Source organism: Schistocerca americana, chromosome 6 (genome assembly GCF_021461395.2).
Source record: "Schistocerca americana isolate TAMUIC-IGC-003095 chromosome 6, iqSchAmer2.1, whole genome shotgun sequence".
NCBI classification, from domain to species: Eukaryota; Metazoa; Arthropoda; class Insecta; order Orthoptera; family Acrididae; genus Schistocerca; species Schistocerca americana.
Genome location: NC_060124.1, coordinates 364,840,526 through 364,912,614, shown reverse-complemented (window position 1 = coordinate 364,912,614; position 72,089 = coordinate 364,840,526). Strand labels below are relative to the sequence as shown.

At 43.3% G+C, this 72,089-nt stretch overlaps 1 protein-coding gene across 1 annotated transcript; it reads left to right on the top strand.

The window, feature by feature from the left end:
* Positions 1–64,917: 64,917 nt before the first annotated feature.
* Positions 64,918–65,382, top strand: LOC124620149. The gene has a single exon (XM_047146819.1). The coding sequence runs from the start codon at positions 64,918–64,920 to the stop codon at positions 65,380–65,382; it is 465 nt and encodes a 154-aa protein (XP_047002775.1).
* The last annotated feature ends 6,707 nt before the right edge of the window (positions 65,383–72,089 follow it).

The following is a 72,089-nucleotide window of genomic DNA, read 5'->3' as shown; positions in this document are numbered from 1 at the left end:
ACTGTGTGAGTTTCCATTACCGTTCCCATTTTGGTACCATTAATTCTGGTTATCGTTTTTATGCCAATTGTCTCCATTGTGCCACTGTCCTTGTCTGTTAAATTGGCTGAAATTATTGGTGTTAGGATTACGATTATTATTATTGGAATACTCGTTCCTAGTACTCTCCTTTTGCTGTTCTCTTTCCTTTCTTTTTCTTTCACCTCGTCTTCTTTAAACATAAATTCAAGTTCCCTTAAAACCTCTTTGAATTCTTCGGTATTTTCATTTTTTCCTACTGTCGCCTGTTGATACTTTACCGGTAATTTCATTCTACACAGACGTATCAGCTCTCCGTTACTGTATGGTTTGTCTAGGCATTGACTATTTTTGTCCATGGTATCAAAGAATTTTACCACGCTTTTCTCTTCTGGGTTTTCATGTGGTGTCATCTGAAGTAACTCGTATTTAATTTTGTTTTGCGCCTCCTTGGACCAATATCTTTGGAGAAATGCTGTTCTGAACTGTAGGTAAGACGTACAGGTAGCCGCAATCTTTTGCATCACCTGTGCTACTGCCCCTGACGTGTGCACAAATGAAGTCAAGTTTGTGAGCTACGCTCCAGTGGTTTGGTAAGCCTACTTGAAACTGATCGTTGAATGTGCGTGCATGCAAGCTACCGCTTTCTTCCGTGAAATGTTGAAATTTTCTAACTGTAAGGAAGTGGTCTGTCTCATATCTACTCCGGTTTGTGGCTGATTCATGGACTCAAATAATCTGCCACTGCTTGTGTCGTCGTGTTTATTCTCTGGTAATCTACTGCCTGTCTGCCTATTCTCAATTTCCTGACTCATATCCGCGTCATATCGTATCATTGGTAAACAAAAGTGTTGTTCGTGTGTTTCTACTCACGTCGTTCATGGTGTAGTACCTGTGCTGCTATTATGTTGTGTCATTGGATTTATTGGTTCAGTTGCCCGTCTTTCGATTGGTATCTGCTGAATGTATGTGTTACGTTTTTCTAGGTACTGTGCCTGGTCCTATGGCATGTCATGTATTACTTTAATCAGGGTTTTCTGTTTCGATTTCTGCGCGAGTGTTACGTCTAGCCTTGGTTCTACTTGAACTTTCTTAGACGGCGCGTGTTCGTGTACTGAATTAATGCTTGACGCGTCAGTTGTTTCACTACGGGTGTAATCAGTCTCGATCTTTTCTTCGGTAGTTTGTATCAACTCTGTTCGAAGCTTTTCAAACTGATCTTTGTTTTTAAGTTCTATTTTATTGATCCGCTGATCACATTTTTTCAGTGCAACCTTTGCGACCTTGCTTGTTCTTCCAAAATTTGTATTGCTGTTCGAGTGGCTTTTTTCGTAAAACGTTCCACCTTTTTGTCAACGTTTACGATGTCCAATTGGACCTTGTCCACGTCAATGGGTAATTGCTGCTGACCTTGTGTTAGTACCTGAATTCTTTCTCTAGATTCTTTCGCGTCTTTGTTTATCTGAGTGATCTGACTATCAATTCCAGCGATCCATTTGGATTTTAACCTGTTGGATCTGTGTCTTAATCTCTTGTCTCAAGTTCTGATTATCCTGTTCGATCTGTGTCTTAACAGCCTGATTATCCTTTTTCAATTCCTGATTATCCTGTTTCAATTCCTGATTATCCTGTTTCAATTCTTGATACTGTTTTGTCATCTGTGTATTAATATTATTAATATCCTGATTCTGTTTCGTCATACTGGCATTCATTTTTTGTAACATCTCCATGATCGCGTCCTGTCTTGTAACACTAGCTTCTGCTGAACTATGTATTCTCGATCTATTGTTATCCATTCGGTCAGTTACGTCGTTTACTGGGCTATGCTGTGGCGTTTCTAAGTTTGATAACTGCAATAACCCGTGCTGTCTGTGTTGAGGACTAGTTGCGTTTGTCATTGAACCATTACGTGGCGCAAACAACTCCGCATTCTGCCCTCTCTGATGTTTATGTCTTGTGTTTGCAGGTACAGTTGTGTCTGTTACGGAACCTTTTCGTGGCGCTCGTAACTCCGCAAAATTATGTGTCTGCTGTTGGGGCATATTTAGAATGTGTACGATAGGTTCGACGTATTCTAAATGTTCCCCCTCTTCCTTACTGTCTACTCCTCTTTGAACGTTAGCTAACTGCCGGATTCATTGACTGTATTGACGCGTATTCTGTCCCTGAATATGCGGCAAGCAAACGCGTTTCCTGTGCTCGTTTCGCTTCTAATAATTGCCATTTCCTACGTCGGCTGTCTATTTGTGGCTCAGAATGTGCCCTACCTGGAATTTCGTGTTCTGGAAATTCGATGTTCTCACCCCTTCGATTCCCACCTGTCTGATCTGTCTCAATTTCATCCCAGTCTAACTGGGCCTGCTGATTCTGCAGCTCCCCGACTGTCCTATTCTCTGATTCACCGTCTGTCCTATTTTCAGGTTCACCTTCTGTGCTATTCTCAATAAGCTCGTTTACTTGCTGTCTATCTGGTTGATTTTCCCCCATCTTGTCTACTTGCTGTCTCTCACGTAACCTTTTGGCTTGTGCTCTCGTTAACATGGAAATTCTTTCAACACACCACAACCCTATCTATAAAACTGTACGACCACTTACCAGTTGGTTGAACCAACAACAACAACAGCGTCGTGACTTCTCAGCTAATGCTCTGTCTGCTCTGCTACAGTCTCCAATCTCTACCTGTGCGCTTGCAATGGGAGGAAAATGTTATTTCTTAATTCTAATTTATATGATGCTGCGTCACATTGCGTCTCTGCCTCACTCTGCGTCTGTGCCTATCACCTGAAAATTCTATGTCCTAACTGCTACACAAAAATAGTCAAAAAATGCAAAATTTTCCAACACAATAACACACGCCCTTTTCCTTACAATTCTGTTTTCTTCACTACCTGTATCTATTCTGATCCCAATCTTTGCAAATAGCTATTTAATACATGAAAGAAAGTTCTTCAAAGTGCTTCTCCTGCGACCTGCCATACCTAACTATCCTGACACTTTCCTATCCTGGTAGCTTACCTATTTTACCTATCCTGGCAGGGTCGCCATTTTCTGTGAGCGTGTGGGTGCTATTCTGTCATTCTGAGCAATGGATTAATCTGAGATGTACCCTTTACCCTGTGGCTCCTGCAAGATGCAATTTCCACCCCCACACTACTACAGAAGTCAGACAGACGCTCCTAAAGTTCTAAAGAGAAATGCCTGAAAAACCTTCAGCAATAAATACCTTCTGGAGTCGTCCGCTGTAAGGAAATGACACAAAAGTTCACAAAATTTCTTACGTATGTAGTGGGATACTTGGGTACTGGAGTAGTGCTAGTTAGTGTAAGAAAAACTTGAAACTAACGAAAGTTATTATTTATTTTGCACAAATTCTGAGAAATCACAATAGCACATTTAGTTATGAATTGAACAAGTTATATCCTGGTTCGTTTCGAAATGTGAAATTACCTCTCAAGGATAGGATTCGCTAATGAAATTTCTATACAAAGTTTAAGATTGTTGTTGACTTGGCAGAATGGCTGAGAGGCGCGCCTACTCAACTTGAATAATTATCCTTTAGAATGTTGCTAGGTACAGTCGAGGCTGTCGTGTGTGAAATGCAGTGAAGTGTACTATGAAAGGGTCCTGTAGCCACCTTTCATTAGTCCGGTAGACCATTTTCACTAGCATTTCTCTTTCTTTTCCTTGTTTATCTTTTCTCATAACTCATACTGGTGTGATTGAACTAATGTGGTTGTGTGTCACGCTGCTAGACGGGGGCGTAGTCTGCTGCAGAAAGTCTGCGATAGTGATACAGATTCAGCAGCAATTGTACAGAATAGCCAACTCTCGTAGTGGTCAAGTAGGCAAAGAGGTTTGCGGTACTGGTGAGAAATCCACCTGCGTTAGGCTGGTGGCGGAAATGGCATCCTTGGGTTTTCCGGGCCACGCGGAGCGTGGAGGAGGCTGGAGATGTAAAAGGGAGCAGCCTGCCACCGGTACGGGAAGCGTCCACAGTTGTGCTCCAGTCGAAGAAGGGTGAGTTAGACTGACCGCGTGGCGCGTTGTTACTTGGCGACGGAAGAGCTGTTAGCTTTTGGTCTCGCTTTTCAGCTCTGAAAGATTGGTTTGCCTTGTCGCAGCAAGGAATGCAAAAACTTTGACAGATTTTTCTATTAGTAAATTTCTATAGCAGACTTGGATCCACCGTAAGAGCGCCACACAAAGGTATCGATAAGAAGTGAGCACTCGCTTCTATATGAATGTCTGTTTGCCTTCAGCTGTGCCTGTATAAGCTTTCATTTTTCTAAATATTTATAGTTTTGCCTTCTCATAAATTTTCCTTGCTTTATGTATCTTTCGTCCGTGGGGAGCCGACCACGTGGTTGAACATTAGAGTTTGTTGGGCTACCGTCATCACTAACTGTCCGGTCTCATGTTTGTTTTAAAGAATTTTAACTGTACATGATTGTGTTATGCAATATTGTTGCAACTTGGCCACGATACCTAGAAATTGCGTCTCCACAAACCATTTGTTCACGCGGGTGTACTGCGAAACGTGTACCGTTTCACGAGTTATTGTGATCAGTTATCAGGCATCAGCAGTTGTTTTAATGATTCACACCAATTAGTTTAGGTGTAGATTATAATGGTGAATGTATCGATGCTTTTCTTTAATGTTTTAGGAATTAATGTTATCAGGAATTGTGTACATGCCTCCTTTTTCATGTCTTAGGAATAAATGTTTTTATTTACAATTTTCTCTTGTGTTCCAAGGTTACGTTTTTGCACCTAAGCCACTCACCTCGTAGCTTTCCTGTTAGCACATCCAACGTGTTTCCTTACGTACAGGCCCAGTGATTAGTTTCCCCTTTTATTTTAAAACAAATACTTTAGATTAAGTCTTATTTTCAGGTGTGTTGCTGGGAGCTCATCTTCTGCACAGTGTTCATGCATGTACTATTTTATTTCAAATCGTTGATTCTCGTGGACAGTGCATGGGAAATACTATTAATTACATCGCATCCCCTATGAGCGATATCACGACGTACGTATTTTTATGAGTTTTTGGTCTGTGATCAAATTAATTTATTTTCCGACTCGGCCAAACGTTTGATTAGTTGTATGGTTAGAGTCGGTGGCGACCCTAATCTTCTCACGTTAATTTCACAATTAATAAGCATTTCCATTCCCAATAATAAAGTAATAACCCACAGATGCAGATTAGTTACAACTGTTGTGGAGGAAATATGGGGCTCGCAATAGTTGTAGCACACAATACTGTAAGCTGTGATGACTGCTGTCTGCACTGCTCGCTGCTGACAAATAAGATAACTCTCGTTCTATCTGGATTGACCTTCACCAATCAAACTCTCCCTATGCCTTGATGAAGTCAAGGATTCCTATTCGCCCCTAGTCTAACTATTGGCGTGGTACACCAGTCAGATAACAAGGCCACTGCGATACCACTCAAAAATTCGCTTGCAGGCGTTTAACTATAATTCTGTCCGTTCACACCACACAATAAGTATGTCAGCCAACAGAGTGAACAACACTTAATCGCAAGGACTCAATATAGAGAGTCGCCCTTCAATTTGCTCTCGACAGAGGTGCTCTCCCAGTGAAGTACTGAGGAGAGACTTGTTCCTCACTCCAAGAGCGACAACGGCACGGCGCGTCTCCATGCCAGTCGTGAAGGGGTATATCTTTTGGTCTCTTCCATTACTCCTTCAGCTCAAGGTGTCAGAAATATCGTCTGCCAATCGGCATTGCTCTTCTAAAACGGTAGAATGACGTTTCATTTAAGGCGACCAATCCGGAAACCTGTAGCATTGGCATTTGGCGTTTGCTGTCTCCCTGTGAAAGTCTCTGAACCTGCGTGCTATGTGTAAAGAATGCATAGGCTGGCCGTTTGCACACAGTGTAGTGGAATTTTCTTTTAATCCAAACATGGGGTCGTTCCCCCTTTTCACTAGGGCCCATGCTGTCCGCTCCATGGGCGGTCACCAGCCGACAAATGCTGGGTCGTCCTCTGAAGGGACCGGCCTTCCGGTGTGTGGTCTACCTCTCTTGAACTAAAAGCTCCTGTGACCGTCGTGTCTGGAATGTATGTGTGTACGCCAGCCTCAAGTATTTCAACCACGGTGCGCTTACTTGTTATTTGCATATCGTTTACATGAATTCATACAACATTGAATTTATCTTATCGAGTTTCTGTTCGAATGAAGCGTCTTGATGCGCGGAATATGATTGTGATGGCGGAATATGTAAGCAATGAACGTCAGGAGACCATGATGTCTTACAACTGTTGTGACCGGCAGGAATGCAGATCGCAGATCAGAAGTCCCCTCCGCTGCCGGACAGCTGTGGGTTTGTAGCAGTGGACTACAAGTTGGCGGAAGCTTGTATACGACTGTTGAGTTCCCCACAGCGTTCTGTAAATTAATAAAAACGGTCTTCCATCGGTATCCCTAATGCAGATTGAATGGCCTAACTGTGAGAATGAGCTTCAGCGGGTGGGGGGGGGGGGGGCGGAGGTTTCGTAGTAGGCGATGAAGTAGCACTATCCCTCCCCTCCCCCCACCCCCCACCCGCCCCTTCCACCTAGGGTGACCTACTCTCCCGTATTTCACGGGATCTCCCGTATTCAGAGACATTTTTTCATATCTCCCGACTCCCGTATTTTCAGGTTCAGCGGCCGTTTATCTCCCGTTTTTAACTTTATTTTTCTTATCACGCACCGGTATGTAAAATATTTTTCAATCATTTAAATTTTGCACGCACTGTCTGGACTCGTACGTGGACAGCAGAGACAACTGATTCTATATCGACATTCGACCATAGATGTCGACATTATATCTATCGAATATCTTTGGAATGATCGACCGACGCCTTGCGGTTAGATATGACTTTGTTTCCGTGCCAGTGCTTACTGTGAATCGTCGTTAACTTGTTCAAGATTTTGTGATGGGCAGGGAAGACGAAGCTAAAACGCCATCAAAAAAGAAAACAAAGTATATGTGTACATATCTTACGAAATGGGAAGCTTTATATTCCTGGATTGGACCAGCACGGTCAAATGCTTATAAAGCAAACTGCTCAAATTGCAAACGGGAGTTTAGCATCGCGCATGGCGGCAAGAACTATTGTTTACAGCACATGAATACTTCAGGTACGGTAATAAATTATTAACAAACTTTACAGAAGCTCTCCTGCGAACCTTGCAGCACTACCACTCCTGAAAGAAAGGATACTGTGGAGACATGGCTTAGCCACAGCCTGGGGGATGTTTCCAGAATGAGATTTTCACTCTGCAGCGGAGTGTGCGCTGATATGAAACTTCCTGGTAGATTAAAACTGTGTGCCCGACCGACACTCGAACTCGGGACCTTTGCCTTTCGCGGGCAAGTGGTCTACCATCTGAGCTACCGAAGCACGACTCACGCCCGCTCCTCACAGCTTTACTAGTGCCAGTATCTCGTCTCCTACCTTCCAAACTTTACAGAAGCTCTCCTGCGAACCTTGCAGAACTAGCACTCCTGAAAGAAAGGATACTGTGGAGTTTGGGTGGTAGGAGACGAGATACTGGCAGAAGTAAAGCTGTGAGGACCGGGCGTGAGTCGTGCTTCGGTATCTCAGATGGTAGAGCACTTGCCCGCGAAAGGCAAAGGTCCCGAGTCCGAGTCTCGGTCGGGCACACAGTTTTAATCTGCCAGGAAGTTTCATATCAGCGCACACTCCGCTGCAGAGTGAAAACTCATTCTGGCATATGAACCATTTTTGTGTGTAAAATGCCTCCAACAGGATTAAATTATACTTAAAACCCCCTAAAACGGGTTAAACAGGACTTACGCAGAAAAAGTAGTGGCTAAATAAGACTCTTTGGTACAAAAGAGGACTTTATATAGAATGTCTGATTTAAAAGTAATGAAAAAATTTGGGATTTTTCACATTTTAAGAAAAGACATTATTAATAGCTTATACTTTATCCGGAAATCCAGCAATTGTGTGGCACAATTTCGCTTGTCCTTATAACTCGATAACGTGTCAGACCGCTATTGCCTCGTTGATACTTGAGTCTACTTATTTTTGTAAATCGGAAGGTATGAGAAATAAGGCCCGCACTGAGATCGACATTGTGTATGACGCATTGTCGCCGCGTGAATACGTCCACCCCTCCCTTCCTTGGGACAGACCCACCCAGCCTTAACTTAAATGCCATCCGACAATAGAGAGGCTTTTGTAAGAAACTAATCTGTAACACATGGGTCTGTTTATTTTCGTATGTACGAAGTAAAGTCGCTTTATATGTTGACTCTCATTGAGTAGATCGCGTCAAGAATAAGTTTATCATCATCATAAATTAGTCTTTTCCAGCTTTGTATTGGGGAAGTCTCAGATTTAATAACTGATGTCCGATTAATTTTTTCCAGTCCTGCCAAAAATAAATAACTATACCTTTTTATCATTCATTTTATCTTAGTCTTAATGCTACTCTTCTCCCCTCAGTTTTTCAAATCGAAATTTATAAGAGGCGACCGGAAAGTTTCCGTTTGAGAGCGTTGCTGCAGTGTATACGCAACGTGCCGCGACTCCGATGCAGGTATACAGGGTGGTCCAATGATAGTGACCGGGCCAAATATCTCGCGAAATAAGCATCAAACAAAAAAACTACAAAGAACGAAACTCGTCTAGCTTGAAGGGGGAAACAAGATCGCGCTGTGGATGGCCCGCTGCCATAGGTCAAACGGATATCAAAAGCGTCTTTTTAAAATAGGAACACCCATTTTTTTTACATATTCTTGTAGCACGTAAAAAAATATGAATGTTTTAGTTGGACCACTTTTTTCGCTTTGTGATAGATGGCGTCGTAATAGTCATAAACGTATAAGTACGTGGTATCACGTAACATTCCGCCAGTGCGGACGGTATTTGTTTCGTGATACATTACCCGTGTTAAAATGGACCGTTTACCAATTGCGGAAAAGGTCGATATCGTGTTGATGTATGGCTATTGTGATCAATATGCCCAACGGGCGTGTGCTATGTATGCTGCTCGGTATCCTGGACGACATCATGCAAGTGTCCGGACCGTTCGCCGGATAGTTACGTTATTTAAGGAAACAGGAAGTGTTCAGCCACATGTGAAACGTCAACCACGACCGGCAACAAATGATGATGCCCAAGTAGGCGTTTTAGCTGCTGTCGCGGCTAATCCGCACATCAGTAGCAGACAAATTGCGCGAGAATCGGGAATCTCAAAAACGTCGTTGTCGAGAAAGCTACATCAATATCGATTGCACCCGTACCATATTTCTATGCACCAGGAATTGCATGGCGACGACTTTGAACGTAGAGTACAGTTCTGCCACTGGGCACAAGGGAAATTACGGGGCGATGACAGATTTTTTGCACGCGTTCTATTTAGCGACGACAGCTGTAACGTAAACCGGCATAATATGCACTATTGGGCAACGGAAAATCGACGATGGCTGCGACAAGTGGAACATAAGCGACCCTGACGGGTTAATGTACGGTGCGGCAGTATGGGAGGCCCCTATTTTATCGATGGCAATCTAAATGGTGCAATGTATGCTGATTTCCTATGTAATGTTCTACCGATGTTACTACAAGATGTTTCGCTGCATGACGGAATGGCGATGTACTTCCAACATGATGGATGTCCGGCACATAGCTCGCGTGCGGTTGAAGCGGTATTGAATAGCATATTTCATGACAGGTGGATTGGTCGTCGAAGCACCATACCATGGCCCGCACGTTCACCGGATCCGACGTCCCCGGATTTCTTTCTGTGGGGAAAGTTGAAGGATATTTGCTATCGTGATCCTCCGTCAACGCCTGACAACATGCGTCAGCGCATTGGAAATGCAGGTGCGAACATTACGGAAGGCGAACTACTCGCTGTTGAGATGAATGTTGTTACACGTATTGCCAAATGCATTGAGGTTGACGGACATAATTTTGAGCATTTATTGCATTAATGTGGTATTTACAGGTAATCGCGCTGTAGCAGTATGCGTTCTCAGAAATGATAAGTTCACAAAGGTACATGTATCACATTGGAACAACCGAAATAAAACGTTCAAACGTATCTACGTTCTGTATTTTAATTTAGAAAACCTACCTGTTACCAACTGTTCGTCTAAAATTGTGATCCATATGTTTGTGACTATTACAGCGCCATCTACCACAAAGCGAAAAAAGTGGTCCAACTAAAACATTCATATTTCTTTACGTACAACACGAATATGTAATAAAAATGGGGGTTCCTATTTAAAAAAAGCGCAGTTGATATCCGTTTGACCTATGGCAGCGCCATCTAGCGGGCCAACCATAGCGCCATCTGGTTTCCCCCTTCAAGCTAGAAAGTTTCGTTCTTTGTAGTTTTTTCGTTTGACGCTTATTTCGTGAGACATTTGGCCCGATCACGATCAATGGACCACCCTGTATAAGCACCATCTCCTACGTATGCTGTTAGTGTGGCATTCGTACATGTACTATGTGCGTGCGGTAAATGTGGAAACGTGAAGAATGGCGATATTATTACTAGATTCCTCCAAACAGGATCAACGTGCTGTTACTATTTTCTTGATTGTCGATAGCCGAACACCAGTAGACATCCATCGGAGTTAAAATGTTGTGTGGGCTGCTTATCAGTCTGAAACCATCGTAGTGGAATGCTGTGCCACGTATCGTGGTGTTTACGATTCGACACAAAGTGCCGGTCGGTCTAGGATGCTGCCCGCATACGTTACGGAAAACCACAAGCGGGCGGTTGATGATGCGATTGGGACGGACGGGCGCATGATAAGTCGTGCGCTAGCAAAGGATGTCGACATCAGCTTCGGTGGCGTGCAACACATCATTCGGCAGCAGTTAAGGCTACCATAAGGTCTGCAGCCTATTCATATCAAGGGTAGAATCCCGAACAAAAAGCAAACCAGGTGGCTGTTGGCCTGAAGCACCCGATGCGACCGAATGTTGAAGGCAACACATTCTCTGAGCCCATTGCGTCAGGCGATGAAAGCTGATGCCACCACTAACAATCAGGCTCGAAAGCGTTGAAGATACGTTGTTGTCATCCAACGTCCCTTCATCCTAAGGAGTTCAAGAGTCAGCCATCTGTTCAACCCGCTCTTTAATTACCATAGAGCATTGATTATTGATTTTAAGGAACGTGGTGTCTCACTGGGTAACGGTACTGCGCAATGCTGGAGAAGTTTCGCCGTATAAGTAAGGCGAAACACTCGGGAAAACTGCTGCAAGGGGTGCTGCTGCTTCGTGGTAACGCACGTCCCACATCGAAAAATGTCGTAACGTAGAAGTTACGCCAACTCAAGTGGAAGACACTCGAGTACCTGACCTGTAGAGCTGATCTCATCCCATTGGATTACCACGCCATCGCTCTCTTAAAATAAGACCTCGAGAAGTCAACGATTCCTGTCGGACGAGGATGTATAGCAGGTAATTATGGACTTCAAGCGGCAGAACACGTTGTTTTACCTAACTACGGGGGTCACTCCAAAAGAAATGAACATTTTTTTTTAAATACATCTTTTATTCTACATGTCTGAAAGTTTTACAGTGTGTAGATACATCCTTTAGGAATAATATTTTCATTTCTCCACATAATTTCCATCCCTCTCAACTGCCTTACGCCATCTTGGAACCAGCGCCTGTATATACGTACGGTAAAATTCTGGATCAACCTGTTGAAGCCAGTTTGGCAGCGTGTACAAGGGAGTCATCATCTTCAAACCTTGTTCCACGAAGAGAGTCTTTCAGTTTCCCAAGGAGATGTCAGTCATATGGAGCAAGTGCAGGACTGTAAGGCGGGTGTTTCATTGTTGTCCATCCGAGTTTTGTGATCGCTTCCATGGTTTATTGACTGACATGTGGCCGTGCATTGCCGTGCAACAGCAAAACATCCTGCTTTCGCCGATGTGGTCTAACACGGCTCGGTCGAGCTTGAAGTTTCTTCAGTGTCGTCACATATGCCTCAGAATTTATGGTGATTCGACTTGACATGATGTCCACAAGCAAGAGTCCTTCGGAATCGAAAAACACCGTAGCCATAACTTTTCCAGCAGAAGGTATGTTTTTGATTTTTTTTTCTTGGGTGAATTTGCACGATGCCACTCCACTGATTGCCTCTTCGTCTCTGGTGACAAATGATGGAGCCATGTTTCATCACCTGTCACAATTCTTCCAAGAGACTCATCTCCACCATTCTCGTACTGTTCCAAAAGTTCGCTGCATACCGTTTTTCTTGTTTCTTTGTGAGCCACTGTCAATATACTGGGAACCCACCTGGCACAAACCTTTTTTAATGCCAACACTTTCAGTATTCTGCAAACACTTCCTTCCCCTATCCCAACGTAGCATGACAATTCGTTCACTGTGATGCGTCTGTCAGCAGTCAACAATTCGTTAACTCTCTGCACATTGTCTGGAGTGTGTGCAGTACGAGGCCTGCCGCTGCGGACAATCCTCAATATTGCTGTGCCCGCTTTCATCATGCAACCAACCTGCTTGCCCACCGACTAACTGTACTGCGATCGACAGCAGCATCTCCATACACCTTTTTCAACCTGTTGTGGATGTTCCCCACTGCCTCGTTTTCATAGCACAGGAATTCTATGACAGCACGTTGCTTCTTACGAACGTCGAGTGTAGCAACCATCTTGAAGAAATGCTGTGACGGCGCCACTCACGGGAACAGGTTGAACTAAGTTTGAAAACAAGCGTGAAGGATTTATCTACACACCGTATAACTTTCACACATGCAGAATGAAAACTGTATTTTTACAAAAATAGTGTGCATTCCTTTTGTAGTGATCCTCGTATTGTCCTAAACCTGGTGCGTCGGTGGGATGGTTTCCTCAATGCTTGCGGTGGTTTTGCCTGAGTGGCATAGCGATTCTGGACTATACGGCCTTTGAGCACAAACTTTTTGATCGTCCTTCATAAAATTAGATAACTGACTTGCATACGTGATACGACTGAAGCAGACATTTTACATGACTACGATATTTTTTTTTTAGTTACTGCCATCTTCTTAGAATTTCCGGCGGGGTTAGGGATTTTCTCTGCCTCGTGATGACTGTGTGTTGTGTGATGTCCTTAGGTTAGTTAGGTTTAAGTAGTTCTAAGTCCTAGGGGACCGATGACCATAGCTGTTAAGTCCCATTGTGCTCAGAGCCATTTGAACCATTGAGCTAATTGTTTGGGTAATTCGTTCTAAAAAGTCACATTTTCTTCAACACAAAGTTTCCACAGCTCACATTACGCGCACCATTAGGAAGAAGAACACTGTTGCAGAAACAACGAAACAAATATGCCAAATTTAAACAGACGCAAAATCCCCAACATTGGCGATCTTTTACAGAAGCTCGAAATTTAGCGCGGACTTCAATGCGAGATGCTTATAACAGTTTCCACAACGAAACTTTGTCTCGAAACCTGGTAGAAAATTCAAAGAAATTCTGGTCGTATGTGAAGTATGTTAGCGGCAAGAAACAATCAGTGCCTTCTCTGCGCGATAGCAATGGAGATACTATCGAAGACAGTGCTGCCAAAGCAGAGTTACTAAACACAGCCTTCCGAAATGCCTTCACAAAAGAAGACGAAGTAAATATTCCAGAATTTGAATCGAGAACAGCTGCCAACATGAGTAACGCAAAAGTAAGTATCCTCGGAGTAGTGAAGCAACATAAATCACTTGATAAAAGCAAGTCTTCTGGTCCAGACTGTGTACCAGATAGGTTTCTTTCGGAGTATGCTGATGGATTAGCTCCATACTTAACAGTCATGTACAACTGTTCGCTCGACGAAAGATCCGTACCCAAAGACTGGAAAGCTGCACAGGTCACACCAATATTCAAGAAAGGTAGTAGGAGTAAGTCACAAAATTACAGGCCCATATCGTTAACGTCGATATGCAGCAGGATTTTGGAACATACATTGTGTTCGAACATCATGAGTTACCTCCAATACAACGGTCTATTGAGACACAGTCTACATGGGTTTAGAAAACAGCGTTCCTGTGAAACACAACTAGCTCTTTATTCACATAAAGTGCTGAGTGCTATTGACAAGAGATTTCAGATCGATTCCGTATTTCTGGATTTCCGGAAGGCTTTTGACACTGTACCACACAAGCCGCTCGTAGTGAAATTGCGCGCTTATGGAATATCTTCTCAGTTATGTGACTGGATTTTTGATTTCCTGTCAGGAATTGATGGAAAGTCATCGAGTAAAACAGAAGTGATTTCTGGCGTTCCCCAAGGTCGTGTTATAGGCCCTTTGCTGTTCCTTATCTATATAAACGATTTGGGAGACAATCTGAGCAGCCGTCTTCGGTTGTTTGCAGATGACGCTGTCGTTTATCGACTAAAAAAGTCATCAGAAGATTAAAGTAAACTGCTAAACTATTTAGAAAAGATATCTGAATGGTGCGAAAAGTGGCAGTTGACCCTAAATAACGAAAAGTGTGAGGTCATCCATATGAGTGCTAAAAGGAACTCGTTAATCTTCGGTTACACAATAAATCAGTCTAATCTAAAAGCCGTAAATTCAACGAAATACTTAGGTATTACAATTTCGAACAAATTACTTGGAAGGAACACACAGAAAATGTTGTGGGGGAGGCTAACCAAAGACTGCGTTTTATTGGCAGACACTTAGAAACTGTAACAGACCTACTAAGGAAACTGTCTACACTACGCTTGTCCGTCCTCTTTTAGAATACTGCTCCGTGGTGTGGGATCCTTACCAGATAGGACTGACGGAGTACATCGAAAAAGTTCAAAGAAAGGCAGCAAGTTTTGTATTATCTCGAAATATGGGACAGAGTGTCATAGAAATGATACAGGATTTGGGCTGGACATCATTAAAAGAAAGGCGTTTTTCGTTGCGACGGAATCTTCTCACGAAATTCCAATCACCAACTTTCTCCTCCGAATGCGAAAATATTTTGTTGACACCGACCTACATAGGGAGGAACGATCACCACAATAAAATAAGGGGAATCAGAGCTCTTACGGAAAGATATAGGTGTTCATTCTTTCCGAGCGCTATTGGAGATTGGAATAATAGAGAATTGTGAAGGTGGTTCGATGAAGCCTCTGCCAGGCACTTAAATGTGATTTGCAGAGTGTCCATGTAGATGTAGATGTAGAACAAGCAACAGACTGAACCAATAATTTCTTCTTTTACAAATGTTGCAGTGGACAACTTTCGTGTAGACATGTGGTAGGATTTAGTGTCGGCTAATATGCCATGGAACGTGCTAAGGAACACAACTTTGTAAGAGCTTTCTGCAATATACCAGGAAAGTCGAACTGCAAAAATTATTTGAAACAGATGTATGAAAAGGCTATTGCTGGTATTTGAAACGGACATTTGTGACCACTGCATTTGGCTTTCAGTCGACGAGGCTACTGACGTCTATGGCTGAACTTTCTCAGTCTGCAAAAATGTACTGGGAGACAGTAGGAAAAGTTTCACATTACACAGCTTAGAAATGTGGTTCTTTGTGTAATGCAATTCCAAAATGAAGTATGATTGTAGCGTTTGGCCTCGGACTGTGGTCATACTCAAGTACGCATCGCAACGGTGTGTTTTTATGTGAGTGACATATGTAAGGTATTTTTCGGTAGAAGGTGTTCCATTACAGTACTATGAAAAGAGAAAATGGTTGTACCACCGGTAAATATCTCGAATGTTTATGAATTTTTTCGAGTTTCGATACAGAAAATAGTTTGTTGTTCATTTTTCATAAAGAACTAGAGTGACAGTGTTAAAAATATGATAAAATTTTTCTATGTTGATACTGGAGTTCATTACATTTTAATTAGATGACTCCTAAAAGGCAAAAATATTTTCCAAGAAGATGGAGTGCTAAAATCAGTTTCACAAAAACCTAATAATCCGGGCGCTAGTCATTAGCAATATTCGCTTCTTAGCATCAACAACAATGAAAATATCGCACGAAGTGACGCTGCCGTTGCTTAGCAATTGTCTGCTTTGAGAGGTGAAGCTATTCGGACGTGTGTCGGTGTTTTTTAAGAGGAATATAGTGATTAAAAAGTTTGCTGCAGATCTCCGCAAATAGAAGTTAAATAAAACTTTGGAAGAAGGTTAACTGTTGAAGAAAAGCAGACTTGTGACGAAAAACTATGGAGGTAAGTGGCCAATCCAAATCCAGCCATCATAACATGTCCACGCTGAAATTTTATGCTGTAGGCAAAAACTTCAAAAGCTGCTACTGCTGAATGGTGAATGCCCTAAACAGAATAAGATACAGTACGAATCCGAGCAACACCAAAAACATTACGCAGGATTTTCACGGCTACTTTCTGAGTATTTTGGTGTGGGAGGCTCGAGAGAATGGTGCATCACTCTGCTTCGACAGCTATGATCCGCAAACCACTTTACGTTGTATGGTGGAGAGTGTTTCAGCATTTTGCACTTGGTATGGGGGATGATCTCCAGTAAACAAACCATCATAAAGATTCCAATTACTCTGATTTCCGAATCTCTGTTATTTCGTGAGACTTGTATGCGAGAAGTAATATGCTGCCCCACTCTTTTCGATGCTTACACTCTTAGAATTTCTACAGTAACCTCTTCGTGGAGCACAACGGCCTCTTGTGCCGTCTGCGACTGGCGTACGTTGAGCGTACCCGTAACGTTCTAGCGCCTACTCAACGATCATTTGACGAAATGCACCGACCTTCATTGAATCTTCTCAATCTTGTCAATTACTCGAACCAGACAAACGCCCCAGACTGATCAGTAATGCTTAAGAATCGGTCTAACAAGATTTTTGTAAAAAAACTTCCTGGCAGATTAAAACTGTGTGCCGGACCGAGCACACAGTTTTAATCCGCCAGGAAGTTTCACGTCAGCGCACAATCCGCTGCAGAGTGAAAATCTCACTCTGGAAACATCCTTCAGGCTGTGGCCAAGCCATGTCTCCGCAATATCCTTTCTTTCAGGAGTGCTAGTCCTGCAAGGTTCACAGGAGAACTTCTTTAAAGTTTGGTAGGTAGGAGACGAGGTACTGGCAGAAGTAAAGCTGTGAGGGCGGGGTGTGAGTCGTGCTTGGGTAGCTCAGTTGGTAGAGCACTTACCCCTGAAAGGCAAAGGTCCCGAGTTAGAGTCTCGGCCCGGCACACAGTTTTAATCTGCCAGGAATTTTCATTTCAGCGCACACTCCGCTGCAGAGTGAAAAATCTCATTCTGGAAGATTTTTGTAACCCACATTTTTCGTGGATGAGTCTTATTTTCCTAAGTCTCTTCCAGTGAACCCCAGCCTGGAATCTGCTTTTACTAGAATTAGTTTTGTATGACCATTGCATCTTAGATCGCTTCGTACAGTTAATCCCAGATATTTTATCGAAGTTGCTGTTTCCAGGGATAAATCGCCAATAGCGTAATCGAACTGTAACGGATTTCTTCGCCTATTTATACGCAGTGTAATGGTTCAAATGGCTCTGAGCACTATGGGACTCAACTGCTGAGGTCATTAGTCCCCTAGAACTTAGAACTAGTTAAACCTAACTAACCTAAGGACATCACAAACATCCATGCCCGAGGCAGGATTCGAACCTGCGACCGTAGCGGTCTAGCGGATCCAGACTGCAGCGCCTTTAACCGCACGGCCACTTCGGCCGGCTACGCAGTGTAATATAAATCACTTAGTTCTTAGAGTGCTGCCAGTCTCTGTACTACTAATGGACTATCCTCAAATATTTCCGCATTTCGCTCACAGTCTTCTGACGTTATGGCCTTCCGATAGCCAACAGACTCGTCTGCATGTAGCCTCAGGGAGCTTCTGACGCTATCCATCGAGTCGTTCAAGATCATTGTTTGCAGAAGACTCTTTTACAGATTTTCTTTCGCAAAAAGGTCGTAATGCGTGAGTATAAAACATGTTCCACAATTCTATAACAAGCTGACATCAGTAATATAGGCCTATAATTATGACATCTACCCGACGACCCCTCTTGAGTAAGGGTATGACCTGCGCTTGTTTTCCAATCGCTTGGTACCCCCAGTTGTTCCAGCGAACTGTGATGAATTGGTACTTGAAGGGGTGCGAATAATCTGTGTAGAACGTCGCACTACCTCATGCGGCCCGACTGTGTTTCCTCTGATGAGCGATTTAAGCTAATTTCCTATTTCGTGACCACTTGTTTCAAAACAAGCTCTTCGGCATTAGTGCGACGATTGTAAGGAGCAATTGTTATACGGTCTTTCGTGCTGAAACTTTTTCGGAAAATCAAATACAGCGAGACGCCCTTCTCTTTATTGTCTTCTATTTATGGGCCAGTATGGCTAAAGCAGCGACAGATTAGAAGATTTCGATTATTTAGTGGAACCTGCGATGAACTCACACTTCTTTGTGGAGTAACTCTTACTGTGGTCTTATCATGAGCCTGTTGAGTTTCACCAAACTGACAAAGCGAGCAACGGATACTTCTTCGCTAAATCACATGAACCTAGTTTCGTCAGTCCACAGCGTAGATGCAGTAATCGAGAATGCATGCTTCTAAATTTTAACTCCATCTCAGGCCTGTGGATGTTCCTCCAATCAGCTGTAAATATACTTCCGGATGAAATAGGTCTGTTAAATGGTTCATCTGTAACCCTCCGACCTAATGGCATCGTAGATCAATCCTTCGCCATATACGCTACTCAACCAGATCGCCTTATATCCACCGTCAACAAAATTAAATTCTTTTGAGAATCAGGACAGGTCGACTGCGAGCTGTTTTGAATTTGTAGTGTAAATGTAGTACTAACGTAGTAAAACAAGTATTCCAGTTAAACAACGATTTTAGTAAAACAAGCATCCCAATTAAATAATGAGTTTTGTCAGTTCGTTTCAACCTATTTGTCTGATTACGATTAAGTCTTTTTGTGCTCAGTACACAAGAAGATGGAAGTGAACTAAAATACGTTGTTAGATGCATCTGAAAAGAATTCTAGGAATAAATAATCAAAAATCAGTTATTGAACCATTTTCACTATTGCCTCAGATTATCAGAATTTGCTGTTCCACTGCTTAGAACCATACATTACGGGGGACAGAACTGAAGTGTTTCGTAGCGACAGCGTTCATATTGAATGTCATTGTCATTATCAGCTTAGCATTAACATTACCACTCAAGTTTTTCGAAACTTTTTACAAAGATTTACATGTTCAGTAAAGAATGTAACATAACTCTCTTTAGGCGTTAGGAGGTCAAGACATAGCATCATGCGTGTCTGAACAATGTCGCCACCGGATGTACGTAATAATCTTGCTCCTTTCTGCAGCATTTTGTATCTAATTACGAGATATAAGATTATAATTTAGATTTTAGAAACGTATTTGCATGTGTTTGTAACCACGATCTTCGGTGTTCTTATTCGGACACAACGATACTTCAGTCACAAGAAAGGTGTAACATGAATATAATTAATTAAATGTTCTTAAGTCTGATGTGCAAATACATTACAAGATGTACGCTGCAAGGTTACCGAATTTCCTGATGCTGCTGCAGCTGCACATTGACCTCTGTTGTAACATTGATAACTATTTACAATAAACGCAACTAGCAGTTATTTTGAAAAATCATGAGATATTTACTATTGGATTATTTACTGAAACTTATCACTAATGCAGTGAAGGAAACTGTTTAGCGTTGTTGATCATGGGAAACGTTCATTAGTTGAGGGAGACAACCTAAACCCAGAAAAGACGGATGGGTATGGATGCTAACTGTGGCCAGTTTACTCTATTGTAACTGGGTAACCTCTTTTGATGCTAGTTATTTGTCAGGATGAGCATTACTGCAAAGGGCATTTGATTCTAAAGCATTATGTCAGGGTGAAAAACACTAAATAAATTACTTTTTCTCTCTTAACAACATGTGGGCAGGGTGGGTTCTTCCTTGGCTCGGGTATGAGGTAGAATGAAACAGCATTTTTACATAAGATAACTTTTATTGAAAGATTTGTACAATGGTTTCCTTACTGGATTGTTCTGGCTGGGAGACCGGCAGCTGTGTCGTTTGCGAAGCCTTCTGCTGCGTGAGCGGCGCCATCTCATTACGCCTGGCGGTGTGTATCTTGTGTCGCTGTTTCGCCCAGTTGACTGGAGACGCACATCTTGAGGTGGCCCGTTTAATTATTGAGTACCAAGTCGTGAATACCTCGGATGTGGCGTCCCACTGTTTCTCTTCTCTATGCGGCCGCGTGTGTCAGTGTTGTGCGTCGGTCAGCGGAGCGGCGCGGCAGGGGAAGGCCAGTGTCCTGGACTCGAACAACGGACTCCAGCTTGCCAGTCTTCGGCTGTCAGATCTACATCCCAGCTCACAGGTGACTGCTGATGTGAGGCCGTCTCCTTCCCATACTGACGAGTCACTCGGGTACGTAAAAATCAGTCTTCTAATACCTTCTAACTTCTGTCTTCTGGCGGCGAGGCTGCTGCTTGCTATTCCATTACAGCGGCGGACTTGGTGCTTCTGTGTACGATGTAGTCTCTTCCTCCATGACGGTCTTCAGCACCGACTGAACTGTACTGGAACTGAACTCGACCCGAAACTGAACTGAAAACTACTGTCGGGCCCACTGCGTCTCGCGTATTTATTTACTTTAGTTCACTGGAGGTGAACGACTTCACGGTCATTGCCTATTCTGTCATGCTAAAAAGCTTCTCGAAGAATCTTCTTAAAGTCGGTCATTGGCTCTTGGAATGTGGGCGAGGGCCTTCGATCACATGTGACAATTGAGAAACACCTGAGTCGGTCGGGCGATGCCCTGACAGCTGAATCGGCAGCTTCCACTTATGTGGGGAGGGCGATGGCTTCTCCTGAACGTGCTGACTTGCAAGCGCCGGTCGTTCCCACTGCTGCTCTGCCCGCTGTTAGCCAGTGTCTAACTCTTCTAAACTAAACTAAGTTTTTCATTTATTTTCTATTTTCTGCTTCACTTCACATTGATTTCACTAATTTATTTACCTATCTTAAGAACCACTCAACACTATGACGCATTGCTAATACTAATTACTCTTCATTTCTAAGCAAAAAATGATTGATTTTAGTAAGCTCCAAGAAGGAAGTTAGATGATGTAAACTTGATTACTTGGACGAAAACTACCGATTAAGGCTCCAAAAAGTTACCACCTGATTTCCAGAGCTATGTTGGAGCTTAGCCTATGCTGCCGCCCGCGGTGGTCTAGTGGTTCTAGGCGCGCAGTCCGGAACCGCGGGACTGCTACGGTCGCAGGTTCGAATCCTGCCTCGGGCATGGATGTGTGTGATGTCCTTAGGTTAGTTAGGTTTAAGTAGTTCTAAGTTCTAGGGGACTGATGACCACAGAAGTTAAGTCCCATAGTGCTCAGAGCCATTTAAACCTATGCTGTGAAGCTTTAGATAAGAGACGAGGTAACTTGGTTTTGACGTCTCGTCGACTTTCAGATTGGGCAAAGATGAACCATGAAGTGGATCCCAAACTTTGCAGGTGAGCAAATCCTTTTTTTTTTTTTTAAGTGGATAGAGGAAATGAATTAAATTTCAAATGAGATCGCTGAATGACAGTGTGAGTAGCTTGAGACGTATGAAACTCCAGTGTCTTAGCCACTCCTCCAACACATCCTGCTCTTCCTTTTCGTGCATAGCACTAAACATACGTCGTCGCTCGTTACGAAAACGGATCTGGGCTGGCGGGCACGCTAGATACATTTGTCACACCTGTCCCCTTTTATCTTTTAAGGTCGTTAATCTGATGAAATTGCTGGTTGTGCTCTTATGCCAGGTGATTCAAAAAGAAAAAATAGATTTCAGTTGTTTATTACACATCGCATATGTCACTGGATAGAGGAAGTTTCAAAGTTTCGAGCAACATGTCTACTGCAACACAAGAGAAATCATTTCGTGTGTTGGAATTTGGGTGAAGCCAGTCCACTGTTCACGTCCAACGTGCATTTCGCCTCTGATACAGCGAGAAAACACCTCTGCACATGCATATTTATGACTGGCATACAAAATCCTTGGAAGTTGGTTGCATACGCACAGGGAAGAGCACTGGTCGGCTACGCGCGTGTGATGAAAAGGTCGAGCGTATCCGAGATGCGTTCACACACAGCCCCCCCAAGTCCCCAAGACGGGCAGGACAGGGATTTAAAGTTCCTCAAACAACGCTGTGGCATGTTCTGAAACGACGTCTGCATATGAAGCTTTACAAGTTGCAGTTGCTGTAGCAATTGTGTCCCGGCGACCATAGCAGAAGGTACAAATTGTACATTTCATTTCTCCAGAATGTGGCAGAGTACACATTTCCCGAACGACTCAGCTTTTCAGACGAATCGATGTTTCATCTGTCTGGTAAAGTATATCGCCATAATGTAACAATTTGGGGATCACAAAATCCTATCGTCATCGAACACCGACAATGAACGCGTTTTGTTCCGTTTCTGTTCGAAGTGTTTGTAAACCTTTCCTTAATGCGGAGGAAACTGTGACAGCAATGTCATCCAGAATATGATGCAAAATTGGTAGTTTCCTCAACTTCACGAAGATTCGGATGACCATATTTTTTATCCTTCACGGTGCCCTCGTCACTTTCACCTTAAGCTGCAGCGTTTTTTTTATTTTATTTTTTTTTTATTTTACAACGCCATGCTACAATGCTGGACAGGGAGAGTTGAACAACAAGATCTTGTTCACTGCTTTTGATCTCCCAGGTCACCAGACCCCACACCCTGAGATTCATTTCTCTGGGGCTGCATAAAAGAAAGCGTCTTCGTCCCAGCTATGGCAGTTACTCGTTAACAACTGATAAATTGTTGAAGCTGTCGCTTCAATAAACAATGTCTTGTTGATTCGTGTGTGGAATGAAATGGACTACCGTTTCGATGTTTCTCGAGCAACGCATGGCGCTCATGTTGAGTGTATGGCATAGCGTCTGTGCGTTCATAAAACTTTCAACCTTCCTCTATCCAGTGACGTGCATAAAGTGTTCTGTCCTTCATAGTTTGTAATAAACAACTGAAATCTCTTGTTTCTTTATGATTCAGCCTGTATGTTCAGCTTTCAAATCGCCTTTAATCAGCGCAGAGTAGGCAAAGTGTAATGTGAAGAAGGCTTTAGCAGGACAGGAAACACACAATCCGGCCTTTAATTTGTGGCACTTCTATTATTATTATTATTATTATTTGGCTTGGCGTTATTTAGCCATAATGCAAACGGCTTGGTTCAAATAAACTGAAGCGCCAAAGAAACTGGTATAGGCATGCGTATTCAAATACGGAGACACGTAAGCACGCAGAATACGGCCCTGCGGTCGCAATGCCTGTATAAGACAACAAGTGTCTGGCGCAGTATTTAGATCGGTTACTGCTGCTACAATGGCAGGTTATCAATATTTAAGTGAGTCTGAACGTGGCGTCGTAGTCGGCGTCGGAGCGATGGAACATAGTATCTCCGAGGTAGCGATGAAGTGCGGATTTTCCCGTACGACTATTTCACGTGTGTGCCGCGAATATCAGGAAATCGGTAAAACATCAAATCTGCGACATCGCTGCGACCGGAAAAAGATCCTGCAAGTACAGGACCAACGATGACTGCAGAGAATCGTTCAACGTGACGGAAATGCAACCCTTCCACAAATTGCTGCAGATTTCAGTGCTGGACCATCAACAATTTCAGCGTGCGAACCATTCGACGATACATCATCGATATGGGCTTTCGGAGCCGAAGGCCCACTCGTGTACCCTTAATGACTGCAGGACACAAAGCTTTACGCCTCGCCTGGACCCGTCAGACCGACATTGGGCTGTTGATGACCAGAAATATGTTGTCTGGTCGGACGAGTCTCGTTTCAAATTTTATCGAGCGGATGGACGTGTACGGGTATGGAGACAACCTCATGAATGCATGGACTCTGTCTGTCAGCAGGGGACTGTTCAAGCTGGTGGAGACTCTGCAATGGTGTGAGACGTGTGCAGTCAGAGTGATATGCGACTCCTGATACGTCTAGATACGACTCTTACAGGTGACACGTATGTAAGCGCCCTGTGTGATCACCTGCATCCATTCATGTCCATTGTGCATTCCGACGTACTTGGACAATTCCATCAAGACAATGCGACACCTCACACGTCCAGAATTGGTACAGAGTGATTCCAGGAACACTCTTCTGAGTTTAAACACTTCCGCTGGCCGCCAGACTCCCCAGACATGAACGTTATTGGCACATTTGGGATGCCTTGCAACGTGCTGTTCAGAAGAGATCTCCACCCTCTCGCACTCTTACGGATTTATGGACAGTCCTGCAGTATTCATGGTGTCGATTGCCTCCAGCACTACTTCAGACATTAGTCAAATCCATGCCAGGGTGCTTGCGGGGGCCCTACACGATGTTAGGCAGGTGTACCAGTTTCTTTTGCTCTTCAGTGTATAAACTCTTATACGCAAAGAAAGCAGAGTATAAATAGTGTGTACAATGGCTATTTCACATAGGTTCAGTACATACAGATAAGGAATCTTCACTTATTAACCGCATACAGAATATAATACATCCTTGTTATTCCTCCTCGGTCCTGAGCTTAGAGTTTGTGAAAGAAAATAATTGTGATCAACTATTTGTTCTGGGACCAAAAAAGACCGAAACACGAATTAAAAAAACACTCTTGTGAGTCTACTTGGTGCCCTTTATTTGGGGCATGTAGCACATAGTTTACATCATAAATCAACCTCCTTTCTCATCCTAGTAATGACATATTTTCACGGATTACTTTGATGAATTTTATTTGTAAACTGACACCTGAAGTATATGAATATATTAATGAAAGTACCGCAGAATGTTAGTTAGTTATTATATCTGAAAATACTGTCAGAAAACAGTTCATTCCAGGGCCTTCAAAAAGTAAGTTACACATTATTATGACAGGCCAAGTGGCATTTAATAAATACTGCACTACACTTCGAACTGACGCAAACACGTGATGCTATTTTCCAATAATCATGAGACCTCTCTAAACAACCCTCGGGACGTTTCACTAGTAGTTCAGTCCGTCGAATATAGAAATCAGACCCTCGGTCGCGGAGCCATTCCGGAACCGCTGTGTAAATTTCTTCGTCGTCGCAAAATCTGTGATTGCTATGAAGCAGTTCGTCGATACCTTCGCTTTGTCGCCTATGGTAGAAGTCGAGGTCGATGGGCCTCCTTCCCGAACAGCCTCACCCATGTCTGTGCGGCCTTGCTCAAATTGTGGGCACCACTCCCCTCTGCCTGGATGCGACATTCCATTTGGTCCATACACTAGCAAAGTTTATGGTTAATCTGTGTGCAATTTAGATGTTTTGCCCACTACAATCGTATTGTGCCACGTGATTCAACTTTGGAGTACGTTTCCAGTTGGTGTGTCATTTCACTCTCACACTGTAAGGCACCTGTTATCCTTAAAACAGCTGAACTGTATCTGCATGATACCCAGAGCATGTAACGTCCTCTGACAATCATCTTAGGGTGGGGCGATACGTTCACTCAATTTTTGAAATGGCTGGGTGTTGTGTTATGTCCTTAGGTTAGTTAGGTTTAAGTAGTTGTAAGTTCTAGGGGACTGATGACCATAGATGTTAAGTCCCATAGTGCTCAGACCCATTTGAACCATTTGAATTTTTGAAATCCCTACGTGTATGCTATTACACTACTGACCATTAAAATTGCTACACCAAGAAGAAATGCATATGATAAACGGGTATTCATCGGACAAATATATTATACTAGAACTGACTTGTGATTACATTTTCACGCAATTTGGGTGCATAGATCCTGAGAAATCAGTACCCAGAACAACCACCTCTGGCCGCAATAACGGCCTTGATACGCCTGGGCATCGAGTCAAACAGAGCTTGGATGGCGTGTACAGGTACAGCTACCCATGCAGCTTCAACACGATACCACAGTTCATCAAGAGTAGTGACTAACGTATTGTGACGAGCCAGTTGCTGGGCCACCATTGGCCAGACGTTTTCAATTGGTGAGACATCTGGAGAATGTGCTGGCCAGGGCAGCAGTCGAACAGGACCTGCAACATGCGGTCGTGCGTTATCCTGCTGAAATGCAGGGTTTCGCAGGGATCGAATGAAGGGCAGAGCCACGGGTCGTAACACATCTGAAATGTATCGTCCACTGTTCAAAGTGCCGTCAGTGCGAACAAGAGGTGACCGAGACGTGTAACCAATGGCACCCCATACCATCACGCCGGGTGATACGCCAGTATGGCGATGACGAATACACGCCTCCAATGTGCGTTCACCGCGATGTCGCCAAACACGGATGCGACCATCGTGATGCTGTAAACAGAACCTGGATTCATCCGAAAAAATGACGTTCTGCCATTCGTGCACCCAGGCTCGTCGCTGAGAACACCATCACAGGCGCCCCTGTCTGTGATGCAGCGTCAAGGGTAACCGCAGCCATGGTCTCCGAGCTGATAGCCCATGCTGCTGCAAACGTCGTAGAACTGTTCGTGCAGATGGTTGTTGTCTTGCAAACGTCTCCATCTGTTGACTCAGGGATCGAGATGTGGCTGCACGATCCGTTACAGCCATGCGGATAAGATGCCTGTCATCTCGACTGCTAGTGATACGAGGCCGTTGGGATCCAGCACGGCGCTCCTGAACCCACCGATTCCATATTCTGCTAACAGTCATTGGATCTCGACCAACGCGAGCAGCAATGTCGCGATACGATAAACCGCAATCGCGATAGGCTACAATCCGACCTTTATCAAAGTCGGGAACGTGATGGTACGCATTTCTCCTCCTGGTACGAGGCATCACAACAACGTTTCACCAGGCAACGCAGGTCAACTGCTGTTTGTATATGAGAAATCAGTTGGAAACTTTCCTCATGTCAGCACGTTGTAGGTGTCACCAGTGGCGCCAGCCTTGTGTGAATGCTCTGAAAAGCTACTTATTTGCATATCACAGCATCTTCTTCCTGTCGGTTAAATTTCGCGCCTGTAACACCTCACCTTCGTGCTGTAGCAATTTTAATGGCCAGTAGTGTACTTATGGAATTGCAAAAATGGTTCATTTTTACTCTGCAACAAAGCATGTTTGGTGTTGAGTGCACTACACAAATGTGTGATCCTTACAATCAGGCAACGCACATCAGAATCAAGTTTTATAGGTTTTGTTCAAGATGTCAGGTAGACACATGCATGGAACATCCTTGCTGTTGGTACTGGGACAGACTTTGATGTTCTGAAGCGTTCCTCACTGGAAATGCATCTCCTTTGCCATCATCTTCCGTATCTTCTTCTTCGCTACCTTCCACGTCTTGTAATCTCCATTGGGAATGTGAAAATACAAGTCGTAAACTCAGTGCTACATTGATGGAAGGTATCGCCTTAATGTTGTAGGGAAACAAATAAGTTTTTCTCGAAATAGCGTATGGCTTATTAGCATTTTAAAATGTATTCTAAAGACTCTCCAGTTAAAATGATTAAAAACAATCAGAAATTACCTCACTTGCTCTAAACCGTGATAACACACATATTAGTAGCTTGCAGAAATGAAAGCAAGTGTTGAACAGGCAGCAATTTTCATAAAGTACAAGCTACAATCAAGGACAGCGAGTTCAGTTAATTTCCTAAGTACAAAAAATAAATTTTTTAAATGTAGCATACATGCTCCATGAGCACTGGGGAAGATATTTGAGGACTCGAATGGTGAAACAGGAGCACTTGTTGAAATGGTAATTTTCAGTTTCACAAGGTTTTGCAGTAAAGAGTTTTTCTGTGTTTCGAAGTAGTAGTTCGCAAACAGCAGTTTGCTTACATCTCCTTCTTCTATTTCCTGATAGTCGTAGAAATGGTTATCCTTGATACCTACCACAAGTAAGTGGATAGGATTAACTATGGTTGATACGAATTTGTACCAAGGTTCGTATCAGCTTCCTGATCGTCTGAAATTCTCGAAGCAAGGGGGACTTAATTATTGGCTGGGTCGCAGTGTCGCATTGGCTTTACGGTCGGTTTCCATACCCTCAAATTGAAATCGGGGGATGGTACACTGACGTTGATTGCTCAGCCAGAACCACTGGCATTCTTCGCCAGCTGTTTGACTCTGTCTTGTAAGCCAATCGTACGTGAACCAGGGCTCACAGAAGGGAGATTCTCATATCTCTTCGCCTATACTGCAATGTTTCTCGTAGAATTTCTGGTATTTGAATATTCAGTTTTCTGTTCCATTTTATATTTTGATTAAATTGTAATAAGCTTTTTGAGTCCGACACTGCAGCAGGATCTGGAGCCCCGCATGAACATCAAATATAAAAGCCTCTCGAATCGCTTCCGCAGTAAAAATTGAACAACATGGGGACGGACGAAGTTGCTTGGAATATTTCACCTTCGGGACAAGAACTACATCTTCTACTGCAGAAGTCTCTTGAAATAGAAAGCTGTCAGTATAAACGTGCACAACGTGCGCCAATAAAGGTTAATGTAAGTAGAACATGAACTTATTGTGTTTTCCTAAAACTGTAATGGTGAATATGGAGGTTTCCAACTGATATCGGAATGAAGTTTCATATGGGCCTATTGAGGTAACTGTTTGAACTGAGCGATAGATGCCGTGCTCTGAGTCTAATGCTTCCGCAGGTAGATGGTAAAGGCTCCTCATTTTACGATGTAGACCTTACGTGCGGAAGACGGTCGTTTTCGTAGGTGGGTGATCAATCTACTCTTTGGCTGTTGTCTCTCTTGGTAAATAAATTTTCTCGACAACTACTGACACAGAAAAATGCAGCGGAGATCCAATAGATTCTGCTAGTAAAGCACTCGACAAAGTCGATCCCGTTCCTCCACGCACACCCACACGCATGGAAATTGTTCTGTGTCACCGTTATGACATCGAGGTTTATCACAGTTGTGATGTAAGAAGCATCCATAATCAATCAGTTTTGTTAAATGCTATTTTTATCTGATATTTTTATTTTTTTGAATGCTATTTTTGATAGGAAATAACATTTACAAAATCCATTTCTTAAGTCTCCCTGTACCTCAGCTGTTAATATGAGACTGCGGATATTGCCTATGAGTTGATTGAAGCTGCCGTCGTGAACGTCGGGAATACTACAGGTGTGATATCTTCGCTGCCTCTGTCTTACGGCATGACAAGATAGTCACCCGTTTCACCTGGGATAAATGAAGTGGGAGGATAGTGGGCTAGCCTCCATTGTGTCTCATAACTCCTCATGTGATGGAACACAAAACTAATTCGAAAACATCTGCATACCCGTATACGATACTGCGCTTCACCGTAGTCCCGTCCGCCCCGAGAGCTGAATGATGCCTGCAAGGTAGCTTAGCGTGTTCGGTCAGAGGGTTTAACTACCCTCTGTAATAAAAAACTGAGTGAACAGATCAACGAACAACCTGAACGAGTGTCAACGGACGTCCACCACGAACAAATTCAACGAACTATGTAGAACAAAATGAGATTTTTTTAAAAAATGGTCAGCGTGACGGACTGCCGTCCTACGGGGCCCGGGTTCGATTCCCGGCTGGGTTGGAGATTTTTCTCCGCTCAGGGACTGGGTGTTGTGTTGTCTTCATCATCATTTCATCCCCATCCGGTGCGCAGGACGCCCAATGTGGCGTCGAATGTAATAAGACCTGCGACAAGGTGGCCGGACCTGCCCCGTAAGGGGCCTCCCGGCCAGTGAGGCCAAACGCTCATTTCCATACCATAGTCCTACTGAACATGAGGCATTGTTCGAAATTTATAATGTATTATTTGCTTTACGTTTGGAAAAAATACATATATTAACACAGATTTTACAGTTTCAAGAGATTTTTCCAACAAACTGAGGCATCGGTCAAGACCTTGTCAGAGCCAGCCCACCAAAAATCTCAACATTCTGAATGCTATGTAGTCCACGTTTGGGGCGGCTTCATCGTTGGCTGGATGTACAGCCTCTGGATCACGGGTATCGTGATTTTGTTTTGCCTTCGCAGGTGCTACGCTGCATCTTGTGCTGTTCGTGTCTTCCCTGCAGGAAGAAAACGAAGAAAACAAAGAAACCGACACCTTACGTGGAGCGCTACACAAGTAGAAAAGAGTGGAAGAAAGACCTTGATGCCGGAATAATGGGCCTCAACATGGTGAGCAACTCCAAGATGTATCAAAAACGCCACGGTGATGTTAAAACATTACTGAAATCAGTAACAATGATTACTCTAGTAGCATAATTTGTTCTTGTAACTTCCCAGATTTTTTCAGTATCCGAACTATTTGTTTAAGTTTTCTGGTTTATATTAAATTTTAAATTAGACTTAACGAACATACACATATTATATATGTCATAGATAGAGGGGGGAGCACAGGGAAAGGACGAGCAGATGGATAGAGACTGGTGACGATTCGGGGTTGGAGAGAGTGGTGGGAGGACTTAAACAGATTGAAGGGCAGGAAGAGATGGAGGAAGTGTGGTGGGCACACAACCCCCAACGAATAACGCGTCCAAGAAGGCGACATCCCAACGAACGTTGACCGTAGACGGTAGAAGAGTGCTTCTGCGATTCCATCTGCTTGGTTACAAGTCGCCTGCGTTGTTTCTCTCGAAACAGTTATGAAGGATAATTCTGACTACCTTAACAATAATATCCCATGAGACCAGTTGAGACTGCACTGTAGTTCTCTCTCTAGATTGTCGCACAGGTGCCAAAATGGTAGATATCGAAATAGACGACAGAGGAATAGAGAAATAATTAAAATCGCTCAAAAGAGGAAAGGCCGCTGGACCTGGTGGGATACCAGTTCGATTTCACACGGAGTACGCGAAGGAACGTGGACCCCTCCTTGTAGCGGTGTACCGTAGGTCTCTAGAAGAGCGTAGCGTTCCAAAAGATTGGGAAAGGGCACAGGTCATCCCCGTTTTCAAGAAGGGACGTCGAACAGATGTGCAGAACTATAGATCTATATCTCTAACGTCGATCAGTTGTAGAATTTTGAAACACGTATTATGTTCGAGTATAATGACTTTTCTAGAGACTAGAAATCTACTCTGTAGGAATCAGCATGGGTTTCGAAAAAGACGATCGTGTGAAACCCAGCTCGCGCTATTCGTCCACGAGACTCAGAGGGCCATGGACACGGGTTCCCAGGTAGATACCGTGTTTCTTGACTTCTGCAAGGCGTTCGATACAGTTCCCCACAGTCGTTTAATGAACAAAGTAAGAGCATATGGACTATCAGACCAATTGTGTGATTGGATTGAAGAGTTCCTAGATAACAGAACGCAGCATGTCATTCTCAATGGAGAGAAGTCTTCCGAAGTAAGAGTGATTTCAGGTGTGGCGCAGGGGAGTGTCGTAGGACCGTTGCTATTCACAATATACATAAATGACCTTGTGGATAACATCGGAAGTTCACTGTGGCTTTTTGCGGATGATATCGAGAGGTTGTAACAATGGAAAATTGTACTGAAATGCAGGATGATCTGCAACGAATTGACGCATGGTGCAGGGAATGGCAACTGAATCTCAATGTAGACAAGTGTAATGTGCTGCGAATAGATAGAAAGAAAGATCCTTTATTATTTAGCTACAACATAGCAGGTCAGCAACTGGAAGCAGTTAATTCCATAAATTATCTGGGAGTAGGCATTAGGAGTGATTTAAAATGGAATGATCATATAAAGTTGATCGTCGGTAAAGCAGATGCCAGACTGAGATTCAATGGAAGAATCCTAAGGAAATGCAATCCGAAAACAAAGGAAGTAGGTTACAGTACACTTGTTCGCCCACAGCTTGAATACTGCTCACCGGTGTGGGATCCGTACCAGATAGGGTTGATAGAAGAGATAGAGAAGATCCAACGGAGAGCAGCGCACTTCGTTACAGGATCATTTAGTAATCGCGAAAGCGTTACTGAGATGACAGATAAACTCCAGTGAAAGACTTTGCAGGAGAGACGCTCAGTAGCTCGGTACGGGCTTTTGTTGGAGTTTCGAGAACATACCGTCACCGAAGAGTCAAGCAATATATTGCTCTCTCCTACGTATATCTCGCAAAGAGACCATGAAGATAAAATCAGAGAGATTAGAGCCCACACAGAGGCATACCGACAATCGTTCTTTCCACGAACAATACGAGACTGGAATAGAAGGGAGATTGGTTGGTTGGTTTGGGGAAGGAGACCAGACAGCGTGGTCATCGGTCTCATCGGATTAGGGAAGGATGGGGAAGGAAGTCGGCCGTGCCCTTTCAGAGGAACCATCCCGGCATTTGCCTGGAGCGATTTAGGGAAATCACGGAAAACCTAAATCAGGATGGCCGGACGCGGGATTGAACCGTCGTCCTCCCGAATGCGAGTCCAGTGTCTAACCACTGCGCCACCCCGCTCGGTAAAAGGGAGAACCGATAGAAGTACTCAAAGTACCCTCCGCCACACATCGTCAGGTTGCTTGCGGAATATGGCTGTAGAGGTAGATGTAGATGTAGACAAGTGTGATCCTGTAAACAGTTTGTATGAAAAAGATAAGAACTACTGGTAGCGTACTTCAACTGCCTGGGATAAATCGAGAAAAATATTGCTGCACTTCATTAGACCGAACCAGAGGTTGCGCATGTTTCAAAGTTCATTTTCTTGCCGAAATAATGCGTGGACCGAACGCAATCCTAAAACTAATACATGTTATCAGGAACTGAATCTAAGCAAAAGCCACGTGATATGAATATGTTAGCATCTGGTGGCAAACAGTAACCAGAATTATGGAATTTGGTTTCTCGGCTCACGATAGCAATAAGCTCCCTTCAAGGTTGAATTATTTAATGAACGAAGGGGGCATTCGATGAATTACCTTCTGTCTTGGAATAAACCAGGCCTTGCAGCAGCAATTATTTTGTAGCTGTTCGAGCTGAGCTTCAAGGCTGGAAACAAACACGAAATCTTCTACAACATAGGCTCTTTCCTGGTCACACGTGTCACTCAGCGAGGTGAAAATCTCGAACCATGACGTCTGATGGTAGCGAATCAGCTCAATGTAAAGTTTGTAGGTTTATTTTCATGATGAAAGTCTTACCTATGTCTTACCTAGACAAGCATTCTGAGTTACCAATTTTAACATCAAAAACGTAAACCGTGCAAATGTATCATTCGACAATAGTGTCTGTGCGAACAGTTTCGGAATTGCCATGATCCACCCAAAGCCCGTAACAGGATATTTAGTCGCAAAAAAGGACATTGACTCTTTCAATTAATACTTATCCCCACATAGTCTGTGTGATATTATTATAATATCATCGTCAATTCGTCAGCATATATGCTGTTAAGGAGACTAGCACGAGTGACTATTTAGATTACTGCCTTAAGGAATGCCGTTGGTGCACGGTAGAATATTGTTCCTCTGGATTGCATTACAACGCTCCTTGAGTTTATTAGTAGGGAAAATTTGACTGAAAGCATTGGCGCTTACGAATATGTGCTTATTTTTCCATTTGATAACACTGCTACATTATTCGATGTACAAATACCGTCTTCGTGCCATCCCAGCGGAGGTGCTGGAATTATAAAGATCTTAGAACAGTTACCAATGAAACACAGATGTCACTAAAAAATTGAAAACCAGTTAGGTTATTGAAAGCAATTCCGTAACTGGCAGATAAAGTACGCTTACTTAGGGAGGCACCTGAACGAAAGAATTGCCACATAACAGGACAATTATTCAAAATAATAACAATTTACACAGGGAGAATTTTCTCAAATATTATGGGAGCGAATCATTAAAGAAAAAATAGACAATAACTTTAGAGCAGCTATACAATCTCAGAAACTAATAGAGAGAATATGAATGTATTATATGCGGCTAAATTTATTCCATCTAATGATTTCTCACGACACATAATTTGTATGTTATTAACAAGATACTATGTTAATTAAATTAATTCGACACATAATTTATGATAGTATTATATTATTAGCATGATTTTGTATTTTTGTTACCAAGTTACATGCTTACATTTGCATATATAATTTACTATGTATGTAGTGTTCTCATCTATGCATCGCTGTATTTAGTAAACAAAATATCATCTTAGACGTTATACACACCCTGGTCACAGATAAATGCTTATGGTTTTAGAGCATGAGTCTCTTGACTGGTTTCATTCTTCTTCATGGGCTAATCTTTTTATATCAGTATGTTTACCACACTGCTTCAGCAATGATCCGCTTTATAGACTCTAACCGTTGCATTTACATGAAAGTTTTGCTTTCAGGTGGCCGGTTAACTATTTTAGGATTCCTTAACAGTCGTCCCTATAACCTGCCTCCAATTCTGTTGGGCATGTTCCATTAAAAGCTTACCTCACCTTTTCACTTTTCTGGCTCTCATTTCTCTACTTTATTTGATTTCTTCATTTATAACAGGCACCTATAGCACCATGTAACACATTTTTTAAAGTTTACACTTATGGGCTGTTTATGTGATATAAATCTGTTCAAGTGTGGTAAGTCGAATCTCTAGAGTATTCCTATTTCTCAGCTATATGCCATGCTATGTGAGTCAGTAATGGTAAAAACAAACCACCCACAGTTTATGGAGTACAGACGCTTCAGAGAGAGGAGGGAGCCAGAATATCCATCTATCTTCGAGATCTTTCCCTATCAAACCCACTCCAGGTCCTGCCCCTCGCATCAAGAAAGAAGAGAGTGATATGGACGTTACTCGGAAGGACGGCCGCGCAGAAGTGAGCCAACATCAGAACTACCGTGTATGCATCGCAGAAACAGTCACTCTCCCAGATAACTCTCTCATTTGTACACGTAGGATTAAGTAAGGAATTCACTTTATTTCTATCCATTAATACGAAACAGCATTGGTTACAATATTCTAAAATAAATGTAACATACAACGGAGTGAAAATAAGCTTCCGTTGTAAAATTACGAGGGATTCGGAATACAGTACCCGTTTGAAACACAAGCTGAAAACGTAGGTTAACATTGATTCAGTTTCCATGATTTTCCAAGTGCGTTCGACAAGCTACATCAAGTGTCCAGTACACGACGTATGAACATACGGAGTATTAATTGAATACCTGGGCATAAAACTAAGCGCTGCTATAAACTGAAATTCGTATATGCTGTCAGTAATAAGGAGCTGAGAGCAGACCACAATTTCTGTTCAGTAGTTGGAGTAAAAATACACACGATACCAACGCGACGTTATGTGGATTACAGAATACTTGTGGCCCCTTATCAATGCGGAATGCAGAATAAGGTTTAGAAACATGAAGAATAGTTGATAAGAGAACATTTAACCAGACCAAACCACACGAAGGTATAAGTAGAATGTGGGGGATCTTAAACAAAAGCTGATGTTGTAGTGTCTTCCAGAATCGGAATTCGTGGTAGATTGGACGGCGTCATAGAGCTTTATACGTACGTTCATGTGACGATGAGAGGATCAGGTGAGAGAAATTAGGGTGGTAACAGAGAGTATTATAAATATAAATGTAGGATCTCGTTAGCAAATTTTCTTGTTTACAATTGCCTGCGTATTTTACTATGTACTTGCTGTACTTGTACTCCTGCTGTGCTGTCGCAATTAGTAAACAAAGAAGCATCACAAACGCTATATACAAAACGGATTACAGACAATGCCATGTGTTTTTCGAATCATATGTCTATTGACTAGTTTCATCTTTCTTCATGTGTTAATCATTTTATATCTTCCGGAGTACTACACAGTACATGGGCAATCTGCTGGTTATACAGGGTGATCCATTGATAGTGACCGGGCCAAATATCTCACGAAATAAGCATTAAACGAAAAAACTACAAAGAACGAAACTCGTCTAGCTTGACGGGGGAAACCAGATGGCGCTATGGTTGGCTCCCTAGATGGCGCTGCCATAGGTCAAACGGATATCAACTGCGTTTTTTAAAAATAGGAACCCTCATTTTTGTTACATATTCGTGTAGTACGTAAAGAAATATGAATGTTTTAGTTGGACCACTTTTTTCGCTTTGTGATAGATGGCGCTGTAATACTCAGAAACGTATAAGTACGTGGTATCACGTAACATTCCGCCAGTGCGGACGGTATTTGTTTCGTGATATATTACCCGTGTTAAAATGGATCGTGACCTCGAAAAGGCCTACGACCGTGTCTGGCATCCCGGTCTCCTGTTTAAACTCCAAACCTACGCCCTTCCTATCAACTACATCCGTCTGGTGGCCTCCTTCCTCTCCCACCGCCCCTCCTATGTTACCATCCATCATGCCACTTCCCACACCTTCTACCCCTCTGCCGGTGTGCCCCAGGGCTCTGTCCTCTCCCCTCTCCTCTACCTCCTGTACACGGCAGATATGCCCCAACCCCCCCCTCCAGTACACCTCTTGCAATATGCTGATGACACCGCATTCCTCGCCCTCGCTCCTACCCTCCAATGGTCCCAACGCCTTCTCCAGAATCACCTTGACCTTTTTGCTGCATGGTGTAACCAATGGCTCCTGAAACTCAATCCTTCCAAGACCCAGGCAATCATCGTAGGTCGTACCACTCGCTCCTTCCGGCTCCTGGATTTCTCCCTTACCGTCTGTGCACGTCCTGTCCGCCTCACCCCCACCCTCACCTACCTTGGCCTCACCATTGACCGTCACCTCACCTGGCTACCTCATCTCCGCTCCATCCAATCCAAAGCCCACAACCGCCTCCGACTCCTCAAACTCCTCTCTGGCCGGACATGGGGGTTGCACCCCTCTACCATCCTCCACACATACAAATCCTTCATCCGTCCCATCCTCTGTTATGCCAGTCCTGCCTGGATATCTGCCCCCCCCCAAATTCTATCAGTCCCTCCAGATCCTTGAGCGTCATGCACTCCGCCTCGCCTTCCGTATCCGCCTCCCGTCCCCCACGCGGATCCTCTATGATCTCATTCCTTTCCCCCATCTGCTCCTATTCCTCGAACATATCCGCATCCTCTACACCTCCCGCCGTCTTGAACCCCCTCACCCCCTGGTTGCTCCTCTCCTCTCCCATCCCCGCCCCCTGCCACGTCTTCACCGTTGTGTCCCCCCTACCCTCCATCTCTCCACCCTCCATCTCCTTTCCAAGGTGGCTTCCGTCAACTCCCCCTCCCGGATGATGCCCTCTCTCCCTCCATTTATCCTTCCTATCAACTCTGATCCTCAATCCCCCTCCTTTCCTCTGTCCTTTCCCTGGGCTCCCTCTTCCCCCCTCCCTTCCGTCCTGTTTTCTCCCCACTCAACCTCTCCCTACCTCCCTTCTCCCCCCCAGTCCTTTTGTATTCCCCTCCTCTGCCTACCCCACTCCCTGTCGCGTCTGCCCCCCACCCCTCTTATGGGTCCTCATCCTCCTTCAGCTCCTTTCCCGGCTCCCCCCTTCGCTTTTCCTCTCCTTTCCCCCCTTTTTTGTTTTCCCCTCTTCTGTCCAGTTTCCCCCCACCTGCTCTCGACTGTGGTGTCACATTTGCCCACTTTTTAGTGCAGTGTTCCAGTGACTATTCAGTGTTGTTTGTCTTTCTCGTGTTGCGAACAGAAACCATGCTGTCGCTAGGTGTGAATTTTATGTCCTTTGCGAACAGAATCCAGACTGTCGCCGTGTTTTTTAATTGTCTATTGTTTTCCCTGTCTGCTTCGTATGTATTTTTCTTAGCATCATCATCCCTCTGTTGTTGTTTTAAGTTCCACGATTTCTTTTCGCCTTGTTACTCTCTAAGTCTCCGATTTTATCGCCTGTTTTTTTATTATTTGTTCTCTTGATCTTTGTCACAAAATCTGTCGGCTGAAGAGCGGCATACTAAGCTGCTGCCAGCCCGCCCCCTTCGGGAGGAGTTGAAATTCAATAAATGAAAAAAAAAAAAATGGATCGTTTACCAATTGCGGAAAACGTCGATATCGTGTTATGTATGGCTATTGTGATCAAAATGCCCAACGGGCGTGTGCTATGTATGCTGCTCGGTATCCTGGACGACATCACGCAAGTGTCCGGACCGTTCGCCGGATAGTTACGTTATTTAAGCAAACAAGAAGTGTTCAGCCACATGTGAAACGTCAACCACGACCTGCAACAAATGATGATGCCCAAGTAGGTGTTATAGCTACTGTCGCGGTTTAATCTGCACATCAGTAGCAGACTGCGCGAGAATCGGGATTCTCAAAAACTTCGGTGTTGAGAATGCTACGTCAACATCGATTGCACCCATACCATATTTCTATGCACCAGGAATTGCATGGTGACGACTTTGAACGTTTTGTACTGTTCTGCCACTGGGCACAAGAGAAATTACGGGAGGACAACAGATTTTTTGCACGCGTTCTATTTAGCGCCTTGGCTCGTTAATGTATGGTGCGGCATTATGGGAGGAAGGATAATTGGCCCCCATTTTATCGATGGCAATCTAAATGGTGCAATGTACGCTGATTTCCTACGTAATGTTCTACCGATGTTACTACAAGATGTTTCACTGCATGACAGAATGGCGATGTACTTCCAACACGATGGATGCCCAGCACATAGCTCGCGTGCTGCTGAAGCGGTATTGAATAGCATATTTCATGACAGGTAGATTGGTCCGCACATTCACCGGACCTGACGTCCCCGGATTTCTTTCTGTGGGGAAAGTTGAAAGACATTTGCTATCTTGATCCATCGACAAAGCCTGACAACATGCGTCAGCGCATTGTCAATACATGTTCGAACATGCGAACTACTCGCTGTTGAGAGTATTGCGAAATGCACTGATGTTGACGGACCTCATTTTGAGCATTTATTTCATTTATGTGGTAATTACAGGTAATCACGCTGTAACTGCATGCATTCCCAAAAATGATAAGTTCACAAAGATACATGTTTCACATTGGAACAACGGAAATAAAATGTTCAAACGTACCTACGTTCTGTACTTTAATTTAAAAAACCTACCTGTTACCAACTGTTCGTCTAAAATTGTGAGCCATATGTTTGTGACTATTACAGCGCCATCTATCACAAAGCGAAAAAAGTGGTCCAACTAAAACATTCATATTTCTGTACGTAGTACACGAATATGTAATAGAAAATGGGGGTTCATATTTAAAAAAAGCGCAGTTGATATCCGTTTGACCTATGGCAGCGCCATCTAGCGGGCCAACCATAGCGCCATCTGGTTTCCCCCTTCAAGCTGGAAAGTTTCGTTCTTTGTAGTTTTTTCGTTTGACGCTTATTTCGTGAGATATTTGGTCCGGTCACGATCAATGGACCACCTTGTATACTTAATTTTGCATACCTTCACATTTTTTCCCTTTCAAATGCGTGGTTTATTATTCCTGGATGCCTTATCATTTGCCGTTTCGACCAGCCCAAATTGTGTTAAGCGTGTCGCCTTTTTTGACAAACGCCTGTAGCATCGCACTCCGCATTCTTTATTAGCCATAGTTATGGGCCGCTTAATTAATATACAATCAGTTTAACAAAGCCAAGTGAGCTGTCTTAAGTTTTTTATCTATTAGACATGTGGCATCCAAGCTGAATAAGCGATGGTAAAATCAGACCATCCACAGTGCCACACTGTTGGGCGCGTCAAGAAGAGAAAGGCGGCCGAAGAAATACCACCGTCTGATGTCCGCGAGCGCAGACACACTGAACAGCGTCGCCGTCACCACAAGAGACGTGAGAATAAACTGGCCGCTGAACCGCAGGAGGGCCCTGCTGGGGTAAGTCAGCGTTATTGTTGCCATGAAGAGTAAGCAGGAAGAAAGGGTCAGACAGGTTGAGAGCTACGAAACAACAGCTACTTCTTAAACTGCACGCATTGCAGAATCAGACACTCTGCCAGATCATGTCTCTCGAGAATTTCTGTCGCTCCAAACATGATGCCCCCTCGACTATAAATTAGGGAAGGACAATTTAAGGGAATCACTTTATTACAATCAAAAAAGAGATTTGTTGCAAGATGATGAGGTAAACCTTGGGACGTACGGGTAGTTATAACTGTGGGATAGCTAGGTTCGATGTAAAATATCCACGGCTTCGGAATATAACACTCGTGTGAAACACAGCAGCTTCAAACAGCTTCATATGCACGAATTATAGATCTGCAGCTGTGCGAGTCACAACTAACCAATGAGTATTGTCAGTCGGAGACACATCAGTATTGCGGGTTCGAGGTAATAGTGTAAGACTACCAGAGGACTTCCAGTTTCGTAACACTCGTGTGAAACACAGCAGCTTCAAACAGCTTCATATGCACGAATTATAGATCTGCAGCTGTGCGAGTCACAACTAACCAATGAGTATTGTCAGTCGGAGACACATCAGTATTGCGGGTTCGAGGTAATAGTGTAAGACTACCAGAGGACTTCCAGTTTCGACGAATATATTATAGGTGTAGCGCGTGTTCGCAGTTCGGAATGGCGGGTAATGAAACCGTTTGACTCGTTCTAAACGCAAGTATGCCAGTAACGATTTTATGTAATTTATGCAAACACGGAGAACCGCAATCCGATTGGCGGACGTGATTTTAACTGAGCACATACTGATTTCGAGTATGCGCCTTAACCAACTAGCCTCTTCACCTGCGTAAATTTTATGGTGGAAATACTATCTTTGTTCAGCTTATCTATTACAGTCACATGAAATGTCTTCTTTGTATTAGACCTGAGAGCTGAACTGCTCCATTGGTTGGCTCAGCAAAGGGCGAGCTTAAGTACCTCTAGCTCCAAGCCGATTGTGTCCTTAGCTATTTGCTAGCAAGGAAAGAGGAAGTTAGCTACACGGTAACCATAGACCGTGGTGTTGTACGGTCATCCAGTCAGTCGGAAACTGAGCAGAAATACCAGGGCCAGGACCTATCACATCAAAGAGAAAACTGCCTTGTACGTAACTATAGGTATAAGTGATATTAGCCCTAACTATTAGCGGAACTGAACACTTGAGTAGGGTACACAGGCACGAAACCACAAGCTGGAAATCAATGACGCCCCAAATACCATCAATGACAGTAAGGAACTAATAAAGCACTCGGAAACTGTTACAACAATTCAGCGATTTATGCCAGCAAGAAAGTAATGACTCATCTAACGTAGAAGTTAGAAACGAAATGACTACCATAACATAGCAGAAGACTTGGTCAGAATTGGTCAAAATTAGACTTCATATACATTCCAACTGTATTGATGAAATCCCCTGTGACTGACACAAACGGCACAGCGAGAACAACTTCAAGTTTCTTAAAACAGACCTGACATATGAAGAGAATCAGTTATACTTTCGTGCGATCTTTTCTGGCTTCTTACAACTCCATCAACAGTTCTTCACGTGATGAGATAAGCATGAGTTTGCAACTACATAACTCATGCAGACTACAGAGGGGTCCAAAAAAATATATCCACTCTTTAAAAAAAGTCCAGAACTGGCAAACTAATTGACGGAGTTGCCTCATCCTTGGTAGTGTAATAGTTTGTAGTTCCGGCAATCGCCACACAAGCGTTGTATTGCGTTGTTTTGTTTTGTCAGCTGACAGTCGCCAGAGTCAGTGTTTTGTTCTTAGTTGCACCTAGTTACTCGAATAAACATGGCTGACGCAAGACTTACATTCGATGAAAGGAAGTCAGTTTTGAAGTGGTATTTTAAGTACGAAAACATTAATGAGGTTCAACGGCAATGGCGAAATGAGTATCAAACAGAGCCACCAACACGTTTAACGATTCGTCGCATTCGAGACAAATTTGAAGCCGAAGGCTGTGTTAAAGATGTACACAAACAACGATCTGGACGACCTGTAACGGTAACAAGTTCAACTAACTCCCGTCGTGTGTTACAACAATTCACTCGCTCATCACAGAAGTCTGTGAGACAGTGTGCCCGTGAAACTGGAGTGAGTCGCCCAAGTGTTCGGCGAATTTTGAAGACAGCAATGTGGAAATGCTACACCCCACGATTGCTACACGCAATGAACGAGGTCGACCCAGATCGTAGAATGGAGTACTGCGAGTGGTTTACTAACATGGTGCGCAACCATGAAGAGTTTGCAGAGATGATTGTGTGGTCTGATGAGGTACAGTTCAAACTCAATGGTACAGTAAATCGCCACAATTTCATCTACTGGGCTGCCGAAAATCCGAACGTCCATGTAGACAAAGCCGTGAATTTGCCAGGAGTAAGTGTGTGATGTGTGTTGTCTTACTGGGGCTTGATTGAGCCATTCTTCTTTGACGGCATAGATACCGGTGAGGTGTACCTTCAGAAGCTTCAGACATCCATTTTACTTGCCATCCGAGACTTGTATGGAGACGGGAGAGTTTACTTTCAAGATGATGGTGCTCCAGCCCTCTGCCAAAATCGTATTAGGGCGTATCTCGACGAAAATCAACCAGGAAGATGGATAGGCCCTACAGGTATTGTGGAGTATCCACCACGTTCTCCAGACCTAACGCCTCTGGACTTTTACCTGTGGGGAACACTAAAGGACGTCGTTTATCAACAAAAGCCACGCACGTTGGATGAACTTCGAGAATCCATCGTACATTCATGTGCAAATATCCAACTGAATACAGTGCAGTCAGTAGTTCGTGCTGCAGTTCGGTGGCATCGTTTGTGTATGGATGTTAATGGTGACCATTTTGAACACCTACAGTGATATCTTTAAGTTGGACTTTAAGCTACACTTTCACCAAAAATGAGACAACTCAGTCAATTAATTTGCAAGTTATGAACTTTTAAACAGTGGATACATTTTTTGAACCATTCTGTATTTGCCTGAAATAGTAATAAGATAAGCCGGTAGAGCACACGCGAAATCAATGGCACAAATCGTGAAAAAGTGTTACTGCCTCTCACTGGAGAGAATCAGGGATGGCCCAGGAATGTTGGTGCAGGTTGCGATAGGCCTACTGCGAGGACGAAACTGGATGTCGTCCCATCTGTATTTCCACTTCATCCGCGATCAGAAGAAATACTGAAGATACTAATTAAGAGCAAGACAATGCACACAGGTATAAAGGGGTCTAATATAATAAGTGTGAACTGACAAAACTGTGTTACGTTAAGAGCCTTAGAGCAGTTATAGGGGCTCCGATGCTACAAAGGAACAGTGTGAAAATCTACTGTGTGTCACTAAATACTTTCAATATAAGGAGTAATGTACGAGGGTGAGTCAAATGAAAACCTTAAATTTGTAGTAACAAATCGAAATTTCGCGCCGTTATCCTGTAAGTTGGTAAGCGTGCTACAAACAGCGTGCAGAATACCCTGTAGGTGGCAGCATAGTGTAGATGCACACATACCGTCGCAGTATCAGTATAAAGACGGCCGCCCCACTTGCGACTTTCACCAGGGAAGAACAGCGATCTGTTATTCGGCTTTTGCTTAGTGAAGGTGTGATACCTATTGAAATTCATCGACAAGTTAGGGTTCAGTATGGTGATGCAAGTTTGTCACAGCAGCAAGTCTACGAATGGAGTAGGAAGTTCGCAAATGGTGTGACTTCGGTGGAAGATGCTTCTCGTCCAGGTCAGGCACAACGAGTTGTGACTCCACAGGACATTGCAGCAGTTGAAGCCATAGTGAAGGAAAACCGCCCAGTGGCACTGAATGACATTGCAGTATGTTTACAGATTAGTCTTAGGTCAGCACACCACATTGCGCATGATGTGCTCCAGTTTCACAAAGTGTCTGCAAGATGGGTGCCACAGCAGCTGACTCCCAAAATGAGAGAACGACGTGTTGATGCTTGTGTAGAACTTCTTTGGCGCTTTGAACGAGAAGGTGATGGCTTCCTTGAAAGAATCGTTACTGGGGACGAAACCTGTTCACCTCCACGAACCGCAAACGAAGAGATCGAGCAAGGAATGGCGCCATTCCTCATCGCCAAAACCAAAGAAGTTTCGAACAGAACCATCAGCAGGGAAGGTTATGCTGACTCTCTTTTAGGACGAAAAAGGCGTCATTTTGGAGCTTTACATGCCTAGAGGGACCACTGTCACCAGTGCATCATACACAGATCTCCTCAAAAATCATCTGTGGCCTGCAATCAAATCAAAGCGACGTGGATTGCCGTCAGCACGAGTCCCTTTGCAACATGACAATGCAAGGCCCCACACTGCCCGTACAACAGTTGCAATAATCACAGACTTGCTTTTTTATTGTCTTCCTCATCCACCATACGCACCAGACCTTGCCCCAAGTGATTTCCGTATGTTTGGACCACTCAAAGAAGCAATGGAAAGAAAGAAGTTCCGTTCTGATGAAGAGGTACGCCACGCGGTGTTTGAGTGGTTGTGCAGACTACCAAAAAATTTTTTTTCTAAAGGAATTTATGCGCTTTGTAAGCGCTGGAGGACTTGCATTGAGCGTGGGGGAGATTATGTTGGAAAATGATACAACTTTGTACCACTTCTGCATAATAAATAATATTTAAAAAATATTTAAGGTTTTCATTTGACTCACCCTTGTATTATCAGGGCAAATGACAAATATATTGTTAATAACTTCACATCATTCACTTTTAATTCAATGTAATACTTAACTTTGGTGGCACAATATTCTGCATAATAATGTAAAAATAAATTACGTTTCGTTAGGATGCTCCCTTTGCGAGGTTACGACGAAGCCATCGACATACTTCTGTGGAAGTCAGAAGCATCTGCACCAGGTGAACTTATTGATAAACAAATCGCTTCCTACAGGATCAAATGAGTTTAATTAAAGGTATTGGGCAACGCAAAAATTAATAAATCGAATTTTTTTAAAAAAGTTCTGGTGCTAACGGTGTTATAAGACGTTAAATAGGGAGTTTATGATACTACTGTCTGAAACAATGGTCACTATAGGACTCTATATATTATTCTTCGCTACAGATGCCTTGTTAAACACAAGCGCACAAGGACAGGAAACTATTATGTTCATTAAGTATTAACTTAGGTTATATTATAATTAAAATACCCATACTTGGCAAAGATTGGTTAATGAGATTGGGGAAACAACCAAGTTCGCAAAGGCTGCACAGTGCTTTGCACAGTCGAGATTGCCAGTGAACTCAATCGATCTGAAAAGATGGAAGTCATAATGCCAATCGGAAATCTTTATATACGTCTTGAAACTCCGTTAGTGGACGCCGCTGTCGCTCACCGTACTTAGCGTTACCTGTGGCCGCGGGCGGCTACCGTAGTGGCTGCAGCACTCTCAGTCATCTGATCCGCACTGAAGGCTGCTCTCCCTGAGGGCCGAAACTCTATGTGCCTCTCAACTGTTTGTCCACTGGCGAGTCTCTGATGGAAGTTTGCTCTACAGGGCGCTCCCAATAAGGTTCAGAAATTTTATTTACTTTTAGGAGCGTGCGTGGTTTCGGATAATCAGTGAATGTTACTCTCCTGAGTACCAACCAATCAGATTGCTTCTAACAGTGCAAAAATCTCCCTTCCCTATTCAGTTTATTATAACAAACCAGTCATGAGGTTCATTGTGCTGGAGCACAGAAACAGGCAACTTCTAACACTATCTGTCCTATATCACGTTCAGCCAATCAGGCCTTCTCCATGTAGACACTTGGGAGTTGCGTTCTTCACTCTAGAATTTATTTGCACTATCCTGTGTTAACTGCTCTACTATTTCTTAGCAGAGTCAACAACAGTTCAGTTAGCTTCGCAGCAGCCTGACATCTCAGGGTGCCGTGCTATTAAATAAGATCCAGATGGTCTCTCCTCCTACTCCAATCTAAAGACCTTACCTTTGCACTGTTGTGGGCCTAGCAGTTACCAAAACATGGGCTTCCTGCAGGGCGCAGAGAATTACAATACCGCACAGCCTGTAGCTGCTAACTCGCGATGTGCCTCCTCTGCACCAGTGAAGATGCCAAGTTACGAGGGTCACTCCAAAAGATATGCACACTATTTTTTTTTAATTCATATTTTATTCTACATGTCTGAAAGTTTTACAGTGTGTAGATACATCCTTTAGGAACAATATTTTCATTTCTCCACATAATTTCCATCCCTCTCAACTGCCTTACGCCATCTTGGAATCAGCGCCTGTATACCCGCACGGTAAAATTCTGGACGAAGCTGTTGGAGCCACTGTTTGGCAGCACGCACAAGGGAGTCATCATCCTCAAACCTTGTTCCACGAAGAGAGTCTTTCATTTTCCCAAAGAGCTGATAGTCACAAGGAGCCAGGTCAGAACTTAAGGCGGATGTTTCAGTGTTGTCCATTCGAGTTTTGTGATCGCTTCCATGGTTTTTTGATTGACATGTGGCCGTGAATTGTCGTGCAACAGCAAAAGGTCCTGCTTTTGCCAGTGTGGTCGAATGCGACTCAGTCGAGCTTGAAGTTTCTTCAGTGTTGTCACATATGCATCAGAATTTATGATGGTTCCACTTGGCATGATGTCCACAAGCAAGAGTCCTATGGAATCGAAAAACACCATAGCCGTAACTTTTCCAGCAGAAGGTATGGTTTTGAATTTTTTTTCTTGGGTGAATTTGCATGATGCCACTCCATTGATTCGTCTCCACCATTCTCGTACTGTTCCAAAAGTTCGCTTCATACCGTTTTTCTTGTTTCTTTTTGAGCCACTGTGAACATCCTGGGAACCCACCTGGCACAAACCTTTTTTAACGCCAACACTTTCAGTATTCTGCAAACATTTCCTTCCCCTATCCCAACGTAGCGTGACAATTCGTTCACTGTGATACGTCTGTCAGCAGTCACCAATTCGTTAACTCTCTGCACATTGTCTGGAGTGTGTGCAGTACGAGGCCTGCCGCTGCGAGGACAATCCTCAACATTGCCGTGCCCGCTTTCATCACGTAACCTGGTTGCCCACCGACTAATTGTACTGCGATCGACAGCAGCATCTCCATACACCTTTTCCAACCTTTTGTGGATGTTCCCCACTGTCTCGTTTTCACAGCACAGGAATTCTATGACAGCACGTTGCTTCTGACGAACGTCAAGTGTAGCAGCCATCTTGAAGACATGCTGTGACGGTGCCACTCACGGGAACGGGATGAACTAAGTTTGAAAACAAGCGAGAAGGATGTATCTACACACTGTAAAACTTTCACACATGCAGAATGAAAACTGTATTTTTACAAAAATAGTGTGCATTTCTTTTGGAGCGACCCTCGTAAAACCGTACACATCAGCTTTCCATTGTTTAGGATGCAAACACGGACAGTGCCTCTGCCGTGGAGCTCAGCCCATATGAAAAGTACTGTGGCCTGGCATCGACACATGCTCCCTTGTTCTGGCGGCCTGTGTTCAACGTGTAGTCAGTCGGATTTCCAGCTACACACTTAAACAACCGCCCACAGACAGGAAATAATATGGAAATCTAGTGTTAGATACGACAATCGCTGACGTTAGTTTCAATAAAAACTCCTATTTACTGCTGGGAACTGATTTAGATTCGGTGGGTTTATGAAGTTAAAAGCGTTTGATTATGGCAACAGACAGGGTTTACATAAACGTTCACGAAACACCCTGTTTTCGGTTACATGCTAACTTTACTATGTGTTTGGTGCACTTACGCACGTGCCGTACTGTTGTAAGTAAGAAACAAAAAACCTTCGCAAACGTTACATACCAAAGAGACCACGAAAAATGTCTTATGTGGTTAGATCTATCAGTTTGATGGCTGGTTTCATTCTTCTGCGTGAGCTGATCTCTATATGTCTTCTTGCATGTTATACACTGCTTCGATAGTAAATTGTTTCTTATATCGAAGTCTTCCTCATCGCCCTTTCATTCTCGCCCTTCAGTTATCTGCCTTATTTAAAACCTCCGTTTTTAACTGAAATCTTCTTATAGCGTACGTTTAAGGGCTACTAATTTAATATATAATCTGTTTAAGAATGCTAGGTGAAGTTTCTAAAGTTTTATGTATGAGTGACATGTGCCATCCTAGCTGGGTAAGTAACGATAAGATCAAACCACCCACAGGTCCACGTTATTGGGGGCTTCAAGGTGAGTGAGATTTACTCCAGGGAACAAGGGATGGTACTGGTCGATGCGGCGCAGGAGGGCCCTGATGAGGTAAGTCAGCATCATTATTAACATTAGAGTAAGCGTAACGATGTGGCCTGATAGCGTGAGAGCGATGAGGAAACTGTTACATCTCTGATTGTACACACTGCGGAATTTAGGCACTTAGGCAGATTACATCAGTCGAAAAAGTCTCATGATTTGCACATATCTCCATGACTGTAAATTGCGATTAGCCCTCAAGTTTACGTAAAGTATTAACAGACTGATTCACGATATTAGTATCTAATAATACCAGCAATCGTTGGTACGAAGACCTTAGTGTATACAGCGTGGTCTATTGATAGTGACCGGGCCAAATATCTCACGAAATAAGCGTCAAACGATAAAACTACAAAGAAAGAAACTCGTCTAGCTTGAAGGGGGAAACCAGATGGCACTATGGTTGGCCCCCTAGATGGCGCTGCCATAGGTCAAACGGATATCAACTGCGTTTTTTAAAATAGGAACCCCCATTTTTTTATTACATATTCGTGTAGTACGTAAAGAAATATGAATGTTTTAGTTGTACCAATTTTTTTACTTTGTGATAGATGGCGCTGTAATAGTCACAAACGGATAAGTACGTGGTATCACGTAACATTCCGCCAGAGCGAACTGTATTTGCTTGGTGATATATTACCCGTGTTAAAATGGACCGTTTACCAATTGCGGAAAAGGTCGATATCGTGTTGATGTATGGCTACTGTGATCAAAATGCCCAACGGGCGTGTTCTATGTATGCTGCTCGGTATCCGGACCGTTCGCCGGATAGTTACGTTATTTAAGGAAACCGGAAATGTTCAGCGACATGTGAAACGTCAACAACGACCTGCAACAAATGATGATGCCCAAGTAGGTGTTTTAGCTGCTGTCGCAGCTAATCTGCACATCATTAGCAGACAAACTGCGCGAGAATCGGGAATCTCAAAAACGTCGGTGCTGAGAATGCTACATCAACATCGATTGCACCCACACCATATTTCTATGCACCAGGAATTGCATGGCGACGACTTTGAATGTCGTGCATAGTTCTGCCACTGGGCCCAAGAGAAATTACGGGACGATGACAAATGTTTTGCAGGCTTTCTATCTAGCGACGAAGCGTCATTCACCACCAGCGGTAACGTAAACCGGCGTAGTATGCATTATTGGGCACCGGAAAATCCACGATGGCTGCGACGGGTGGAACATAAGCGACCTTGACGGGTTAATGTACGGTGCGGCAGTATGGGAGGAAGGATAATTGGCCCCTATTTTATCGATGGCAATCTAAATGGTGCAATGTATGCTGATTTCATATGTAATGTTCTACCGATGTTACTACGCTGCATGACAGAATGGCGATGTACTTCCAACATGATGGATGTCCGGCACATAGCTCGCGTGCGGTTGAAGCGGTATTGAATAGCATATTTCATGACAGGTGGATTGGACGTCGAAGCACCATACCATGACCCGCACGTTCACCGGTTCCGACGTCCCCGGATTTCTTTCTGTGGGGAAAATTGAAGGATATTTGCTATCGTGATCCTCCGACAACGCCTGACAACATGCGGCAGCGCATTGGCAATGCATGTGCGAACATTACGGAAGGCGAACTACTCGCTGTTGAGAGGAATGTCGTTACACGTATTGCCAAATGCATTGAGGTTGACGGACATCATTTTGAGCATTTATTGCATTAATGTGGTATTTACAGGTAATCACGCTGTAATAGCATGCGTTCTCAGAAATGATATGTTCACAAAGGTACATTTATGACATTGGAACAACCGAAATAAAATGTATTAACATACCTATGTTCTGCATTTTAATTTAAAAAACCTACCTGTTACCAACTGTTGGTCTAAACTGTGAGCCATATGTTTGTGACTATTACAGCGCCATCTATCACAAAGCGAAAAAAGTGGTCCAACTAAAACATTCATATTTCTTTACGTACTACACGAATATGTAATAAAAATGGGGGTTCCTATTTTTTTAAAAAAACGCAGTTGATGTCCGTTTGACGTATGGCAGCGCCATCTAGCGGGCCAACCATAGCGCCATCTGGTTTCCCCCTTCAAGCTAGACAAGTTTCGTTCTTTGTAGTTTTTTCGTTTGACGCTTTTTTCGTGAGATATTTGGCCTGGTCACTTTCAATGGATCACCCTGTATACAAAGCACTACTCAGGGAATGTAAGATTCCGTTGCAAATGTGGCACGGGTTCGGAAATATCTGTCGTGTTACAGAAGGCAGCCTATAACGATTTCGGATGCACCAACTGTAGAACTCTGTCATGACTGGTCTCAGCAGTCCGAAGGCGGCTTGCAACCAGTCGGAGACACAACCGTTTATCAATATTGCACGTACCAGGCAACGGTGTAAGATCACCAGCTAAATTTCAGTTTGCGACAAGTCGTAATTGACCTAGTGCAACTTATGGTATTTTCTGTGGAATACCATTTATGATTGGCTTGTCTCTTACAGAGATGGAAGACTTCGCCAAAATATCCTGCTGAATCATAGCTGAAAACTTATATTGGTTGCTAGTGAGGATACGAACGTGTGGCCTCTGTGTGATTGCTGCCGTTGTCATTTGCTATCAAGAATAGCAGAAGTTCTTTAGTTGCTGCTCTGTAATGTAAATCTGGACCACAGTAGCATACACCCGTCTGGTCAGTCACACCTTAAACAATCACATTAGCGCAAAGAAATATCACAATCAAAGGCAAAACTTCCTATGCACTTATATAAAATAAGTACAACTAGGAAAACCTCTCAGTGGAGCAGAGCACTTCTGTGTGCTACTCAGGAGTCAGTGGGAGTGAAACCAGGAGCTGGAAATAACTGACTGCATGAATACCCCCAAAGAAATTATGAAGCGCTAGGAAACGAATATACCAGTCACAACAGTTACAACACTCCAACATTGTTGCCTACAAGAAGGTTATATCTAACATGGATGGCTGAAATGGAATAAATTCTACATCCAGTAAGTTCGCTTGATAGCGATGCTTTCGTCTGATCTCTTGAAACAACTGAGCAGGATAAATTCGGCCTCATAAACATTCCAGCTGTATTAATAAATCATCGTCTCACCTCAACATAGACGTCACATAAGAATATTGTCATCTCTCGTTCAACACTGCTCACACTATAAGAGCCACCGATCCAATTTTGTGGAGCGTCTTTTTCTCTGTTACGGTCCTCCTTCGAACGTTGAAATAAACTTGATCTTGTAGAAGGATTCTCCATTCATACTATCAGTTTGACTTGATAGGAAGTGCAGTGGCGTAGGTTATGAGAAAGTCTCTTATTGGGGCGAATGATAGGTTCCACAGGACTCTCCATGCAGGTTCTGATAAAGATAATTTGAGGACCAAACTGGAAGCCGTACCATCTGTATTCCCACATCAGTCTCGAACACCGTAATACTTAAGTTTTGGAAACAAATGATAATTAACAGGATATTACCACATCCTTAATGGATGTTAGTCTATAAAGTGGAATTCCTTTATTTTCTACAGACATTGCTTTCGAATTAAGCTGTCAAAGTCACGGCTACAACAACAGTGAGGATCATACTCTGTTCCAGACGGAGCAACAAGTTCGAGGTAAACCCTACAAATTTTGACTCGATGAATTAAAAAACATTTGCTCTGACACAGCTGTCGCAGATTGATAAAAAGTTTACTCATGGATGGAGACCAACAAAGCGGCGTGTGCGAGACAGCTGCACTTCTGTCGTCACATGTAGCACAGGCGCACCGTACTCACTCAAATCACGTACCCATTTCTGATAATTTAAAGCGTTTTACCATTAGTTGGTCCACTTTTAAAACTTAGGAAGATCTTTCCTCTTCCTCTTAGCTCTTCAACCATCAGGTTGGCTATCATCAGCCCGCCAAGTATTTCTGTCTTCGGCCTTCTTGAGAATGGTGTAGGTGGTTTAGCTGGTATCGTCCATGATATGGTTGATGTACACTAGTCTCAATTTGCCTCTTGTGTTTTTCCTTTCTGCTGTTCCTGCAATTACGCCATTTATGACACCGTAAGGTCTGACTAGATGGCTGACACATGTGGCCCTTCTGAGCTGAATAAGCTTTAAGAGATATGGCTTCTCTTTATCCACCCTACAAAGCACCAGTTCGCTTGGTATTTTTTTTTTTCACAGAAAATCTTGAGCATCCTGCGGTACAGCCACATCTCGAAGGCTATCAGCATTTTTTCCCGCTTCTCCGAGTATCCGTATTGCACTTCTGTTCTGTGGCACATTCCATACAAAAGTCTTTATGAGGTCTTCCCTCAGGTATTGGGCTATAAACGAGACGCGTAAGGTTCCTGCTCTTGTTAAAAGTAGCTGTTCCCTGGTTTATTTGGCTTGCAATATTCTTCCCTGACCTTCCGTCTGACGGTGGTTTTACTCCGTAGGAAGCCAAAGGATTCTACGGTCTCCAGTCCCTCATTGTAAAGTGACCACTGGGCAACGGTATTTCGTCTACTCACCTCAAGATTTTTGTCTTAACTTCATTAATGCACATGTTGGGAAGAAATGGGGGTGGCTTTCATGTGCATCTCACTTCTAGTAGTTCCACATCTTTCTAACTCCACTCTGTCTTCGTGTTCTGTAGTTTTGAATAGGGCGCATATCGCCACAGTTGTTTTTTGATCCCTAAAGCAAAACAAAACCAAACCAAACCAACCTTCACTTAACACTATAATATCATCAGCAAATCTCAACATGTCTATTATCTTACCTTAAATTTTAATTCCTACTACAACTACTAGTTTCTCCCTAAACTCATCTAGTGCCCTCTGAATGTATCCGATGAACAAGATAACAGAAAATGAATAGCCCGGCTGTACACCTGATTTAACAGTGGCTTCCTCTTGATGTTATCCACATCCTATCACAGCCATCTTTTCTCTGTAAAGTTACTGCAGCACTCTTCTGTCCTGATACATTATGCCATTCCCTCTCTCAGCTTCTCAAAAATCTGTCGCCAATCTACCCCAGCTAATATTTTCTCTTTGTCGATGTAGGCAATATACAGTGCCTTGGCAGGAATGATAAAAGATGCGACAGGAACGATCATTTGTAGCCAAAGAGACCAGTAAACGTGGACTAAGGTTCGTTGCTTAAGAGCTACAAGGGCTTGTTTTGTGGAAGAGATGTGTTTCACAACAGTGAAGCTGCACAACTGCCCAAAGTTCTGAAGGTGAGCACTTTACAGCAAATGTTTACAGGAAATTTTTTTCGTGATTTGAGCCATACTTAAGCCCCTGAAAATATAGAAGGCCAAGCCGTTGCAGTAGAAGAGGTTTTGTTTAGACTTTTAAACTTCAAATGATCGTTCCTGCCATGCACCTAAATACTGACCAACCCTCCTAGGATACTCTGCTGCATTCTTGACTCTTCCTTTGTCTTGTCTCAGGTATTAGCCGTTACCCGAGTATTGCTTCTACACCTCTTCTAAATCCAAATTGGTCTTCCGTATCTTGCACACCTATCCTTTCTTCAAACCTCCTTACAATGACAGAGGACAAGATCTGGGTGGGTTGTGTCATCAAATTGAGAATGTTACATTGTTCAAATTTGTTTGCAGTTTCTTTATTTTGTGTTGGCGCTGTAGCACATTCTTCGAAGTTTGTGGGTGTTCCCTGGTTTCGTATAGGGTTGTGAGACTTGGGATAGTTCTTCATGTAGCTGTTGTCTGGCAGCCTTGACGGGTTCTGCTGGTTTATCACCATCTTTAGTGGCTTTCCCATGTTTTAGCTGCTTGACTACGAGATAAAATTAATCATGCAGGGGACAGATTCCCTCCTCTTCCGGATTGCTTGCCACAGCGTTCTCCAGTTCCTTATCTTCACTTTTCCTTGCATACGACTTTTCAAGACATTGTTTCCACCATTCTAGTACATCTTTATGATCATAACAAGAGCCACATGAGGGCGTAGCAGGTAGCTAGAAATACATTAAAGAGTTAAGAAATTTTCCTCCACTTATTGAAACAGATATAACACGTCCACATAGCGGCAGAGTGAAAATACCCCGTAAGTTACACCAAACATCGCGCGCAACATAAAACAAAAAATTAAAAGAGACATGTTGTCAAATGCGATGACAATAACAGTATAGAATAATCAATTACAGAAGATTAGAAAAATGAAATTGTGCTGAATGTTACAAGGGTAATGAAGCTACTGAATGTGGAGTTATAGGGACTGCTGTCTTATTACTTACGATGAGTTAGCCATTGCTACCAGAATGCACCACTATAGAATTTTTTGCACGTGACGGTATATCCATGGAATCTAGGTCTCTCTTCTTCAATGAATAACATCAATACGGCCATTTCCTCTTTACAAAGGGGACTTTGTAAATAAGGGCGAGGCAATTGTTAGAAAATCTTCACGTGGTGGTGTTATTGTTGATACGGTCTCCCGCTTGAAGAATGATGAGTTGCAGGTTCCCACGGTAGTCTATCCTGTGAGAGGCTCTTTGCTTCTCCATAAGTGCAGCAGCTGACATTCATTTCAGTCTGCATACTGTGTTAAACTCTTCCTCTACTCTCTACCTGTACAAATTTCACAACCCCTCGCCTTCTCACCCAACTCACAGACTTTTTCCTCCATTTCGATTCATTTCCTCCTCGCAAGTTACACGCTCCACCCAGTTTGATCTCCAGCGTTCCACTCATGTACATGGCTACACTATAGACAAATACCTCGAGAGAAGACTACCTAGAACTGAAATTTATATTATAGGTTAAATAATTTCTGCTTTTCAGAAATGTCTTTCTTGCTATTGACATCCTGATGTTTACATGTCCTCTACTTTGCTAATAAGCTGTTGCTTTTACCCAAGCAACAAAGCTCAGTTTACTTCTCTCGGTGTCATTTGTTAATATTTTTCCATATTCAACTTCTAACTCAATTCTACCGCATTTTACTATCCTACTTTTACTTTTGCTAGTATTCATTGATAATTTCTTTTCAAGACATTACTCATTTCGTTCAACTGATAATCAAAGGAAATTGGTGTATCTTACAGAACTGTAATGTCCTGAACTCAAAGTTTTATTTTTTCTCCCTGAGCCTTAATCTCCATATGTAATTTTTGTCTATTTACCGTGCTGTTTGCTGAATTGCTAGGTTACAAACGTATCACACTCCCGTCTCAGCTACTGTATGCCTGCGAGATCCTGAGACCTTTATAACTGCACTTTGTTTTATGCACAAGTTTGGGATAGTCTCACCTCCTGTATTTTATCTCTGTGTCCCTCAGAAATTGAATTCCTACAGATTTACTTTTGCCTTGCAGCAGTCTGTCTTCAGAGTCCTACGGTCGGAAATGACTTATTCGTCCCCATACTTCCGCGCAACCAAAATTCATCTCCCCAGAAATTCTACGCTACCAATTTCTTCATTAATTCGTATTAGATTTTTCGTGACCATTCCGTTAACTTTGAAACTTGTGAGCATTTTGCCTGTCTGGGAATGGGATTATTACACGTTTTTGAAAGTGTGGGTGTATTTCGCCTGCTTAGTATGTTTTATATATCACGTGGAACACCTTTTACTGTTGTGTGAAACTCTTTTCAGTGTACCATATTTCACTTCGAATCTTCATCCACTTCCTTTTTTAAGTTGGTTTATTTTGTAGGACCCACTCCTACCTTCAATACAGCTTTCAGACCTCCGTCCTTTCGTTCGTATCGGCTTGCCAGGTAAGCGTTTGATATTTATGCATCTGAATCTCTCTCCTCTAACGGTTTCAATAATTTTCCCATCTATGGATCTAACTTTCCAATTGTTAAACACGCTTCTATTGTTTCGCATTTCTTCTGCATCCAGCCTTGTATTCCCGTTTTCAGCTAATTGCAAAACTTATTTTTACGTGTGTGTATTCACGTTTGAGGCCAAATTTTCTGTTTTTAATTTTCTTCTTTAAACCGTTAAAACCAGTATGTGGTGAATTAGGCAAGAATTCTATTGGAAATAATCTGTTTGCCCATTTAATTCTCTACTGCGCTCTCTATTTCACGTGTTCGTTTTCCATTCGTCTTCTAATGCTGTGCTTCCCCTTTCTCAGTGGGTTTTGGACTTATCTCGGACCATTTTCCCAAATTTCAATCTTTCTGCAGCTTCTTCAATTTCAATTAGCCGTTTATATACAACAAAGTATGGATATAGTCCATCATTGCTCCTGGAAAGAAAAACGAGTTTAAAATCCGGTTTTCAAATCTCTGTCATTCTGAGCGGCATTGAAAACATAGAGAATAAGAGCAAATGGGGAATTACGCGTCATTTGCGAATCCCCAAAGCACATAACGCTTTTAACTGACACAGTTTCTTCGTCGGGTGGTAGTGACATTTTCCGGGTGTATACTAACACTACAGAAGGCGAAAAGACCGACATACGCAAAATTTGTACCCCGTACTTCAGTCGACGTATACAGGTCAACTGAAGAGTGGGACGGAAATATCATGTATGTAGATCTTTCCGTCTTCGCTAGTAATACAATCTACATAAGAACAGAATCTTAGTAGTAGCGGAAGCGAAAGAAACAACACCTTTAAAGTTTGTATCCCGTACTTCACTTGACCTATACAGCTTAACTGAAGAATAGGATACCAATGCTAACGAAAACGAAGAAATCAGCGTACGTTAAATTTCTATCCCATACTGCAATTAACCTATACATATCGACTGAATTTCAAGATACAACACATATATATATTAATTGAGGTATTCTACACTACCACAACTTCTATCCTATTTTCCCTTTACTTTTTAACAGAAATACTAGGACTCAAATAAGCGATATCCTTAACATTATGGTCGAAATATTGCTGGACGTTATACACTCCTGGAAATTGAAATAAGAACACCGTGAATTCATTGTCCCAGGAAGGGGAAACTTTATTGACACATTCCTGGGGTCAGATACATCAAATGATCACACTGACAGAACCACAGGCACATAGACACAGGCAACAGAGCATGCACAATGTCGGCACTAGTACAGTGTATATCCACCTTTCGCAGCAATGCAGGCTGCTATTCTCCCATGGAGACGATCGTAGAGATGCTGGATGTAGTCCTGTGGAACGGCTTACCATGCCATTTCCACCTGGCGCCTCAGTTGGACTAGCGTTCGTGCTGGACGTGCAGACCGCGTGAGACGACGCTTCATCCAGTCCCAAACATGCTCAATGGGGGACAGATCCGGAGATCTTGCTGGCCAGGGTAGTTGACTTACACCTTCTAGAGCACGTTGGGTGGCACGGGATACATGCGGACGTGCATTGTCCTGTTGGAACAGCAAGTTCCCTTGCCGGTCTAGGAATGGTAGAACGATGGGTTCGATGACGGTTTGGATGTACCGTGCACTATTCAGTGTCCCCTCGACGATCACCAGTGGTGTACGGCCAGTGTAGGAGATCGCTCCCCACACCATTATGCCGGGTGTTGGCCCTGTGTGCCTCGGTCGTATGCAGTCCTGATTGTGGCGCTCACCTGCACGGCGCCAAACACGCATACGACCATCATTGGCACCAAGGCAGAAGCGACTCTCATCGCTGAAGACGACACGTCTCCATTCGTCCCTCCATTCACGCCTGTCGCGACACCACTGGAGGCGGGCTGCACGATGTTGGGGCGTGAGCGGAAGACAGCCTAACGGTGTGCAGGACTGTAGCCCAGCTTCATGGAGACGGTTGCGAATGGTCCTCGCCGATACCCCAGGAGCAACAGTGTCCCTAATTTGCTGGGAAGTGGCGGTGCGGTCCCCTACGGCACTGCGTAGGATCCTACGGTCTTGGCGTGCATCCGTGCGTCGCTGCGGTCCGGTCCCAGGTCGACGGGCACGTGCACCTTCCGCTGACCACTGGCGACAACATCGATGTACTGTGGAGACCTCACGCCCCACGTGTTGAGCAATTCGGCGGTACGTCCACCCGGCCTCCCGCATGCCCACTATACGCCCTCGCTCAAAGTCCGTCAACTGCACATACGGTTCACGTCCACGCTGTCGCGGCATGCTACCAGTGTTAAAGACTGCGATGGAGCTCCGTATGCCACGGCAAACTGGCTGACACTGACGGCGGCGGTGCACAAATGCTGCGCAGTTAGCGCCATTCGACGGCCAACACCGCGGTTCCTGGTGTGTCCGCTGTGCCGTGCGTGTGATCATTGCTTGTACAGCCCTCTCGCAGTGTCCGGAGCAAGTATGGTGGGTCTGACACACCGGTGTCAATGTGTTCTTTTTTCCATTTCCAGGAGTGTATATGTCTACCGCCTGTTTCTCTCTCTTGCATTCCTTCGTTTATGAACACTTGGCTCAGCTGTCAAATCTGTGTAGTAAATCATCTCTGGAAATTTCTAACGTCATTGGTCAGAGCCGACGGGTTGTCTCCCATTCTTCAATAAGCCCGAGACGTTTTAGTTACAGGCATGCTGCCAATATGAGAATCTTAGCGCGACGTTATTGTGCAGTCGGTGATAATGTAAGTCCCTCTTTTTCATACCATACTCTAAGTCATCAGCTTCTAATGACTGTGAAGTAATAATTTTCCAGTATCTTATTATTACCTGTTAGACATTATCACTACTATTCGAATTTTGAATTTCTTTTGACTCCGGCATAAAACAATGATGCTCCATGTAAACCTCTTGTTCACCGCAACGTCTGAACACTCTTACCCATTATCATTTCATAATGTACGTTCTAGTGTATAATGTTATTTCTAGTTTAGCCAAAGGCCTACCACTATCTCGGTTGCTTAGGTGGACGGTGCCAAGATGGATCAAGAGGAGGAGAGAGTAGCTGAGTGTCTCGTGGATACTGTCAAGATGGTACAAGCCTGTCAAGATTTAGAGGAGGAGGCAACTGAAAATCTCATGGGTGCTGCCAAAATGGGTGAAGCATGTGGAGATATTGAGGAAGGGGCAGATGAGAATCTTGTGGATGCTGCTGAGATTGACCAAGCATGTGGAGATGAGAAGGAAGGGGCAGCTAAGGGCCTTGTGAATGCTGCCAAGATGGAACAAGCCTGTAAAGATTTAGAGGAGGAGGCAGCTGAGAGTCTCATGGGAGCTGCCAAGATGGGTGAAGCGTGTGGTGAAATAGAGGAAGGGGCAAATGATGGTCTCGTGGTTGTTGCTGTGATTGACACAGTATGTGGAGATGAGGAGGAAGTGGCAGCTAAGGGTCTTGTGAATGCTGTCAAGATGGAACAGGCCTGTCAAGATTTAGAGGAGGAGGCAGCTGAGAGTCTCATGCGTGCTGCCAAGATGGGCGAAGTGTGTGGCGAGATTGAGGAAGAGGCAGATGAGGATCTTGTGGATGCTGCTGAGATTGACCCAGCATATGAAGATGAGGAGGAAGGGGCAGCTAAGGGCCTCGTGAATGCCGCCAAGATGGAACAAGCCTGTCAAGATTTAGAGGAGAAGGCAGCTGAGAGTCTCATGGGTGCTGCCAAGATGGGCGAAGAGTGTGGAGATACTAAGGAAGGGGCAGATGAGGGTCTTGTGGATGCTGCTGAGATTGACCCAGCATATGGAGATGAGGAGGAAGGGGCATCTAAGGGCTTCGTGAATGTTGCCAAGATGGAACAAGCCTGTCAAGATTTAGAGGAGAACTCAGCTGAGAGTCTCATGGGTGCTGCCAAGATGGGTGAAGCGTGTAGAGATATTGAGGAAGGGGCAGATGAGAATCTTGTGGATGCTGCTGACATTGACCAAGCATGTGGAGATGAGGAGGAAGGGGCAGCTAAGGGCCTCGTGAATGCTTCCAAGATGGAACAGGCCTGTCAAGATTTAAAGGAGGAGGCAGCTGAGAGTCTCATGCATGCTGCCAAGATGGGCGAAACGTGTGGTGAGATTGAGGAAGAGGCAGATGAGGGTCTTGTGGATGCTGCTGAGATTGACCCAGCATATGGAGATGAGGAGGAAGGGGCATCTAAGGGCTTCGTGAATGTTGCCAAGATGGAACAAGCCTGTCAAGATTTAGAGGAGAACTCAGCTGAGAGTCTCATGGGTGCTGCCAAGATGGGTGAAGGGTGTGGAGATACTGAGGAAGGGGCAGATGAGGATCTCGTGAATGTTGCTAAGATGGAATAAGCCCATCGAGATTTAGAGGAGGAGGCAGCTGAGAGTCTCATTGGTGCTGCCAAGATGGGCGAAGCGTGTGGTGAGATTGAGGAAGAGGCAGATGATGGTGTCGTGGATTCTGCTGACATTGCCCCAGCATGTTGAAATGAGGAGGAAGGGGCAGCTGAGAGTCTCGTGAATGTTGCCAAGATGGTAGAAGCCCATGAAGATTTAGAGGAGGAGGCAGCTGAGAGGCAGCTGGATGCTGCCGAGATGGACAAAGACCGTGAAGATGAGGAGGAAGGATCAGCTGAGACTCTCGTGAATGTTGCAAAGATGGAACAAGCCCCTAGAGATCTAGAGGATGAGGCAGCCGAGAGCATCATTGGTGCTGCCAAGATGGAGGAAGTCCGTGTGTAAGTGGAAGGGGGAGCCGAGAGTCTTTGGAGCCAACCCTCAAGTGCCGAATGCACCAACTGAAAAAATGTTCATTTGTTTCAAAAGTTCTTATTTGTCTTCGTTTTTGTTCTGTTTGTTATTGGTTTCGTTTTTCATTCTGTGTTTCGTTTTTTGCTGCGTTCATTTAATGTTGTTTATGTTTATTCATTGTTCAATTTTCATGAACAATCTTTGGTTTATTTAAAGCAAAAAAAAAATTACGTATTTCACCAACTGTTCTCTTATTTTTAGTGTACATCTGCAACAATGATAGTTGCCGAATTGAAAGTACGTTTCATTTTCAGTTTATTCTATAGCTGACTGTCGTCTTATCGTTACAATGAGATCAACAATAGGCAAAACCCGTGGCTCAGTCTAAGGCATTTATGAAGCTCATTTCAGTGGCATTGAAAGGTCAGTGATATATACAAGATTATAGTCTTCAGCAAGTGCTACATTCATTTCTGTATTACAAACATCACATAATGCCGATTTATGCAGTCTGATTTTATAGTTGTTAAAGAGTGTTAGGTAACCATCCGCAATATCGTTGGCCAGATGCCTCTAACGACTCTGGGTGGGATCGTGGCCTGGACAATTGACCACACTTGTGACCAATCTGCTTGAGTGTATTTCATGGCCACAAAACGTATGCGAGAGCGTTGGACGAAAAATTCCGAAAGACTATTGCGGAGATTGCAGTAATCTGTTCTCCCCCATGTAGGTAACTTCTTTGTAGTAGAAGCGAACATCCTTAAATCTGAGAGTTGACAGACTTGGGGCATATTTTGTGCGACCCTCCGTTCTTCTCCACTGAGTATCTTTGTAGTTTATTTAGGAATAATGTCATGAAGTGCTGAAATATGCTAACAGAATCAAACTGCCATGGAGGGAATTTGTCTCCCATTATTTGCAGGTATGAGTAGCTATACGATTCTGCGCAGCAAGTTGGGCTGTTTCAGTTTTTCTCTTTTTGTATTTCGTGAAATTCCCTAGAGAGGAGAAATAGGGCAGCAGCGGTGCTGGGATTAATCTTGCAGCAGGAAGAACCTGTATTCAGAAGTCCAAATTCGAACACGTATCCTTCTCTGACCAGCTTCTCATGTGAAAAGCATGGTAATATAATTCGCTCTAACGAGAAAGAAATGTATCGTATGTCACTCAATTTGATTATCCCACTCATTCCTATCCTCGCAAGTTACACGCTGTACCCAGTTTATCTTCAGTACTCTCCTGGAGCAATATATCAAAACTATATATTCCATTCTTTCTGAACTGTCTATCTTCAGCGTTCCACTCATGTACATGGCTACACTATTGACAAATACCTCGAGAGAAGACTACCTAGAACTGAAATTTATATTATCGGTTAACTAATTTGTCTTTTCAAAAACGTCTTTTTTGCTATTGACATCCTGATGTTTACATGTCCTCTACTTTGCTAATAAGCTGTTACTTTTACCCAAGCAACAAAGCTCAGTTTACTTTTCTCAGTGTCATTTGTTAATATTTTTCCATATTCAAGTTCTAACACAATTCTACCGCATTTTACTATCCTACTTTTACTTTTGCTAGTATTCATTGATAATTTCTTTTCAAGACATATCTCATTTCGTTCAACTGATAATCAAAGGAAATTGGTGTATCTTACAGAACTGTAATGTCCTGAACTCAAAGTTTTATTTTTTCTCCCTGAGCCTTAATCTCCATATGTAATTTTTGTCTATTTACCGTGCTGTTTGCTGAATTGCTAGGTTACAAACGTATCACACTCCCGTCTCAGCTACTGTATGCCTGCGAGATCCTGAGACCTTTATAACTGCACTTTGTTTTATGCACAAGCTTGGGATAGTCTCACCCCCTGTATTTTATCCCTGTGACCCTCAGAAATTGAATTCCTACAGATTTACTTTTGCCTTGCAGCAGTCTGTCTTCAGAGTCCTACGGTCGGAAATGACTTATTCGTCCCCCTCCTTCAGCGCAACCTAAATTCACCTCCCCAGAAATTCTCCGCTATCAATGTCTTCATTAATTCGTATTAGATTTTTCGTGACCATTCCGTTAACTTTGAAACTTGTGAGCATTTTGCCTGTGTGGGAATGGGATTATTACACGTTTTTGAAAGTATGGGTGTATTTCGCCTGCGTAGTGTGTTTTATATATCACGTGGAAAACCTTTTTCAGGTTCCCTACCAGTGATCTTAACAATTTTGAAACAATGTAGTGTGCGCCAAGAGCCTTTCCCCTAATTGGGTCTTTTACTGCAGTGTGAAACTCTTTTCAGTCTACCATATTTCACTTCGAATCTTAATCCACTTACTTTTTTAGGTTGGTTATTTTGTAGGACCCATTCACACCTTAAATACAGCTTTCAGACCTCCGTCCTTTCGTTCGTATCGGCTTGCCAGGTAAGCGTTTGATATTTATGCATCTGAATCTCTCTCCTCTAACGGTTTCAATAATTTTCCCATCTATGGATCTAACTTTCCGATTGTTAAACACGCTTCTATTGTTTCGCATTTCTTCTGCATCCAGCCTTGTATTCCCGTTTTCAGCTAATTGCAAAACTTATTTTTACGAGTGTGTATTCACGTTTGAGGCCAAATTTCCTATTTTTAATTTTCTTCTTTAAACCGTTAAAACCAGTATGTGGTGAATTAGGCAAGAATTCTATTGGAAATAATCTGTTTGCCCATTTAATTCTCTACTGCGCTCTCTATTTCACGTGTTCGTTTTCCATTCGTCTTCTAATGCTGTGCTTCCCCTTTCTCAGTGGGTTTTGGACTTATCTCGGACCATTTTCCCAAATTTCAATCTTTCTGCAGCTTCTTCAATTTCAATTAGCCGTTTATACACAACAATGTATGGATATAGCCCATAACTGCTCCTGGAAAGAGAAACGAGTTTAAAATCCGGTTTTCAAATCTCTGTCTCGTTAATACACTATCTGAGCGGCATTAGAACAGATTGTTAGTAGTAGCGGAAGCGAAAGAAACAACACCTTTAAAATTTGTATCTCGTACTTCACTTGACCTATACAGCTTAACTGAAGAATAGGATACCAATGCTAACGAAAACGAAGAAATCAATGTACGTTAAATTTCTATCCCATACTGCAATTAACCTATATGTATCGACTGAATTTCGAGATACAGCTCATATATATGTCAACTGAGGTATTCTACACTACCTCCTTCACTCCTTAGTTTATGAACACTTGGCTCAGATGTCAAATCTGTGTAGTAAATCATCTCTGGAAATTTCTAACGTCACTGGTCAGAGCCGACGGGTTGTCTCCCATTCTTCAGTAAGCCCGAGACGTTTTAGTTACAGACATGCTGCCAGTATAAGAATCTTAGCGCTACGTTATTGTGCAGTCGGTGAAAATGGAAGACCCTCTTTTTCATACCAAACACTAAGTCATCAGCTTCTAAGGCCTGTGTGGTAATAATATTCTAACATTTTATTACTACCTGTTAAACATTATCACTAATATTCAAATTTTGAATTTCCTTTGACTCTGGCATAAAACAGTGATGCTCCATATAAACCTCTTGTTCCCCGCAATGTCTGAACGCTCTTACCCATTATTATTTCGTAATGTACGTTCTAGCGTATAATGTTATTTCTAGTTTAGCCAAAAGCCTACCACTATCTTGGTTGCCTAGGTGGACGGTGCCAACATGGATCAAGAAGAGGAGAAAATAGCTGAGTGTCTCGTGGATGCTGTCAAGATGGTACAAGGCTGTCTAGGTTTAGAGGAGGAGGAAGCCGATAGTCTCATGGGTGCTGCCAAGGTGGGCGAAGCGTCTGGACAGATTGGGGAAGGGGCAGATGGTCTTGTGGATGCTGCTGAGATTGACCAAGCATGTGGAGATGAGGAGGAAGTGGCAGCTAAGGGCCTTGTGAATGCTGCCAAGATGGAACAAGCCCATCAAGATTTAGAGGAGGCGGCAGCTGAAAGTCTCATGGGTGCTGCCGAGTTGGGCGAAGCGTCTGGCGAGATTGAGGAAGGGGCAGATGAGGATCTTGTGGACGCTGCTGAGATTGACCAAGCATGTGGAGATGAAGAGGAAGGGGCACCTAAGGGCCTTGTGAATGCTGCCAAGATGGAACAAGCGTGTCAAGATTTAGAGGAGGAGGCAGCTGAAAGTCTCATGGGTGCTGCCAAGATGGGCAAAGCGACTGGAGAGATTGAGGAAGGGGCAGATGAGGGTCTTGTGGATGCTGCTGAGATTGACCAAGCATGTGGAGATGAGGAGGAAGGGGCAGCTAAGGGCCTCTGACCAAGCATGTGGAGATGACGAGGAAGGGGCAGCTAAGGGCCTCGTGAATGCTGCCAAGATGGAACAAGCCTGTCAAGATTTAGAGGAGAAGGCAACTGAGAGCCTCATGGGTGCTGCCAAGATGGGTGAAGGGTGTGGAGATACTGAGGAAGGGGCAGATGAGGATCTCGTGAATGCTGCCAAAATGGAACAAGCCCATCAAGATTTAGAGGAGGAAGCAGCAGAGAGTCTCATGGGTGCTGCCAAGATGGGCATAGAATGTGGTGAGATTGAGGAAGAGGCAGATGATAGTGTCGTGGATTCTGCTGACATTGCCCCAGCATGTGGAAATGAGGAGGAAGGGGCAGCTGAGAGTCACGTGAATGTTGCCAAGATGGAAGAAGCCCATGAAGATTTAGAGGAGGCGGCAACTGAGAGGCAGCTGGGTGCTGCCGAGGTGGACAAAGACTGTGAAGATGAGGAGGAAGGATCAGCTGAGACTCTCGTGAATGTTCAAAGGTGGAACAAGCCCCTAGAGATCTAGAGGATGAGGCAGCCGAGAGCATCATTGGTGCTGCCAAGATGGAGGAAGTCCGTGTAGATGTGGAGGAGGGTGCAGCTGAGAGTCTTTGGAGCCAACCCTCAGGTGCCGAATGCACCAACTGAAAAAATGTTCGTTTGTTTCAAAAGTTCTTATTTGTCTTCGTTTTTGTTCTGTTTATTATTGGTTTCGTTTTTCATTCTGTTTTTCGTTTTTTGCTGCGTTCATTTAATTTTGTTTCTGTTTATTCATTTTTCAATTTTCATTAACAGTCATTGGTTTATTTAAAACAAAAAATAAATCTTACGTATTTCACCAACTGTTCTCTTATTTTTTAGTGTAATCTGCAACAATGATAGTTGCCGAATTGAAAGTACATTTCATTTTCAGTTTATTCTATAGCAGACTGTCGCCCTATCGTTACAATGAAATCAACAGTAGGCAAAACCCGTGGCTCAGTCTAAGGCATTTATGAAGCTCATTTCAGTGGCATTGAAAGGTCTGTGACATATACACGATAATAGTCGTCAGCAAGTGCTACATTCACTTCTGTATTACAAACCTCACATAATGCCGATTTTCGCAGTCTGATTTTATAGTTGTTAGAGAGTGTTAGGTAACCAGCCGCAATATCGTTGGCCCGATGTCTCTAATGACTCTGGGTGGGATCATGGCCTGGACAATTGACCACACTTGTGACCAATCTGCTTGAGTGTATTTCATGGCCACAAAACGCATGCGAGAGCGTTGGATGAAAAATTCCGGAAGCCTATTGCGGAGATTGCAGTAATCTGTTCTCCCCCATGTAGGTAACTTCTTTGTAGTAGAAGCGAACATCCTTAAATCTGAGAGTTGACAGATTTGGAGCATATTGTGTGTGACCTTCCGTGCTTCTCCACTGGGTAAGTGCTGAAATATGCTAACAGAATCAAGCTCTCCCATTATTTGCTGGTATGAGTAGCTATATGATTCTGCGCAGCAAGTTGGGTTGTTTCAGTTTTCCTCTCGTTGTGTCTCGGGAAATTCCCTAGAGAGGAGAAATAGGGCAGTAGCGGTGCTGGGATTAATCTTGCAGTAGGAAGAACCTGTATTAAAAGTCCAAATTCGAGCACGTATCCTTCTCTGACCAGCTTCTCATGTGAATAGCATAGTAATATAATTCGTTCTAACGAGAACGAAATGTATCGTAAATCACTCAGTTTGATCATCCCACTCATACCTATCCTCAGTGAGTATTCTTACAATATGTGGTCATCAGCATTACGAGGGCTATGACTTGATGAGGGAAGTATGCCAAAGGACCGAGTTATCTACGGTTAGTGGGCTGCGAAAGTACATGCGTGACAACAGATTTTTTTCTTTGTTCTTCACCAACGTGTAGTATTTGAAAGCAAGTGTTTGGCGGGAAACAAAGGATGAGACTTTGTAAGTACGTACAGTAGGTGCAAGGCTTGATGTACCAACTCAATAAGAAGCTAAATGGTCTTATTATTATTTGATTTAGTATATTGGACATGAGAGAGAAGTGTCGTCAATAACTAATTGGCCGGGTTTATAGCTGGGCTGTAATACAGTCACTCTAAAACTCATAGAAATCAGCTGGTGCACGATACGCCTACCAACCATTGTGGGCAAGCAGAACGGAGACTGAACATTTACAAACAGTACATACAGAGAGCACACCAGCGTGTTGATTGTAAAACATAAGCAAGTAGCCCTAAGAACAACAAGAAGATGAGCTCATCGGTATTTCAGCCTAGCAGAACTCACGCCAATGCACGGGCCAATAACGGTGGAACCTCATTGTCTATGTAGTTGTAACCACGTGCGAGAATGGCATATACCTTACTCACAGCGACATCTTCCATGTATCGACTACGACCGACAAGAAACAGTTATATGAAATTCACATTAACACACGTACACTGCCTTACCTGAAAACTATGCAAGAAGAGTAGATACCCATTGTCTGCACAGTAATGGCCACATAGCTTTATTAAGACTATGGTACACACAATACTAACTCTTTAATAGTTCTTGATTCCGATAAGATTCACACACTAATATAAAATTCGCGCACAAATATTCTTTTTCATTTTTGTTTGTACACACATTCTGCCTTACATGAAAGCATTTCATGAACGATGAGAGCTCATTGTCTGTACAGCTATGGCCACGTTGGACATTGAGAACGGTGGCACATACACTCATGTTCATAAATTAAATATATTTGCAGAATGTGGCGCCACACAACGTGGCACTACACAAGACTAGCGCTAATAGCATAGGCACATAGGGAACATACACGACACAGATCTGTAAGTCCACGGTATTGGTGATAAGTTGAAAAAACCGTCCCGAAACACATGTATTACAAAACGCCACTGTTTCCTGCGCATGTACCTGGCATCAGTATGGGATATGATCACCATTCACACAAACACAGGCCGCACATACTCTGGATCGGGTGGTCGAGCAGCTGCCGGGGTATAGCCTCCCATTCCTGCACCATTGCCTGTCGGAGGTCCTGAAGTGTTGTAGGGATTTGAAGACATGCAGCGATACGTCGACCGAGAGCATTTCAGACGTGCTCGATGGGGTTTAGGTCTGGAGAACAGGAAGGCCATTCGCCTGATATCTTCTGTTTCAAGGTACTCCACCACGATGGCAGCTCAGTGGGGCCGTGCGTTATCAACCATCAGGAGGAAGGTGCACCCCTGTAAAGGCGGACATATTGGTGCACAATGACGTCTCGATACGCCTGACTGTTACAGTTTCTCTGTCAAAGACATGCAGGGGTGTACGTGCACCAATCATAATCCCACCCCACACCATCAAACCACGATCTCCATAGAGGTCCCTTTCATGGACATTAAGGGGTTTGTATCTGGTTCCTGGTTCACGCCAGTTGAAAACCCGGCTAGAATCACTGTTCAGACTATACCTGTACTCGTCCGTGAACATAACCTGGGACCGCTGTTCCAATGACCATGTACTGTGTTCTTGACACCAGGCTTTACGGCCTCTCCTGTGAACAGGGGTCAGTGAAATGCACCTTACAGGTCTCCAGGCGAATAAACCAGGTCTGTTCAGTCGTCTGTAGACTGTGTGTCCGGAGACAACTGTTCCAGTGGCTGCAGTAAGGTCCCGAGCAATGCTACTTGCAGTACTCTGTGGCCGTCTGCGGGCACTTATGGTGAGATTTTTGTCTTCTTGTGGTGTTGTACACTGTGCACGTCCCGTATGGTAGCGCCTGGACACGTTTCCTGTCTGCTGGAATCGTTGCCATAATCTTGAGATCACACTTTGTGGCGCACGGATGGCCTATGCTACGACCTGCTGTGTTTGACCAGCTGCCAGTCACCCTAGTATTCTCCCCCTCATAACGTCATCAATATGCGTTCTTTGAGCCATTTTCAGCACACAGTCACCATTAGCACGTCTGAAAATGTCTGCACACTTACTCGCTGCACCGTACTCTGACATGCACCAACACACCTCTGCGTATGTGGACTGCTGCTAGCGCCACCGTGCGACGACCGCAGGTCAAATGCATCGCATGGTCATACCCCGAGGTGATTTAAACTCACAAACCATGGTCATACCCCGAGGTGATTTAAACTCGCAAACCGCCCACTAGAGCGTTGTTTCACCATGTATCAGCATTATCCTTCATTTATGAGTATGAGTGTAGTTTACTGACTGTGAGATGATTCTTCATTGTAAGAACGTTCACACTATAATACTTTTATATAATACGCACGAAAACATGCAACTTATTCGCTATGAAGCGGCCGAGGTAAAGTGAAAGTTAATTATCTTTGCGGCCATGAACGATGGACTATGGAAGGCAATGGCTCGTACGTTATTCACAGAGGAATCATTACTTGACCCTATACAGATTGCTGGAAAAATAAGAACGGAGCACCTGTAATTAAATAACGATAACATCAGCAGTACTAAAGCTAAAGGCTTGGACGAATATTCATGCATACTGATGATCCAATGCCTGCGCAATGGAGTTTCCATCAGACTATGATCTCCATGTGGAATATACCATAAATATAAAAATTAATGGGCGTTGCTACACTTCCCTGCTATTAACAGACCTGCAAGAAAAGGGATTGACTAGTTACTTGACTAAATAACTCAGTCTTGCACCGTAGACAGCAATCTGAACGAGACACACTGCCGGAGCGACCGTTCCCTTAAAAGACGAAGACACAATGCCCATCGTGGGAATATATGAGGCAGAATCCACCTTCTGTTCCAGGGTGGGGCAAACTGACCCAATTTCGTGACCAACAATGGCACAACACATTTCAGACTATTGTACATATCCGTCATACCTGTTTTGTTTGCAGTCTTTCCCAGGAACTTAAGTTGGTGACTACTTGAAACTACACATGCATTTATGGATGTAAACATTCAAACTCCTGACTCACTCCATGCCATCTACTTGTTAATAAAATGAGGACACATAATGGGAAAAAGGGGAGTATATGCACTAATTAATAATTGAACTGGTTACCCTCAATCTTCATCAAGAGACTACTAGTAAATTGGATAGGTAAACTTATTAAAATGTAGTAGTATTGATACAATTAAAAATAAAGTACTATTTGTATAATGCAAGTTATACTAAAAGCTGTAGTAATTTAACGGTACCTATGGTAGCCCGTCAGCATTAATGTAATCTTGCAACCATTATCTTATACAAACCTCAAATGTTTCGGTTAATTAATGTTTTGATTAAATGACCCTCCTCCTTCCATGACCATGGTCATTTTTATCCAATGTGTACAAACTAGTGTTACCGAGATACAGAACTCGAGTCGGAGGTCGATACAGACTGATGTATCGAGATATTCCGGCTCTGCTAGATTTTACTTATTCGTTGGGTGTACCAACTGTGCTGATTCTATTTTGCTAATCGTTTAAAGTTAGAGTGAGGTTGCCTGCGCACGTCTAACCTACACTCGTCATCGTCGTGCCTATTTATCTCGTTTCGTAATGTCCCTCTCCTCCAGTGCATGACAGTAATTTACCTGCCACGAAAACTGAAACACCAAGTCAGAGTACAATATTAAATTGGCCATTAAAACGAAACAACCAATCGCTATCCTTAATCTCAGTACCTTCCACTTTCCAACAGTGTTCTAAATTATTACCTTATCTAAACTGACTGAATTTTTTAATACACTATGTGGAAATATCGATAATATTGGTGTATATTACAATATTTTATTGTCTAAAATATATCTGTTATCTATCGAAATGCACATGACACTATTGCTGATCAAATGCAAAATTTGATTATTGTACACATCTCTTAATTGTCTGTGGTACTTAACAAAATACGAAAGGATATTGGCATTCCTATTTTATACCTACTTGAGGCAATGATCTCTCTGTACAAAGATCGAATTTTCCTCACCTGACATGTTAAGTTTTTCAGTAATCCTTCATCTCACTGAGCCCTTTTATTGGAAGGGGGTGGGGAGATAAGATTACACTTCTTGTTATTCACTGCAAAAATATAATCGATGTTATTCAACGCTAATACTATTTACTACATATGTTAACATACATGTCGTAACGTGTTTAAGCGTAAAAGTCACATTTTTATGGCACTTAATTACACACGCTTTATTAAAAATGACTCTTTACGACGAGATATCTAATACATTGTATCACTTGCACTGCAGATTATCGTAATACACAAGGAAAGCTTCATCATGTTCCCAATACAAGATGCAAACACACAACACGTCTGAAGGAAAGATCTTTGAGGAACCATTTGCACTCGAGCACAGACAATATTTAATTTAGTTAACTTAGATTATATGTATCGATTTTTTAAGACAAGAGAATGCAAAATAAAGGAATTAACACCGCTCTCTTGTCGCAGCCGGTAGGCATCTACACTCTCACGTCATTCGTTGTCCTAGAAGGACGTAATATTTTGTGCGGCTCCACAGTTAGCCATCATCATCATCAGTTATCTGCTATATTAGCAGGTCCTTTGCCTCTCCATTTTCTGCGATCCATTGCTTCCTCCTTAAGGCTGCTGTATGTTGTACCGTCCATCATGTCATCCAGTATCTGGAATCTCTTCCTTCCTCGCTTCCTTTTCCCTTCTACATAACCTTCTAAAACTGTTTTTATCAGTCCGTCATTGTTTCTTAATATATGCCCAATCCATTTTCTTTTTCTTCTCTTTATTACATCTAGTAACTGTCTTTTCTCTCCCACTCTTCTCAGTACCTCTTCATTTTTTACTCTGTCCATCCAACTTATTCTTTCCATCTTCCGCCACGTCCAGATCTCAAAAGCCTCCAGCCTTTCTCTCTCTTTTTTCCTCATAGTCCATGTTTCAGCGCCATATAGAACAACACTCCATACAAGACATTTTATGAGTCTCTTTCTGAGTTCTCTGTCCAGACCGCTTTTCTTATAAAACGCCCCTTTTGCCATTGCTATCCTTGTTTTAATTTCTGTGGTGCACTTCCAGTCGGTGTCTATCCTGCATCCAAGATACTTAAAATTTTGCACCTGTTCTAGTGTTTCTCCATTCAGCACAATTTTTATTTCCTTATTTCCTCCTATTGCCAATACTTTTGTTTTATTTGCATTAATTTTCATTCCATATTTTTTTCCATTAGTTGCAATGGTGTCCACCAAATCCTGTAATTCTTTTTCCCCTGTGG

What these genes read in the sequence shown, in the direction of transcription:
- LOC124620149 (XM_047146819.1), top strand. Translation starts at nt 64,918, where the DNA reads ATGGAACAAGCCTGTCAAGATTTAGAGGAGAAGGCAACTGAGAGCCTC.